The sequence below is a fragment of the Chelonoidis abingdonii genome, chromosome 24, assembly GCF_003597395.2.
Source record: "Chelonoidis abingdonii isolate Lonesome George chromosome 24, CheloAbing_2.0, whole genome shotgun sequence".
Classification (NCBI taxonomy): Eukaryota; Metazoa; Chordata; order Testudines; family Testudinidae; genus Chelonoidis; species Chelonoidis abingdonii.
In genome coordinates, this window is record NC_133792.1 from 1,616,153 (window position 1) to 1,686,988 (window position 70,836).

The 70,836-nt window shown below is 49.5% G+C and overlaps 2 protein-coding genes across 4 annotated transcripts in view; one reads left to right on the forward strand and one right to left on the reverse strand.

Moving 5' to 3' along the window:
* LOC116838107 (ectonucleoside triphosphate diphosphohydrolase 8-like) overlaps positions 1-15,283 on the forward strand; it is a 69,950-nt gene extending 54,667 nt beyond the window's left edge. Inside the window, exons 5-10 of the mRNA XM_075060678.1 lie at positions 1,890-2,049; positions 2,769-3,002; positions 4,005-4,277; positions 11,536-11,646; positions 12,691-12,828; positions 13,605-15,283. Coding sequence (XP_074916779.1) covers positions 1,890-2,049; positions 2,769-3,002; positions 4,005-4,277; positions 11,536-11,646; positions 12,691-12,828; positions 13,605-13,787 — 1,099 coding nt within the window. The 3' untranslated portion in view covers positions 13,788-15,283. The remainder of the gene's footprint in view (positions 1-1,889; positions 2,050-2,768; positions 3,003-4,004; positions 4,278-11,535; positions 11,647-12,690; positions 12,829-13,604) is intronic.
* Positions 15,284-20,742: 5,459 nt separating this feature from the next.
* Positions 20,743-43,115, reverse strand: LOC116838103 (ectonucleoside triphosphate diphosphohydrolase 8-like). 3 transcript variants are annotated; one of them, XM_032803102.2, is made up of 10 exons: positions 43,015-43,115; positions 35,014-35,139; positions 34,265-34,382; positions 33,237-33,387; positions 32,351-32,510; positions 31,504-31,734; positions 29,284-29,550; positions 26,917-27,027; positions 25,095-25,232; positions 20,743-23,028 (listed from the first exon to the last, which is right to left on the reverse strand). In XM_032803102.2, the coding sequence occupies exons 2-10, from the start codon at positions 35,125-35,127 to the stop codon at positions 22,816-22,818; spliced, it is 1,503 nt and encodes a 500-aa protein (XP_032658993.1). In that variant the 5' UTR covers positions 35,128-35,139; positions 43,015-43,115; the 3' UTR covers positions 20,743-22,815. The 3 variants fall into 3 exon arrangements, with proteins under 3 accessions (XP_032658993.1, XP_032658992.1, XP_074916632.1); XM_032803101.2 differs by lacking the exon at positions 43,015-43,115 and adding an exon at positions 42,628-42,991; XM_075060531.1 differs by lacking the exon at positions 43,015-43,115 and adding an exon at positions 42,194-42,214.
* Between the last annotated feature and the right edge of the window lie 27,721 nt (positions 43,116-70,836).

Here is a 70,836-nt window from a genome sequence, read left to right on the forward strand (position 1 = left end):
GGTCTCTGGGGTAAACAAAAGGCTGTCTGTGCTGACACAACCCCCCCAGCCCAGTATGGCTACAGCTAGCTCAGCACTCACAGGCACCCTTACCTCCCATTCTAGCACCAAAGAAAGAGACCAGATCCTCAGTAGAGCTCAGCACACTGGGTGCATGCTGGGTGCTGAACTCTCCTGAAAACATGGCCCTGACTGGGGATGCTGAGCCCTTGGGACTCTGGCCCTGGACGTGGCAGGGGGAGGGAAAGTTCACTGTTAATGACACCACCCAGCCACATAGAGTCTCTCTCGCTGAACAGACCCCAGGTAGTCAGGGACAGCTCCAGCTTTTTTGCTGCCCCAAGCAGCAAAGCGGGGAAAAAAAGAGATAAAGCCGATTGGCGACACTTCAGCGGCAACTCAATCATGCCGCTTCATTCTTCGGTGGCACTTCGGCTGCAGCTCTAAGAGGAAGAAAGGGACTGAGGAACTCACCACTGACAACCAAGAAATGCTGCCCCTTTCCATTGGCTGCCTCAAGCACCTGCTTCCTTCGCTGGTGCCTGGAGCCAGCCCTGCAGGTAGTGGTGGTTGTGGGAGGTGAGAGGCCGGGATAGAGGATTTTGTGGAACCTTAACTTTGAATTGTTACTTTCAAAGCATCATCCTTAATTTGGAATTATATACATGGCCCCTGGTACTGTACTGTGTGAGCACTGCACAATCTTTAATGTATTTTTCCTCACGAGGCAGGACCATGCTATTACCCCCACCGTACAGATGGGAGCTGAGCCCAGAGCAACTAAGTGACGTGCCCAAAGTCACACAGGACTGGTGCTGTGGTGAAGCAGGAAAATGAACAGAGGTCTCCTAAGTCAAAGGCTAGCACTCTAACCATGGGAACATCCGTTCTCCCACAGTCTTTTATAACCATAAAATTACAAAGAGTTTGCTGTCTTTAAAGATTTCGTCTGGGAATAGACAGTGTAATTACAGCCTTTAATGAGTTCCCCCTCAGATGGACAGCACCCTAGTAACAGTCCTGTGGTTGTCCTTTGCTTCATTACTTTGCCACAAAATCTAGGTTCAAAATGGGGAACAAGTGTCTGCTGCTGTGAGGCATCTTGGTTTGGCTCTGACACTTCATGGAGAATTCAGCAAAGCTGATAAGTTACACGTTTTTAAATCAAGACAGATGTGTCTCTAAAAGATATGACCTAGGAAGCTTTTCAGGAAAATTCTATGTCCTGTGTTATAGCAGGTTAGACTATAACTATAGGTTGAAGTTTTAAATCATGATTTAATTATGTCTGTAACTCAGCCAGGGGTTAGGAGTCTATCACAGGAGTGGGTGGGTGAGGTTCTGTGGCCTGCGATGTGTGGGAGGTCCAACTAGATGAGCACAATGATCCTTTCTGGCCTTGGCAGCTATGAATTTCCCATCACTTGGAGTCTTCAAACCAAGGTGTATGTCTTCCAAACGAGACACTTTAGTTCAGCTGCAGTTCCTGGGCTTGATGCAGGAATTATATGAGCTGTGCCGTGCAGGAGGTCACACTAGAGCATGATGATTCCTTCTGGTCTTAAAATCTACAAATCTATGAAATACTTAAAGCAAATAAAGACAGATGGTATGAAACAAATATAGAGATCCTGAGATGATGTTCCATGAAAGAAGGAAAGCAGTGTTATTTTTACCTTGCTTTTATCTACGTGATTCCAAATCAAGACAAAAATGCAATTTGCGTTCAGTTAGCAGAAAGAAACGAGTAAACTACCAAACTACCAATCTCCTGCAGTGTGGAATGTTTGCTGCAAAAATCCAAAATCTATGAATAGAATGTCCTTGCATTTTCTCTGTGCTGTTGATTCCATTGTTTTGGTGATTCTTTTCCTTTGCATTCCCTTTAGCATGGAAAACAAGTCAGCTGCAGACCAAGTCCTGAATGAAGTCACTAAGACCCTACAACAGTATCCAGTGAATTTCCATGGGGCTCGGATCATTACAGGGGAAGAGGAAGGAGCCTATGGCTGGATCACCATCAACTATCTGCTGGATTCCTTCACCAAGGTGTGGCTAGTGGGAGATGGAAACACCCATCTCTGCTATTGTTGTTATTTTAGATTCTTAAATGCTTAAGTTAATTCAGGCTGATGAAAGGTACTTGACAGCAGCCCACAATGATAATGCCCAGGAAGGACTAGATAGAAACTATCTAGCTTTGTATGGAAGCTACCACACTAAGCAGCCGTCAGATGGTAAAACTTTCAGACAGGTTACTGCTAGGAACATAGGGGTGAAAGGTTCCTTATCCTATTAGAGTATCAACCTCCAAGCTAGCCAGCTCCCAATAGTCCAGTATGATGTAATATCATTCTCAGATGATGTTATAGTTAAAAACCCCATGACCAATAAGCTATTGACACCTCAGTACAACAATTATCCCAGAGACTGCATCAGATGACACAGACACAAACAAACCTGCTATTATTAAGCCTACAGATGAAAGAGAAGGAAAAATTATTAATAAGTTTCCCTGTTAAACACTAAACGGAAATCAAGGGTCATTCCTGGGTGAAACCAGATCAAATTTCAGTTCAAAGAGTTTTCAGAGACTATATTTTCAAATTCTGTAGGCAGGTGACTTCTGCAGTGCAGTTAACCCCTTCTGTTTTATTCTATTTGATTCAATTCAGTTTGATTTTATACCGGTTCTTATAGCCCGCATCCCATAGAAATAACTCAAGACTGGACTGTATCTCCATGTGATCCCTGTTTTGTCTTGGCAGTACTCCCCCAAACAACGTGACTGGATCCATCCTCAGTCAGCCAAGATCCTGGGTGCACTGGACCTCGGAGGAGCATCAACCCAAATCAGCTTTATCCCCATTGGTCCAATTACTGACCAGACAAAAGCCTCTACGTTTAGGCTCTATGGGTTTACCTACACTATCTACACACACAGCTATCTCTGCTATGGACAGAATCAGGCGCTGAAGCAGCTAATCCTGAAAATAACAGAAGTGAGAGAACGTTTGGTAGCAGTTTGACTTTACCCCATTCTATCAATAAGATTTTATTTCTATTAAATGCAAATAGGAGCACAGGGAGTAGCATCAGAGGGGGCTTAGCATCTGCAGCAGGCTCCACAGGGCCTAGTGGGAGGGGTCATGAGGATCAGCATCTGGTATAAAGCAGGCTTTGGGAGGAGCATGGGAGAGAGGAGGGGAGCAGAGGCTTGACGCTGGGAAAGTTTTCAAGGTATCCCTGGGGGACGAGGAGAGAAGTAAGGGCTTGGCTGATGGAGGCCTTGTAAGGCAGGAACAGTGGGGAGAATGGGAGGGGTTTGATCAATGCTGCCCTTCTGAGATGTACAAGGGAGGAGAAGGAGATTCCATTTCCAGTTGTGGCTACAGAGGTACCTATGCGTTGTGGGGACCCTGAGTTAGGGCCAGGGCAGGGGGCTTGTCAAGGCTGCAGACACTTCCCAGGTTCAGAGACTCTAGCATTGTCTACCATTCAGCCTCCTGATTTATAGGGATTCAGTGGGGATCACGTTACGCTCATCTTAGAGGCCACATGGTCATGAGGGTTTGTGCGCAATGCCGAAGGACCTGAATTGCACTTTGCCAGATGAGTTGGGGAGGCTGCTGGGTCCCTGAGGCTTGGCAACACCTGTAGCCTATAGGAGCCCCTGCACTCTTCTCCCATGCAGCTCAGCATGCATCCAGAGCCCCAAGAGGCTTGCATGAGAGGGAGAGCAGGGGGCTGCAGACACACAGATAGGTCTGGGGCTGACAAAGCCAACAATAAATCTGGTGATAATACAACTTCATAGAAAGAAGCCCCAGCAGCTGGGCCAGTGGTCTTTAAAGGAAAACCTCTCACCGAGCTGCCTGCCAACCCTGTCTGACTCCCAGTACATTACTACCCTTAGGCTGGAATGCCCCATCATATTTAATGAGGGCAGGGGATAGGAATGAGTCTTCATTCTACGAATGACCATGTGATTTCACTGTTCCCAGAACATGAGGGTCCAGGGCTCAGTTAACCACCCCTGCTACCCTGAAGGATACCAGGAAACTACTACAGCAGCTTCCATTCACAGCATGCCCTGCACGGCCTCTCAGGCATGGACTCCGTCCCAAGCCTCCTGGAATGCCACGCTGGTGGGCACAGGGAATGCCACCGAGTGCCGTATGGCCATCAAACAGATCTTCAACTTCACGGCATGTGGCCAGAGTCAATCCTGCACATTCGATGGGATCTACCAGCCCCTGGTCAACGGGGAGTTCTTTGTAAGGCAAATCCTCTCTGACCCCTCTTCTGAACAATCTCTAAACCCTTGTTCTCTTTGGGTGACCCTTTGTGCCCCTTCAGAGAGGCTGAGCATGCCTCCCTCACAGCTCCTAATTGCCCAGGACTGAGCTAGAACCCCAAACTCAGATGCAGCAAGCCCATATCAGCCCTTTCAGACAACTGTGCACAGCTGACACCAGGGTGAGAGGTGCATCCCCCCAGACCCGGGGACATTTCAGGCTGGCTGCTGCCCTGAGCAAAGGGAATGCAGCTTCCTATGTGCCAGCACAGAGAGGGAATGTGTATTGCAAAACAAAAATCATAGTGCTTTTCAGAATGGACTGGTGACCTGGCCCAGGGTGACCCTTCACTAGCAGTGGTAGGAAAATGGAAGGGAGAGGAGCTTTCTAGGGAAAATTTCAACTTTGTGTTAAAAACTCTCAGGGTTTGTTGGGTTTTTCTGGAGGTGTTTGTTTGTTTGTTTGTTTGGAGACTTGTTTCAGTTTGTGGAAGCAAATTTAAATATTTCATTTGGCTTGCAAATTATAGTTCGGGTGCCTCATGCCCCATTCTTCTGTCAAGGCTGTCTGGACTAACATTTCCCATCCCATCATCTCCCCATCTTGCTGGTGCATCATGGGAGTCCCATGGAGGTGTAGACTGGCTGGGTTGCATAGCCCATGGAGGAGAAAGGGGATGAGGTACCTGAACTACAATTCCCATGAGGCACTGCAAATTTCTGAATCAAAATTGACAGTTTGTGGGTGTTTGTGTAACCTTTGGGTGGGCTAGAGTTCACTTCATTGCCTTCCTCCAGTGCCTAAAAAAAACAACTTCAATTCATGAAGAAAAGCAGCTGGAGACCCAGAATTCAGCCTCTAAGGATTTTCAGCCAGGAGATCGCACAGGGTCAATCTCCCCACATTCAAGTCCCAAAATGAATAAAAGGAATTAACTTAACTAAGTACCTACTTTATAAAATCTTGTAAAGAAACATAATAAATAATAACTTAGATTTTAAAACATAACATAGCTATTTTATAATCCACATACATTATCTTCACAGTTATGCATAAATAAAGAAAACAAATCTAAACAGATCAGTCCCCACAGAAACACACTGAGAAGAAACTCAGGGCTGATTTCCACTACTGGGGACACTGTCGATTTAGCGGGTCCAGTTTAGACTCACTAAATCGACAGCAGAGCACTCTCTGGTCGACCCTGGTACTCCAGCTCTCTGAGAAGAGTAAGGGAAGTCGACCAGAGAGTGTTCCCCCTTGACACAGCACAGTGAAGACACCAGATAAGTCGACCTAAGCTACATCCACTCCAGCTACATTATTCAGAGAATATCAGGGTTGGAAGAGTCCTCAGGGGGTCATCTAGTCCAACCCCCTGCTCAAAGCAGGACCAATACCAACTAAATCATCCCAGCCACGTCTTTGTCAAGGCTGACCTTAAAAACCTCTAAGGATGAAGATTCCACCACCTCCCTAGGTATTCACATAGGTGGAGTAGCATAACTTAGGTCAACTTACCCTGTAGTGAAGACAAGCCCTCAGAGTTCTCAAAAGTTCAGGTTGAGTTCACTTGAGTTTCTGATCACCAAAGTTAAACAGTCTGCTGAGTCAAAAGCAACTTCTTCCCTCCACTTGCTTGCAGGAATCTTTAGCTGGAATCCATGGAGACTCTTCCTCCTCCTCTGCTGACATCACTGTTAGCCAGTCAACTAACTGATTAACTCAGTAAAGTATATTGATTTTGAAAAAACCCTGTTACAAGAACATACAAAACTGAGACTAGAAAAACAGAAATAATTCCGTCCCCATTATCACATTTACACAAAAGTTGCCCCTTTGCCCTCATGGAGTCTGACCCCAGCAACAGGGAATAATTAGAACAATTGGAGCAGACCCAAAACTACCACACCCAATTCCGGAGGCTTCTGGGTGGGGAGTGCTAAATCCACCTAGCAACAATGACCCAGACACTACTCACTGCTACCCGACCCCCCCAACAGGTCTCTTACAGAGATATCTCCCTATTAGCCACATGGGTTACATTGTTTTTTCAACAGAAAGTCAAAATTTTCCCTGAAAACCAGAGACTCTTCATGAAAAACTGTGTTTAGTCTAAAACCCAATTTTGTGTCACAAAACACTGTTGACAGAAGAGTTTCAACCAGGCCTTCCCCTTCATCCCTTTAAATCTGGAAAGCATCTCCCTCTCCCTATGGCAACAATAATGCTTAGCACTTACAGCTCAGTAATGCGAAAGCACATTACATAAGAACATGTGCTCAAATAGGCCCATATTACCCCTTGGGACACCGAGAGGATGGAATTAGGGTTGCTACCTGTTCAGTTTCATCCAGACAGTCTGGGAATAATAATAGATGTCTCAAGACATCTAGATAGATTTATATGCAGTGCTGGGAAGGAGCTGTTGGTCATGGTACATGTAGGTACCAGTGACATGGGGAAGGATAGGAGAGAGGTTCTGGAGGCCAAATTTAGGCTGCTAGGTAAGAGATTGAAGTCCAGGATCTCCATGGTAGCATTCTCTGAGATGCTCCCAGTTCCATGTGCAGGGCCAGTTAGACAGGCAGAGCTGCAGGGTCTCAATGCATGGATGAGATGATTGTGTAAGGAGGAGGGGTTTAGATTTATTAGGAACTGGGGAAACTTTTGGGAAAGGAGGAGCCTATACAGGAAGGATGGGCTCCACCTAAACCAAAATGGAACCAGATTGCTGGCACTTAATAGTAAAAAGGTTGTAGAGCAGTTTTTAAACTTAGGGCTGGGGGAAAGCCGACAGGTGCGGAGGAGCACATGGTTCAGATATCCCTTAGGGGAGGATCTATTAATAGAGAATCTCTATGTCCTAGTGAGGATGAGAGGATGTAAAATGATAAAATACAGGCCGGGTCTGATCAGAAACAATAATCAAATAAAAGAGAGTCCCATTCAATTACATTGTATAATGGCAGACAGCTAAAAGGAGACTTGTGGAACTCCTTACCTGAGGAGGTTCTGAAGGCTAGGGCTATAACAATGTTTAAAAGGGAACTGGATAAATTCATGGTGGCTAAGTCCATAAATGGCTATTAGCCAGGAAGGGTAAAGAATGGTGTCCCTAGCCTCTGTTCATCAGAGGATGGAGATGGATGGCAGGAGAGAGATCACTTGATCATTGTCTGTTAGCTTCACTCCCTCTGGGGCACCTGGCATTGTCCACTGTCAGTAACAGATACTGGGCTAGATGGACCTTTGGTCTGACCCGGTACGGCCGTTCTTATGTTCTTATGAGACAAGTTTTAAAGTGCTTATATACCAATGATGAAGACTAAATAATAAAATGGGTGAACCTCCATTTAAATGAGGATATTGATATAACAGGCATCACAGAAACTGTGGAATGAGGATAATTAATGGGACACAGTAATACCAGGGTACAAAATATATCGGAAGGACAGAACAGGTTGTGCTGGTGGGGAAGTGGAACTCTATGTGAAAGAAAGCATAGAATCGAATGAAGTAAAAATCTTAAATCATCAAACTACCATAGAATCTCTACTGGATTAAAAATTCCATGCTCTACATAATTAAGAATATAGCAGTAGGACATCTTTACCGACCTCCTGACCAGATGTGATAGTGACTGGGAAATACTCCAGGAGATTAGAGAGCGTTATATAAAAAACTCATAATAATATGGGGATTTCAATCATTCCCATATTGACTGGGTACATGTCACCTCAGGACGGGAATGCAGAGATAAAGTTCTTGACACTTTAAATGATGCTTCTTGAGCAGCTGGTACAGGAACCACCAGAGAGAAGGCATCTTGATTAGGTCCAAGAGGTGAATATAGCTGAATCGCTTGGTAATAGTACCATAATATAATTAAATTTAATATCCTGGGCAGGCAAAAACCACAGCAGCCCCAGCACTGTAGCATTAATTTCAGAAAGGGAACTACACAAAAACAGGAAGTTAGTTAAACAGAAATTAAAGGTACAGCGCAAATGTGAAATCTCTGCAAGCTGCTGCATCGGAAACTTTTTAAGACACCATAATAGAGGCTAACTTAAATGTAACCCCAAATTAAAAACATAGTAAGAGAACCAAAAAAGAGCACTGTGGCTAACAACAAAGTAAAAGAAGCAGTGAGAAGCTAAAAAGGCATCCTTAAAAGTGGAAGTTAAATCCTGAGTGAGGGAAGGAAAGAGAAAAGTGCATAAACACTGGCAAATGAAATGTAAAAATACAATTAGGAGGCCAAAAAGAATTAAGGAACAGTTAGCCAAGACTCAAAAAGTAATAGCAAAAAAATTTTATAGTACATCAGAAGCAGGAAGCCTGCAAACAACCATGGGCACTGACGATCAAGGTGCTAAGGAGCACTCAAGGACGATAAGGCCATGCAGAGAACTAAATGACTTCTTTGCACGGTTCTTCATGGTGAGGATGTGAAGGAGAATTCCAGACCTGAGCCATTCTTTTTAGGTGACAGATCTGAGGAACTTAACATCCAACAATCTGAGGAACTGTCCAAACTAGGTATCATTAGAGGAGGTTTGGAACAAATGTTCATAATACAGCAATAAGTCTCCAACCAGATGGTTTCATGCAAGAGTTCGAAAAGAACTCAAATGTGAAATTGCAGAACTACTAATGTAGTCTGTAACTATCGTTTAAATCAGCTTCTGTACCAGACGACTGGAGGATGCTAATGTGATGCCAATTTTAAAAAGGGCTCCAGAGATGATCCTGGCAATCACAGGCCTGTAAGCCTGACTTCAGTACCTGGCTAACTGGTTGAAACTATAATAAAGAACAATCTATGTCAGACATATAGATTGAACATAATTGTTGAGGAAGAGTCAACATGGTTTTAATAAAGGGAACTCATGTCTCATCATCTACAGAATTCTTTGAGGGGCCAACAAGCATGTGGACAAAGGAAGATCCACTGGATATAATGATACTTAGATTTTCAGAAAAGCCTTTGACAAGGTCCTCAGCAAAGGCTCTTACACAAAGTAAGTGCCACGGGATAAGAGGGAAGGTGCTTTCATGGATTGAAACTGGTAAAAGATAGGAAACAGGATAAGTATAAATGGTCAGTTTTCAAAATGGAGAGAGTAAAAAGTGGTGTCCCCAGGGGTCTGTTCTGGACCAGTCCTATTCAACATATTCATAAATGATCTGGAAAAGGGGTAAACCAGTGAGGTGGCAAAATTGCAGATGATACAAATTACTAAAGATAGTTAAGACCCAGGCAGACTGCGAAGAGCTACAAAAGGATCTCTTAAAACTGGGTGAGTGTGTGCAACAAATGGCAGATAAATTTAATGTTAATAAATGCAAAAGTAATGCACATTTGAAGCATAGCTCAACTACACATATAAAATGATGGGTGTCTAAATTAGCTGTTACCACTCAGAAAGAGATCTTGGAGTCATTGTGGATAGTTCTCTTGAAAACGTCCTCAGTGTGCATGGCAGTCAAAAAAATGAACAAAAATGCTGGGAATAATTAGAAGGGGACAGAAAATATCATGTTGCTTCTATATAATCCATGGTACACCAACAACTTGGGATGCTGCATGCAGTGTGGTCACCCATCTCAAAAGAGATATATGGAATGAAAAAAGGTCAGAAAAGGGCAACAAAAATGATTAGGGGTATGGAACGGCTTCCATATGAGGAGAGATTAATAAGACTTGGACTTTTCAGTTTGGAAAAGAGATGGCTAAGGGCAGATATAATTGAGGTCTATAAAATCATGACCGGTGTAGAGAAAGTAGATAAGGAAGTGTTATTTACTACTACTCATAACACAAGAACTAGGGGTCACCAAATGAAATTAATAGGCAGCAGGTTTAAAACAAATAAAAAGCAGCATTTCTTCATACAACGCACAGTCAGCCTGTGGAACTCCTTGCCAGAGGAAGTGGTGAAAGTCAAGACCATAACAAGGTTCAAAAGAAGAACTAGGTAAATTAATGGAGGATAGGTCCATCAATGGCTATTAGCCAGGATGGGCAGGAATGATGTCCCTTGCCTCTGTTTGCCAGAAGCTGGGAATGGATCACTTGATGATTCCTTGTTCTGTTCATTCCCTCTACTGGTCACTGAGCTAGATGGACCTTTGCACTGATGCAGTAGGGCCATTTTTATGTTCTTGTGTTGTGTGTCAGGTGCCATTTCACAAGCCCCAAGGTCCTTTTTTTTTTAAATCTGTTTTCCACAGTGGCAGCCCTAGGCATTCACTGCCAATTTGAATTTAACTCACTACAGATCCTTACGCAGTGAATGCTTACCACCCTCAGGAGGAGGGGGACATTGCCAAGCCAATCACAGTCTACAGCTCCTCCCTGTCTCACCCACTCCTGGCTGCCCAACCGGGGAAAGTTTCTCAGTCTGGAATTTGACAGGGTGCAGGAAGTGGGCAAGTAATGTTCTCCTCTTAGGCAGGTGTGCAGCAAATGGAGGAGCACCTGTTTCATAGACTATCAGGGTTGGAAGGGACCTCAGGAGGTCGTCTAGTCTAACCCCCTGTTCAAAGCGGGACCAATCCCCAGACAGATTTTTGCCCCAGACCCCTAAATGGCCCCCTCAAGGATTGAACTCACAACTCTGAGCTATGCCTCCCTCCTTCTGTTCCTCTTCCTTTCACATTCCCACTGTGTGTGCACGGGATGGGACCATCTTGTCTCTTAGGTACCAGTGCAAACAAGGGGACTCTGTCCCCCAATCGGAACATCCGTGTAAATAGAGCCAGGAGTCCTCCCTTTCACCTCAGCTGTATGTGCAAAAGGAGGAGCTCCCTTCCTATGCTCCCCAGAACAGGTTTGCTAATGAATCAAATGCGTGCATGTGTGTGTGTGTGTAAAAATGAAGATGTTCAAATGAGCGTTTGTAAACGAAAATCCCCTCATGGGTGTGCACATTGCACTGATGTACCTCAGACATGGCACCTCTGGGGCTGGGAGGGACAGGAGCCTGTGATGGGGGCGGGGTCTCAGGAGAAGGGACAGAGAGGGGGGCGGGGCCTCAGGGGTCCGGTTACCAGCCATGAGAAAGGTGGCAATCCTAGACTGGTTTGCCCGGAGCTGGTAAAAGGGAGAAGTGATAGAGCACAGCTTGCAGGCTAGTGTTAATGCACAGGATCATATTCCTCAAAGTCAAACCAACAACAGAGCCCATGCTCAGGCCTGCTATTGACCTGTTGGTCTCTTGCTTTTCAGGCCTTCTCTGCCTTTTACTACACCTTCAGCTTCCTCAACCTGACCCGTGGGCAGCCCCTGGATGTTGTCGAGGACACTGTCCAGAAGTTCTGTGCGAGAAACTGGACAGACGTACGTACTGTGAGGGGGGATGAAGGCTACAGTGGAATAGGCAGGGGCCATCTGTGGGGATTGCAAAGCAAAGGTCCTAAGAGGGCAGGGGGAAGGGAACTTTCCCAGGGGAGGCCCCACAGCAAAAGGCAGGCCAGGATTATTGAAGGCGGAGGTGATATCACAAAGCTCAATGCCCTGGCAATAGTCAGAGGGCCAGTGATCTCTGCTCTGCGCTGCCCACAGGGGTGCAGGCTCAGTTCCTAGGCCCAGCCACTCTCTCCAGGCTGGCAGGAGCCTGAAGCTCTGTGGATGCAGCACACTCCCACTCTGGTGGGAGGCAGCGCATCCTGTTACTCCGGGGTACTCTTCGTGGCAGCCAGAAGCCATGCTGATGGGCTCCCAGCTGGCCACCATCAGGAGTGAAATGGTCCCAAGCGATTAACTTAAATCAAGAGGAGGGGACAGAACTACCCAAAGCACCATCACCGTCCTGCAGAAAACATCCTGCAGCTTCCCGAGGATGACCAATGTCACCCCCACGCAGGGCCGAGGAGTGGGAACAGCCAGTCAGCACCAGAGGAGTTTTCACTGCTGAGGTTGCATGTACCCAGCTGCTGTGCTGTACAGCCCCCCATGTGGCCTGGCGCACAGGGACACTCTCAGCGCAGATCCAGCCTACAGAAGGGAGGTGTTGTTGGGGTGGGCACACAGCTCCCTGGCCGGGGAGAGCAGGGCAGTGCAGAGACAGAAAGGACATGGGTCCCGCTGGGAACAGAGAATGAGGTCATGGGCATGTTGTACATGGGTAACATTGGGGTGGGGAAGCCAGACCAGTTGCTCAATCACAGCTCATTTGATGGGCTAGGAAATACCTGCCTGGTCCATGAGCAAGCACCTGTCTCTGTACCCCAGAGAGATGTGGGCCATCAATCCCTCCCTCCACACCTCAGACTGTCAGGGAGCTGCCAGGACATAGTCTGCCCCTGCTGTAGGCTCAGAGCTCCTGTCACGCTGCTGGTGTTAATGTCCCTTCTCTCCCCTGTGCTGACTGTTTACCCCCAGTTGAAATCCAGCTACCCCAAAGAGAAAGATCAGTGGCTGCGAGAGTACTGTGCCAACGCCAACTACATCCTGGTGCTCCTGCTTGATGCCTACAAATTCAACCAAACCAGCTGGAGCAGCATCAAGTTCCAGATGAAGGTAAGCGAGAGTCCAAGTGCAGAGGCTAGGAGGAAGAATCGCACGTCAATCTGCTTGGAGTCAGCAAGGTTCAAGTGGTGGCACAGGTGCCCTCACCTCTGGGGATGAAGGGCATGGCTGCCACCCTGCTAGCTTCTCTCCAGCCTTAATGAGGCACTGCAGTGACTATGCTCCTGCTCTTCCAGTGCACCTCAGTCCTGACCTGCCTCCACTCCTTCTCTTGCCATCCTTGGCTTCCCACCCTGAGAACTCCACCAGTACTCCTCAGTCCTGTGATTCTGGGTCCCTGCTGCATTTCTGCGCGTGCTGATGGACTGTGCATAGTTGTGGCAGAAATCATGACATGGTTTTCTGACGAGGACCCACAATGATGAGAAAGAGGGGCCAGACTCCCCTGTGCCCCATGGGAGGGTTTGGAAGCCAAGGGCTGGGAAGGTGTTTTGCTGCCACAGCGTCTGTTCCTTATGCCCATGTCAGTGATTCTCAGGCAGCAGACTATGCACACTGCAGGTCAGGAATCTGGGCATCCCTGTCAGAGTTGAATAATAGAATATGAGGGTGGGAAGGGACCTCAGGATGTCATCTATCCATCCAACCCCCTGCTGGGAGCAGGACTAGTCCCCAGACACCTGGATGGCCCCCTCAAGGATTGAACTCATAATTCTCTGTTTAGGAGACTAATGCTCAAACCCCTGAGCCATCCCTCCCTATTAGCAGAGCACAGCTCTTGGGGACTGGACATCCCCTTAATACCAGGGTGCTCTTTCCTTGAGCAGGCAGCAAACACGGACATTGGCTGGACCCTGGGCTACATGCTGAACCTCACCAACAAGATCCCGGCGGAGGCTCCAGAGCAAGTGAAAGGGCAGCAGCATGGGCTCTGGGCCGCTGCCATCTTCTTCATTGTCCTGACTCTGGCTGTCTGCCTCATTGGCTTGCTCATATACATCCTGTGGTAGGAGCCATTCAGCAGGAGCAGATGGCCAGGGCTCCAACACCTTGTACTCTCCACTAATGAGAGGCCTTAGACACCCTGTTAAATGGAGACTTGAGGGGTGGGTACCCACAGAATATAACTGACCCCACAGCAAGATTTAAACTATGCCCAATATTGCATGGAGAGTGGGAGACACTAACTCCTGAGGCTGGAGTTTTCAAGGTATTTAGCCACCTAAAGATGTTGATACGCACCTAGTGGAATTTTTTTCAAAGTATTTAACTGCCTAACTTAAATTTTTTCACACAATTCACAGTCAACCTGTGGAACTCCTCGCCAGAGGATATTGTGACTGCCAAGACTATAACAGGATTTAAAAAAGAACTAGATAAATTCATGGAGTATAGGTCCATCAATGGCTATTAGCCAGGATGGGCAGGGATGGTGTCCCTAGCATCTGTCTGCCAGAAGCTGGGAATGGGTGACAGGGGATGGATCACTTGATGATTCCCTGTTCTGTTCATTCCATCTGGGGCACCTGGCACTGGCCACTATCAGAAGACAGGATACTGGGCTAGATAGACCTTTGGTCTGACCCAGTATGGCCGTTCTTGTGTTCTTATGAACTCCCCTTGTTTCAATAGGAGTTAGGGGCTTAGGAACTTTTGAAAATCCCATTAGGTGACTAACTGCATCTTCGGGTGCCTAAATACCTGTAAAAATTTCGCCTTAGTGCCCCTGGCTGCAACCAGTAGCAGGCTCACAAGCCTCTCGCATGAACCAATCAGTGGAGGGAGCAAGAGTAGAGCGAAGCACTATTTTTCAGAAAAATATGGTTTATTAGCTGAAAAATCAACCCAAAACTATTTGTGAATTTGACACAAATTTGCTGCATAATTTGGGCCCAAAACAAAAATAAAATCAGGCTGGAGTCACAAGGGGTTTAAGCAGCATCCACCAGTCAGCTGGAAGAGGATCTGATTTCCTACCACCTTTACACTGAGTGGTCAGCCCACTCAGCTGCAATGTAGGAAATGCAAGTTCAATTTCCCCTGCTGTAAAGTGGGAAATACACTTGGGTCTCCTGCTCACAGAGGAGTGTGCTTACTACCAGGCTACAGGATATCTTGGTGTGGGATTTTCTCAGTCTCTCCTGTTGAAACTATTCATTCCCCCGAAGCACCTGGCCACTGGCAGCAGACAGGCCACAGGGCTAGATGGACCCTTTGTCTGACCCTGTGTGGCCGTTCTTATGAAACACTGTCACTTTGCACAACATACTTGAATAACATGGGCAGTGGGTGTCGTAGGCATGGGGAGGCTGTGCCTCCCCAAACAGCCTTACATTGCTCCGCCCACGCTCCACTCCCAAGCCAGGCCCCCTCCTGTGGTTCCCAGTGCTTTGCCCGGCTGGAGCTGGCTGGCCTGCCTCCTGCAGGAACTCAAGGCAGCTGGTGCTAGAGCCATGCTGCCCGGCATGCTGGGGCTGGCAGGGGTGCTCTGGGATCCTGCGGGGGGGGAGGGGGGCAGAACAGGACATGTGGGGCCTTGGGCACAAGGGGTGGGGTCGGGGGCTAGCCTCCCCCACCTACCGGGTCACCGGCCACCTATGCTTGAATAGTCAATGGGTGAGACCAGCACAGACTGACTCCATAGCCCAGGGTTAGGGCACTCACCTAGCAATAGATGAGACTCAAGTCCCTGCTCCAATAAATATTTATACACAGTGGGAAAGATTCAGTAGCCACTATCTAGAAAGTCCTGCATCGGTGGCTAGGGCCCTTTCCTGTAAAGGGGGGAGCCCTGAGTTCAAATCTCTAGCCTACCTCAAGTGGAGTGGGGGCATCAGACCCATTCTTCTAACTCCTGGGCTAAGAGTTGTAAGAAGGAGTTCTTCTCCAATGGCCATTGTGTGACGCTAGCCCTTTAACAACGCCTGAAAACAAAGCATTTGGGGGTCAATCCAAACAATGGAAATTTTTGATCCATTGGAATTTTTGGATTCAGCTCAAGCAGAATGGTATTTTTGAGGAACTTGCAGAGATCTGAAAAAAGTCAGTTATTCACTGAGCTCTAACATGAGTTCCATGCTTTCCCACCACAGGTTACATACACACATTGTCTTGAATGGCTCTAGCTACTGGTTTTTAACAAACATTCTTGGGAGGGGCAGGCCTGCAAAACCATCACTCGCTCTCTGATCCCATATGTAGGGACTCTGGGCTGCTGAGGGACTCAGGCTGCTAGCCCTCCCTTGCACTGTGGGTGCACTCGTACATGGTCCAGTAATTCATGCTAAGGGCTATACATTGCCATGCCAGACTTTGCCAGGACTGACAGGTAGTGCAGACCCACCCTAGCAGTTAGGAAGGCATCACGTGAGTCTGCAGTGGTTAAATGAGATCCAAGCCCTAGCTCTGGTCTCTGGTAAATTTATTGCTGACAGCTGCCCAATCCTGCATTTGATATAATTTTAATGAAACTTTTCCATTGCAATTTACCTTATGGATTTAATCAATTGGCACGTTAATTAAAAGGCGAACTGAGTGTTAAAGTGTTAGTGAGGATTAGCAGCTATATCAGAATAACAGAGTCTTCCCAAAGGGAGTCTGTTCCCATCTCAGTCCCCAGGGGGATTTCCCAGGAGCCCCTTTGAGGGTGAGGATATGAGAATTCCTCAGGATGTGAGGGATAATTGGGGTCTTCAGTGGTTCCACCTTTAGTGGTTCTCTGGCCTGGTTCCACCCTTGTATACCAACGCAATCCAGTTCATCCCCAGTAGCTTCCCTCCCTCTGCTTGCTCCCCCAGGGGGGTAGGAGGACTGTCCCCCACAAATCTTTAAATGCATCAGTAATGAAAGCCATGGGAATTTTGCTCTTGAGTGGATGTTTGAAGGTTAGCCTCTTCGATAGTTCCAATGGAAACAAGGTCTCTGCACCAAAGAAATCCAGCCAGGGCTCAAATGGGATACAAGTCTTTCCTTGACCCATGCACTGGAGTATATTTCATCCTATTTCTTCTCTGCTTGCAACATCGTCTCCATCACTGTTTTCCATCTTCTACCTTATTTTTTGTCAAGTTCTGTGATTTGTTTCCTAATCAATATTTCTGTTGCTAATGCTAGCCTTTGGGTTTTACTTTCTTTGGAGAAAGCGCAGAGACTTTGCATTTATTCCTACTTTATTTCATTAGCAAACTAATTTTTACAAGGAGCAGAGAAGAGAAACTGTGATGTGGTCTGTGAAAGTAAATGCCTGTCATTCCGAGGCATAAAAACATGAACCAATAAATGTATCTAAAAGCTCCGACATGGCACCTCCTGGCTTCGGCTCAGTCTGAAGGCTGGACTGCAGGCAAATAGCTAGGTGTCATGAAGTGCTGCTTTCACAGAGATGAGAAAGACTACAAACCTTTGGAGGGTAATCAGCAGTGGAAGCTCGTCCTGCCAAGGTGCATCTGCTGCTTGGCTCCGGAGCACCCTGCATGTCTGCAATGTGTCATCATTGTTCAATGGATCAAACGGAAGCCGTCAATGGAATCACCATCCCATCCCAGGCTGGCTGACAGGGTCATGGGTGTGTCCGTGTCTGCATGGCTCTTGGACCAACAGCCTAGCTAAGAACAAGGATGAGCTGAATAAATGTAATTGCTGTGCACAAATCTCAAAACAAGGATCCCCACAGGGTGGGCTCACTGTGCTGTCATGTGCTGAAGGGCCACCTGGGAACAGGGGCGGCTCCAGGCCCCAGCACGCCAAGCACATGCTTGGGTGGCAAGCCGCGGGGGGTGCTCTGCCGGCGCCATGAGGGTGGCAGGCAGGCTGCCTTCGGCAGCTTGCCTGCAGAGGGTCCGCTGGTCCCGCAGCTTCGGAGGACCTCCCGCAGGCACGCCGAAGCCGCGGGACCAGCAGACCCTCCGCAGGCAAGCCGCCAAAGGCAGCCTGCCTGCTGTGCTTGGGGCGGCAAAATGCCTAGAGCTGCCCCTGCCTGGGAAGGCTTCTTACTGCTGCTCAGAGAGTAGTGGCCTCCAAACTGTGGCCGTCTCAGAGCTACGTCTAGCAAAATCCCCTGCAGCTCTCCAAAGCCAGGAGTCCACAGCAGGGGGATCCAGCCTGCCCCATCCTCTCTGGCCCTCCTTGGGCCTGCCAGGGTGAAGATGCTGAGGCAGCCGTGGAATCATCTGCAGCACTGTTGGTGACTCCGATGAGAACTCAGGAGTGGCGTTGGCTTTGCTGACTCACTCTTTTAAATGGCATTGCAGGCACCTCCACTTAGCCCCTTCGGCAGTCCAGGGCTGCCAGTTACATGTCATGGCTCTGTCTGAACTTCAGGGAATTCTGTCACCTATGGCAGGTGTTGATCCTAAGGATGGTCAAGTGTGAAGAATATGTCTGTGAAGTTGGTTTGGATGGGTGGGTGGCTGGAGGTTAAATGATGTTCTGTGTTACATGGGCCAAGAGATTGATTCTGAAATAATTTCAATGCCCAGGAAAGCTGCCCTGCCGTTGATACATTGAGGAGGTCAGGGCCAGCTCCTTCTGGTTTGACTACACTCCACATACAACATGCAAGCTGCTGTTACCATTGTATATTGTTGGTTGTGTGGACAATTGTTTGCTTGCAAGATTGCTTTGAAATCGCTGCACTCCCGTGAATCACTACACTCTGTGTGCCCTCCACGTAGCATAGCACAGCAAATTCAGTCTTTGTTCGATTTCTGGGAGCCAAACATGAGGAGCTACTAAGACCCAGTGCACTCAGTACTAGCCCTTGAGAAAAGCCAGCTATACCAAGCCACCACATTCAAAGGAAGAGGGGGTGTGTGGCCCCGGACAAAGAACACTGAAGTCCTGATAGCTGTCACCCAGCAGCCCGTTGGTGGTTCACTTCTCTGTGTCAGCTACTCAACAGGCCTGACATACACACTGCACCTAACACGCTGGTGTCATATTTACCCAAAAGGTGGCATGAAATATGCCCTAGGACAACTACTCATCATAACCTTATCAGTAATATACTGATGGCTGTACGATCAACCTGCAAAAACTTATACTGCAGTGCTGGACTCATGACTCAAATGTATTTAAACCAGGCATGTCAAGGAGCTAATAAACTGGTTTCTCCCTCCTCCCTCAAAAAAGGAATGTGGTTCCACCAGCTTGACTGGGTGTCCATGTAGCTGGAGCAAGGTGTGACCAAAGACAAAGAAAAGCACATCTGCTTGGCAGGCAAACAAAGCCATCGGGAGAGCAACAAGCTCAGCAGGAGATGGAACCCGCACCCACAGGGAGCCTTCCTGCCTCTGGCAGCAGGGTCAGTGACCTGTGAGAAACACTTTTCAAAGGTTTACTGCCCTGTAAGAGAGGAGCAGAGAACCTTCCGTTATCCTTCACCTGAGGCAAGAAGGCAAACCAGCACCTGGGACTCTGGGGGATCTTGGCTCAGAGCCAGCCAGCCATCCCTGGAAAAGGAAGCTTGGTGAGCAAATTACCTTGAACAAAGACTGTGGCTTGTTAAGCCAAATGTTAGCTTCTTGTAGCCCTTTTATCTTTGTCCTTTGTAGTTGAACTCACTTCAAACCTGGCTTTGTAACTGAATAAACTGTTTTACTTTTTATCTAAACCAGTCCTGTGCTTTCATTGAACTGCAGGGACTGTAACACCAGGCACGAGACCAAGCTGCAGTTCCTCCCTTTACAGGAGCAGCAAGTGTAATCATTTCTGTGAGTGACCCAGGAGAGGGCTGGGTGCATCAGGGAAACAGTTCTGGGAAATTTAGGACTGGGAGTGTTGGGGTCGTTTTGAAACACTAACAGGGGTAGAAACCAGGCTGTGCCCTGCACGCTTGTCTGCTGGCTCTTGGTGTCCAGGCAGTGAGCTGCATAAACAGAGCATTTAAGGCACCCAAAGTTATGCCAGGCAGGCAGTGACACAAACCATCACTGGTCTGGATGGAACCCCAACACGTCACAGTGGCGGTGTTGGGAAAGACCCTGCAACGTCTACAGAATGTTGCTACAGGAAGCAGAAAACCCAGCCGTGGGTCTTAATATTATTGCAGAGCTCTCAGGGGCTTTAAGACAACTTGGGAGCTCAGTGAGAACCTGATCACCAGGTACAGTAGGGTGTCAGCATGGGTGATGGGTTGGATGTGAGCTGAACTATGCCCCCAGCTTTGGCCATCCTAGTGGGTTCTTGTGACCTCTCTATGGGACTTTCAAGGGGGAGGGGGCTCTTCCTACCATCACTCTAAAAACTGGGGTGCAAGGGAGAGCAGACAGGCTGGGGAACAATCCCAGCATCAGCCCCCCACCCCCACAAGAGCTGATGCAGATTGTATGAAAGGAGATCCAGGCCCTATTTGTGAGTCTGATTTTATCCTCAGAGTGGAATAAAACTTCCTCTCCAAGGTGAAGTCCAGCATGACATGAGCATGTGCCACTGCCTCTTTAATAGCCCCTAAGCAGCAGCAGAAGAGATGCTGCTGCAGAAATAAGCAGTCTCACGTTCCTGCAGCCTATAGCCCATAGGGTTTAAGGGCTGTATAGGGGGGAGGGATAGCTTACTGGCTTGAGCATTGGCCTGCTAAACCCAGGGTTATGAGCTCAAACCTTGAGGGGGCCACTTAGGGATCTAGAGCAAAATCAGTACTTGGTCCTGCTAGTGAGGCAGGGGGCTGGAGTCAATGCTCCAGCTCCCTCAAATAATCATCTAATTGGGCTGTTACATTTAACTACAAGGCAGTCACTGACACAGATCTACTTAGTCCAGTTGGCACAGATGTTTACAAGCTACCTCCACTGCATTGTTCAGAGGTTCAACTCCACATGCAAATGCCTGGAATTGCCAGGGCTTTAGAACACTGCATCTCTGGCTGCCTCAGTCCTCAGTGGGGCTGCAGCCCCTGTGCTGGAATGTCCATCCCCTCAGAGTTTGTTCTTGTGAATGTGTTGGGGGGACCCAGAAAGAACTGGCAAGTGCAGGATTTTCATTTTATTTACAAGCATGTTTAGGGAGTTATTTGGAAGTATGTACTGGAGGCCCTCAAACTTGTGCAGAACCATAATTACATCTCTACCTCAGTTTCCCCAATGTACTTTCAATAAGTCTAAAGAGATAGATGTATAGTGAGCAGTGTCTCTTCAGGGGTCTAGTTTATCTAACCCAAAGGCAAACCATTACCCAAATAGGCCTCCATCCAGTATCCTAAGGAGCAGGAAGAGGCTGCGTTAACTTTACTCCAACACTTCCACTTATGTCCAGGTCCCTGACTAGTGAGCCCCTCATGATTCAGAGCCCTTCTCTGGAGTCAGGGCCACTTGTCATCAGCCCAGGAAGGGCCTCGGTCCTTGGGTCAAGGGCCACACAGAGGTTAAACCACAATGCCCCTGGTTTCCTCAGAGCAGCATATAATTCCTCTCAGTTGGGGAGCCTACCGCTACCTGGTGAAGTCCTTCCATGAAGACAAGGCATTCATACCCCTTCAGTTTTGTAGCCTTTCACACCAGGAACACTCTTGCTTGGTTCAGGCTGTCAACCCTCCAGGATTGTTGTGTCCAGGAATTCACAATTCAATGGTAATTAAAGATTATGACATGTGATGAAACCTCCAAGAACATGTCCATCCAAACTGGAAACCCTATTCTTGGCTTCCTTTCCTGCTGGCCTTCCTCACCAGTCCCCACTCCTCCCCAGAAGCCCTCTCCTTCTCTCTCTCTGCATTCTGGGGACAGTTCCTCTCCCCAGCACCTCTGTTCCCTAGGACAGGCCACCAGGGGTAGATTCCTAGCCTGCTGCCCTGAGGAATTCTCTCTCACCTGCCTGAGCCCCCATAACCCTTTATAAGGTCCAGGTAATTAACTAGTGTCATGCTGCTTGGGCACTCACTTATCCCGAGAGGGAGCTGGGCTGGGCACTCACTTTAACAGGGCCTGTCACATGTAGGCTGGGAGCAGTGACAAGGTGGCACAATTATCAGCTTGGGAAGAGCCACCCAGTCTGACTGGGTTTGATGGGAAATTGAGTTCTTTGTACAGCAGTCCACAACTTGCAGCCTCACATGCCAGGGTGGCTTTCCCATGTGGCACCTGTGCCTGCCTCTCCTCTCTCTCCCTTACACATGTATAAGCCAGGGTAAAAAGAATCTGACCCCTGCGATATTAACCTTTTGTAACCCTGAGCCAGGGCAGTGTCTGGAGCCTGGCCCGAACACCCAGTCTGTAACCGACACTCCTGTGTGCCACAACCAGCCCCTCATTGGTGACAGCCAAAGGGCAAGTCCCTGCCTCTGCAGAGCTGCTGCAGCTCCCCTGCATCCAGGCACTTCCAAATACGTTGGCTGGTGCTCACTGGACCAGGAGGAGACTCCGCTTTGCTCCAGCTGGCCCTGGAGTCTCCTGGCACTCTAGCCAATACTTCCTGCCTCACCAGTCCCAACCCCAGCACCCTTCCAGCTTCCCCCTGCACCCCAAATCCAGTAAGCCATGGCCCCTGCCCACACCACTCCCCCTCTCTGCCGTATTCCCAAGCCACCCTGTAACCTCCAGCTCAGACAGGACACTCAAAACCACCCTTCCCTAAACCCTGTAAACCAGCCTCTCCACCCCTTCCATTGCCACCACCCACTGCCTGGACACTCACTACAGACTAAGCTCCTCTCCCACAAACCATTTGGGCCACACACACATGCCCCAAACTGGGCTCTGCAGGACGCAACAGCATCTCCTTAGGACTGCCTTTGTTTGCACAACAGGCCTTGCTGACTGGAAAGCGAGGTTGGGGGGAGAGCAGGAAGCCACCACAGCTCACAGGGCTGAGATTTGACTGACAAGTGTCACCAATTTGCCAACAGGTGGCATTTGTCCCTCGAACCCAACATTCCCACCCTCCCTGAGGAGGGGTTTCTCTCCCAGACCCTGCCTCCAACAGCAAGTAGGGGCACTGGGTTGCAAGGCCACGAACGTCTCTAAATACAGGACTGCGTGATGTCCTGGGAAAGCCATGTGTGGCTCCTGATGGCAGCAGTGCCCCAGCCCGAGGAGCACTGGCCAGCTACAGCATAGTCTCATAGGTGGCAAAGGACCACTGATAGCACAGAGCCAGGCCTGTCCAGAGGATCATGGCCAGCGTGAGGCAGGTGGTGACCACAGCCGCTGCCCACAGGTCAGGCCGCTGCCCCTTCACTCGGTTGGGAGCCTCCAAGGGGATCGTGTTGGTGAGGTTCAGCATGTAGCCCAGGCTCCAGCCCACATCCACAGCAGCCACCTGAGAGGAGAGAGCAGAGAAGTTTTATGGACTCACAAGGGGTGGGCACTCAGTGCTGGGCAGGGAAGGAGCTGAATCAGAGCCTTCTTCAGTGATTTACAGCAACACCGAATGCACTTGTTCTTACGTAGTCATTCTGCTGTTCAACAGCCACAGAACCCACCCCGGAGCCCTCGCTTGGCCCCAGAACCCACACCCAGCCCTGGAATCCTCGCACAGCCCTGGAGCCCGCCCTGGAGTCCTCGCCTGGCCCCAGAACCCACTCCAGAGCCCACACCCAGCCCTAGAACCCTCACCCAGCCCTGGAGCCCTCGCCCTGCCCCAGAACCCGCTCCAGAGCCCACACTCGGCCCCGGAGCTCTCATCCAGCCCCAGAACCTGCCCCAGAGTCTACACCTGGGCCTGGAGCTCTCGCCTGGTCCCTGAGCTCTGGCTTGGAGTCTTCTCCTGGCACCAGAACCCACCCCAGAGCCCTCCCACAGCCACAGAACCTGCCCCCATCCTCCATTGCTGTGAAATTGTGCTCTAGAATTTAAATTTGCAACTTTAACAACTAAAGGGCATTGTAGCCCCCACAGTTGGGAAGAAAATGAGAAGCGTGTAAGTGGTGCTGGCTGTGAGCCTGCAGACAGCTCAAGATGAAAGCAGAGAGCCATGACCTGCCTCATTCATCTCAAGGAACTGTTAATTCTGAAACTTAAAGGTGGCAAGTTAAACATCACCAGTTTCATCAGGGAGCATTTCAAGAAGCAGACAGCTAATGTGTTTCTCCCACAACACCAAACCCTGCCATGCCTTTCCAGGTACCAAAACCCTCAGCTGCCCCCTGGCCATGTGCCAAAACCTCCCACCCAGCCTGACAGCTTCAAATGCAGTGCTGCCATGTGAGTGCAAAATCAGGGGGCTGGAGACAGCATCAGGAAAATTGAATGGAATCTCAGCAAACCCAGAGTGACGGGAATGGTTTATTGATTTTCAGATTTCATTCATACAGTCTCCACTGAGCTGCCTCAGAACAGAACATAGGAGTTGCCAAACTGGCTCAGAGCCAACATCCATATGGTCCAGTACCCTGTCTGTGGCAGTGGCCAGCATCAGATGTATCAAGGGAAGGAACAAGAACCTGGCAGTCAGCAGTGAGGGGATAATCTGTCCCGTCCTCCAGCACACACAAATCACATCCTAGTCGATGATCTGCATAGAATGCAGTGATGCTGCTGCAGCAATGCTTAGGCCCACAGAACTACAGAGGATACAGGGGCCTGGGTTAGACTGAGCGTGTCCAGCTGCATGGGAACCAGCTACTCCAACCCTTATTAGGACCCATCTCACAGTGACTCCATTTACCATGACAGCCGTTGCTGTCCTGAAGGAGGACATATTTAAGGCCCTTTTTCTGCACTCTCTCAGGGCTGGGTTACTGACATGCAGAGCACGTACCATCTGCAGGGTTTACAATCCAGACTGGGGGGCTTGGATTCCTGCGATCTGACTGCCTCTCATACCTCATGTGTCAGGCTCACCTGCCACATGGCTGGATTTATGTGAGAGCCAGTGTAATGGAGGGACAAGCCTTGTGGGCTACTGCACCACACTGCACAAATAAGACTCCCAGGTAAGGGAACAGACCTGCAGTGGCTGCAGGAGAATAGGGGCAGGCAGAGCAACTTAAATGCCTTTTCAGTTCCTAATTCTTTGGCTATGGGGAGAGAGAGAAAGACATAAAATGCAACTTTTTTCCAGACTGGCACAATTGTATAATTTGGATTGTGCAATGTAGCTGGGCAGCCACTGGATGGCACCAGTGATTCCAATGCCAAGAACCCCAGCAGGTTGCATTACCCCAGTGAGAGGGAAGAAGTGGAGAGCTATTCCAGTGCCCATGCTGGGCTAGGGGGAGCAGGGTAAAGACTGCACAGGCCCTTTATCTCCATTTCCCCTCAGCTGGGCACTGATAGACCAGATTTCCCTCAGGAGCCCACAGTGGTAAGGCAGGCTGGGGACAGACCTGCTCCAGGGGGCATGACCCAGGCTGCGCAACAGACCTTGCCAGGGAGATGTCCTACCTGCCGGTGGAAATGGATGTTGCTCCATGTCTGGTTGTCAAACTTGTAGCCTTGCAGCAGGAGGGTGAGAATGTAGGTGCTGGCAGCGCAGTAATCCTGCAGGCGGGTCTTGTTCATGCCAGGATCCACCATTTGCACCTAGGGACACGGGGGGCCAGGGTCAGTGCAAACCTGCTGTTCCCATGTAGTGATGCCCAGTTAGCCCATTGGTAACTTTACTTTGGGAAAGAATCATAGACTTTAAGGTCAGAAGGGACCATTATGATCATCTAGTCTGACCTGCACAACGCGGGCCACAGAATCTCACCCACCCACTCCTGTATCAAACCTTTGTCTGAGACACTGAAGTCCTCAAATCATGGTTTAAAGACTTCAAGATGCAGAGAATCTTTCAGCAAATGACCTGTGCCCCATGCTGCAGAGGAAGGCAAAAAAAAAAAAAAAAAACCCAGGACTTCTGCCAATCTGCCCTGGAGGAAAATTCTTTCCTGACCCCAAATATGGCAATCAGCTAAACCCTGAGCACGTGGGCAAGACTCACCAGCCAGACACTCAGGAAAGAATTCTCTGTAGTAACTCAGATCCCATCCCATCTAACATCCCATCACAAGCCATTGGGCATATTTACCGCAGTAGTCAAAGACAAATTAGCGAGCCACAGGTCAGAGAGGCTCTCTTACCCCACTGGCCCCACTCACAGACCTGATATTTCAGCTCCAAGCCAGGCACGTGGCAGAGGCACCCACTGTGCTTTAGATTCCAGTTACCACCAACCTGGGCCAGACCCAAGCTGGGGACGTCAAGAGGGCAGCGAAGTCTCTACACCCTGTCACTGAACCCTAGGCATGCAGCCCCACTCCCCTCACTGCTCTATCCTGCACTCACTCACTGGAATGACCCTCTGCTCTGCCACTGGGATAACTGGGACCCTCAGGACGTTGGGCCCAGCCAAGTCTCTATCCTGAGAGGGCAGGGGGAAGAATCTGTCACCCAGGTTTTGCGTGAGAAGGAGCAGCAGGCCACAGGGTTTCTCCAGGGGAGGTCTCTCCTACAGCATGTTTATCCTCGCTGCTTCCAGTCACCAAGAGACATGGCTCTGGTGCAGGAGCTCTGATCCCTTCAGAACACAGAGCCGCACAGAGGGGCCTCCCCTCCCAGTCCTGCTGCCACAGCTTCCCTATGGCATGGCCCTGGGTCCCTCACACAAGTAACTAGGCTACAGGACACAGCCAAGATGGAAAGTGACTCCTTTTACTAGGCCAGCACAGCCACTGCTGGCTCCGGCTCTGTTGTCTTGGGCTGTTTTGTCTCCCTGCTATAGATAGGGCTTTGCAATTCCCTCTTTCCTGGCTCTCTGCTGCTCCCACTGCTCCATCTTTCCTCTCAGTTTGCTGCCCACACATCAGCAGATCTGATCATGGCGGAATTTACCCCTCAGCCAGATAGTGCACAAGGCAGTGACAGGAACTGGGGTTGGGAACCTAGCAAGATGCATCACCGCTTGGAGATGGAGAAATAATTCAGCACTGCAGCAGGGGCAGTTACACACCCCATGGGGAAATCCTTTGCAGACCACTGACACACAACGAGCCAGGTGAACTCCAGAAAACCCAGGGGGGAGAAGTCTCAGAAGAATTTAGATCCCAAAAGCTAATGATTTGTCCCCCATCTTTCTGCCCAAGCCAAGGCTCCCCCACAAGAAGATCCCAAGAGAAGGAGAATCCCAGCCTGCTAATGATACCCTTGTGTTCTCCAGTTTCCCCCGGCTTCCAGATTCAGGCATTACATGACAGCACCGGCGGCTGCTAACCAGGGGTCTCACCTCCTTCCAGTCCTTAGCACAGAAGTGCTCGATGGTGGCACTGACGTCACTCAAGGGATGCCCACTGGTCAGGTTCAGAAAGTGGAAGACAGAATAAAATCCGGAAAAGGCCTTACAACAAAAAAGCAGGTTAGCCAAGCAGCCAGCCCTCCTCAGTGACACGCTCTCTGCAGGCCAATGGCCTCAGCCACCCCAACTCCTCACTGCAGGCTCCATAAATCAGCTTCCATCTCCCCTAACCGAAAGACTGCAGCCACAGAAAGGAAGCAGGGTGTGGGGCGGATTCTCCCACACTCCTCTGGACATGAAATTAGTGCCAGTGAACAGTGCCTGAAGCAGAGCAATGGGCGTGAGGGCTCTCCATTCACAGCAGGGACCGAACTAGCTAGGGATCTGAACACACTCACTGAGCCACTGCCCATGGCTGGACGCATGACTTCCCAGGGCACATGCTCACAGGGCAGTATTACCACCAAGGCCTATGGGGCAGAGAGGACAGCCCAAGCTTCCTAGTGTCTCGTGAGTTCAACGAACTGAGCCCAGGGAACCCCACTAGTTTTCCCAGCACAGAGAGCTGTAGATAAGAAGGGTTACATTCATGAGATGCAGCTTGCACCAGACAGAGATAGCACTGGAATATAGTCTGATGGGTGCATAGATGGGCAAGAGAAGACATGGGCATATGTCAGTCCAACACCTCCAAAGTCTCTGCACTGGCCTGGGAGCGGGGAAATAACAGGAACTGGGGGAAAGGGGAGTTCAGGAAAGCATGACTGTCCCTGAGAGACAGCATGGACTGAGGCACCAAGCCGCCCAGATCCTGGGCACAGACATTCAGGAACTTCTCCCTAGGTATGAAATGCAGGTTGGGGAGGTTTGGGATTGGCGTGGTATGGGATAGTGGAGCCCATCTTTCCAGGGCCGGCTCCAGGCACCAGCATTCCAAGCAGGTCCTTAGGGCGGCAATCTGCAAGGGGTGGCAGTCTGTGTTTTTTTGTCCCAAAGCAGCGTGCCGAATTGCCATCGCGGATGGTGGGAGCAGTTCGTGTGCCCTTAGGGCGGCACGCGCGTTTCTGCCGCGGCGGCAATTCGGCGGCAGCTTCTATGTTTAGCTGTCCGCAGCAGCGCAGCTTCTGTCTTGCTGCCGCCAAATTGCTGCCGCTGCGGAAACACGCGTGCCGCCCTAATGACACACAGACTGCCCCCGCCATCCACGGCGGCAATTCGGCGCGCTGCTTGGGGCAGCAAAAACAGTAGAGCCGGCTCTGCATTTTCCAACATTCATGCTATGGGGACAGAGGGATATTGTCCCACATCCCTTTGGTGGAAGCCACACGAGCACCACCAGCATCTGGAAGTCTGTCTCCAGGCAAGAGGGACACTGGATTAGAAGCCGGGTGCTGTAGCTCAGAACTGAGGTGTGAGGACAGGAAGGTCCATGTGACCTGCCTATTCACATACCCACAGCATGGCTGGGTGATGCCGGTGCTGCAGAGCTGGGAGCCGCCTCCTTTCTTAAGGCCTCGTCTGGATGGGGACATTGTGTGAATTTAATGTACAGTGAGAATTTAAACAGAATTAGGTCAGTGGATGCTCAGATTGCAGTTCGAGAGACATTTATTTTGGTTTCGCTTTCACCAATTCCTAATCAACGTAGGTGAAACCGAAAAGTAGCCTGGTTTGAACTGAGGGATGTCTACCCTGCAAGCTGAGGAGTGTGATCTCAGGCAGATTTACCTGCATTAGCTTCACCCACACTAGCATGGCTAAAACAAGCAGGGTAGACACAGCAGCGGGGGTCCAGCGCAGGCTAGCAGGACAAACCCCGAGTCCCTGGTGCGCTTGTGAAGCCTGTGTGGCCTCATTACACTGCTATTTGTAGTCGCTCTAACGCTGATAAAACTAGCACAGCTATGGCCACCTGTGCTGCAGTCACCCCTGGTATTGCCATGTAGACGTGCTCTAAGAACCCACACAGGTTTGGGCACTGCTTTACCCACGTTGATTTAGAGTTGAATGTTTGCAACTTGCCCATGTAGACAACACATCCACTTCACTTTCCCATGTTTACAGACAGTTACAAATTGTAACTCGTCCCATGCCCTGCCCCATGTATCCCAGCCCGAGATCACCAAGATGCCATATGCTGGAAGGAAATGTCACAAGAGACATAGCAGCCGCTGGTTCTGTGCACTGGGCTGGTCCTGGCTTTCAGACCTTCACTCGCATTAGTGCCAATGGGAATTTCCCCCCACAGCACCCCCCCGCTGCCTGAGGCACAGGGACCCTCAGCCAGCATGAGATCCCTCAGAACCCAGATCCCACCAGTGTGGTAGCCCGCTAGAAGAGAAGGGAAGGCTTCCTTACAAAGAACTGCCCATGCCCCGGGGGCTGGTAGACCCCGTTGAACCCGCACGTCCTGTTGGCCCCACAGGCTGTGAAGTTGAAGAGTTTCTGGATGGCACTCCTGCACTCCGCGGGGGCTCCTGTCCCCCGCACCGTGAGGATCTGGCTGGGGTCATGTGCAGCTGGTGCCGGGACGCAGGGACTGTCATACAGGGCAGCGGCAGTGACGTTCTCCTCGTATCCCTTGGGGTAGCACGGGTGGGAGATCTGCTGAGAGGTGAGGTTCTCCTAGAGAGAGGGGAACCCGTTAGCAGCTCTCAGGCTAGGGATAGCAGCCAAACCCCCATCCTCACCACTTCACACACACACACAAGCCAGCCGAGTAGTCTGGAACATCCCACAGCGGAGAAAGCAGAGGGCAGCCCAAAGATGCTGCCCATCCCTATGCACACTGGATATTCTTCAGAATCCTGCTGAGGAACCTGCTAATCTCTCAGAGGGAAACATTCCCTTCCCACTCTGGCCCATTCCAAGCAGTGATATCCTTTCCCTCCTTACCCGGCTGCAGGAATCAAACTGTAGGATGGGGAAGGGAAAAAAAATCAGGAAGGGTCTGACCAGCCCCAGCTGCTCTGCTCCTGCAGGCTGATAGCGCTTGTGTACAATCAGCAGAACGGGGGCTGGACTAGGACCAACCCCTCAGCGGCAGTGCTCTGCATTCCTCCCCTTGCGCCCCCACTGGCTCACGGTCCTCCACCCCACTGGCTTCGCTCCTTTGGGAGACATTCACTCCCATGTAACGAAAGATCAAGACAAGATTCACATTATACTCTACGGACGACCACAGAGATTCAGGACCATCCAGGGCTTCCTCAATGGAGATCCTAAGGCAGGAAGGGCGCTAGTTTTGCCATGGATCCTCCTGTGGTTTGCACGTGTACAGCTGAATGGACAATCTCACGCTGGGTTTATCTTTCCTGTCAGGTCACCGTGTGCTAGATCAGCTTGTTTTAAAGGGGAGAGCACACGTAGGGAAGAGCCAAAAGCCAAGGGCAGGCACTGATTCATCTTTACAAAAGCACTCTGCACACTCAGACATTTTGCCCAGCACTTCTCATTCTTTCACTCAACCTGTAACAGGAACTGGAGCCAGCAAACCAAGGGACAGCTTATGGGCTAGGTCCCTCACCAGCAGCAGAATTTCAGCGTCACCTCAGCGAGCCGTGTCTCTCACAAACTCTGCCGCACCTTCCATCGGCCGCCTCTCCCTGTTTAGGCTGCTAACCCTGTGCTTCCAGGAATCTTCTGCCAAACCTTTTGCCTGCTTATTGCCAAGAGCTCCTGCTCCGTCCCTCCTTGACACTGCTGTCTGTCCCAACTGAGCAGGCTCCCTCTTCTAGGAAACACTGCCTCCAAGCTATCATGTGAGCTGTGGTCAGCTGTCTCAGGTGCAGAGCCAAAGCCCCGACAGAGGGCCTTGGGTCACATGCACGTGCCCCAGCACCAGTGCCCTGCTACCAGAAACCCACTGATAGACTGAAAGGGCATCTAGTCTCCCTGCAACTCGCCTCTGCGCAGTCAGATCACAGCTCCCTGCACAAGGAGGCCCATAGATCTGCCGTGGAAGTTAAATGGCACAGGGCCATGCAGAGCCTGCTATGCTACTGGTATTCACGGAGCTGGGTAAAGCTCTGTGCTGCACACACATCCCTGCCTACAGCCAGGGGAGTTAAGCACCACAAGAACTCAAGCTCTGATGCCACCTGGGCCACAGACTCCTCCTGGAGCGTAGGATGAGCCTCTTACAGCAGCTACTGGCACACAGCCACTATCTTTGTTGCCCAACCTGAGATACCTCAGGCCAGCTTTTCAGAGGTGCTTGGCATCCCCAGTTCTAGTCAGTGGGAGCTGCAGGTGCCAGTTGGCTCTGAAAACCAGGTCAGAGACACCTCCAGCGGGTACCCAACATCAGAGGTAATATTTTAAGGTGTTGCCCTCTCTCTTTCTCTTGTGCAGCACAGGGTTAACACTTCCCCCACGGGGAGCAATAGGGGTAAGTAGTTGACAGGTACAAATCTCATTATATGAAGTGCCAAGTTATTACTAGCTTTGCCTTTTGCAGCCAATGGTGCAATCGCTCCATAGGGCCATGTGCACATCCCACTACACTTGTGCTTGTGCTACCAGACTCAGTGAGTCCCTGGCCTGGTGAAGAGGGAATGGGCAGAGTCAGGAGACTACCTCTCTGAGGGATGCAATTAACTTCTTCAAGGCTTGGTTTTCTCCGTAGCAGAGGTAGCTGTGGGTATAAACGGAGTAGTTGGTCCCATACAGCCGGAAGAGGACTTCGGTGCTGTTGTCCTCAATGGCACAACCAGGGTGAAAGGTTATCTGGGTCGAGGCTCCTCCAAGATCCAGCGCTCCCACAACTGCAGCTGTCTCAGGGTGTATCCACATCCCTGTGAAAGAGAACTGCCCCCACCACATGGAATCTGTTCACTGCTGGTGCCTAGAGTTAAGAACCGTGTCACTGGAGGGTCAGGGGATGGAGTGCCCATCTCCACAGGAAAGCAGCATCACAAGCTGAGCAAGGAAGCATGTCTGTTAATCAGTGTCCACAACACTTGCACAGGGATGTGGGGCCTAGGAGACAAGCTGCCACTCAGGGGGTGTCTTTTCCACCACTTAACTAGACATCTGTCTCATCCAAAAGCTGAGGCCTGGCATGGGCCACGGTCTCCCCAAATCCCTCCCGCCATGGAAGTGCTGCTGCCTGCAGCTGACAGGGAGACACCAGCACCCTACTAAGTAAAGAAACACCAGCTCCTCTTGTGAGGGGTTTGGTCCTATGTCAGGGGTGTCAGGGACTCAAAATCCAGCTTCCAGAGCCCTGGATTTTCATGTGGTGTGGGAATTCCCAGATGAAGCCAAGACGGAAAAAGCCAGAGAAGGGAGCATGTCTGGGAAATGAGCTGGGCTGAGACAACCTGCCATGTTGGCTCCTAGTCTGATCCATTTTCCATAGAAAAGGAGCAGCCCGGCCAGCCAAGGTCACTCCCTTCCCTTCCCCCTCTGCCCATGCACTGACCCTGATGAGCGTCTCCAGCAGGTAGTTGATTGTGATCCAGCCAAAGGATCCTTCCTCATTCCCAGAGAGGATCCGAGCACCACGGAAATCTACAGGGTACTGCTTGATGGTCTTGGAGACCTCTGCAAAGACCAGGTCGGCTTTTGTGCTGTTCCGCTCCCTGCACATGAGGAGAGGAGAGGTTCCACTGGGTCCCTGACAGATATGGTGCAGCATGCACAGTGACTGCCTAATCTAATCCCTTCCAGAGTGGTATTAAACCTGAAAACGAGCATCTTCCCTGGAGGTGCCGAAGTGGGTGAGAAAAGGGCCCCCTGCTCCTGACACTCCATCAAGTCAGCCAGTAACAGAAGAGGAATGTAGTTAATGCTTAATTACAAGTTTCTGGCACTTGCAGTTGACATTTTCAATGTATCTCCTCACATTGCCATGGTGCCCCGATGGTAAGAGCCTTACCTAGACCGACTGGTCCTGCAACACCCCCCACACCCCCCGGGAGTTTAGCAGTGCACACATGCACCATTGATATGCAGCCCACTCTGGAGTGGAGGGAAAGCAGTAGGTGCACAAGCTGCATGAGTGTGACAGAGGCACATGGAAAATGTTACTACCTGTGCAGAGCATGGATTTGAGGTCTGTCCCCAAAGACTCCTCCAGCGAATGGCAGGTGACTGAAATGGTTAACCTGGGAGGGAGGAAGGGCCAAGTCAGCCCTGCAGGATTTGTGCCTATGATGAACCGGAGGCTTCACCACCAAGCTATCACTGCCTCATCATTTCAGCCCCACCAGAGGCCAGTGCTGCGGTCACTAGAGAACAGGCCTGTGTGTGGTGGGAACCGGCTTTTCCCTGTGTGGAGCTGCCCTCCTCGCAGTCACTCCCAGTACCTCAGCAGCCGCATGCCTGCAGTAGCGCCCAGGTAGGTGGGCGTTTCTCTCTGTTGCTCTGCAGGGATGATCGTCATGGCCTTGTCCAGACAGGCCCTCAGGCTGGCTCCAGCATTAGCAGGGTTGTCAGCGTAACTGGAGATCCCAGGTCCTGGAATAAAGCATCCCAGTGATAGCCTGAGCTCACCTGAGACACGGACTGGCAATGCTGCTGGCACCTGGGGCTGGAGAGCCCAGAGTGAGGGTCAGTTGTTTGCTGGCATCAGCATGCAGGGAAGAGGAGCATATAGATGTAGGAAAAGTCTGCAGAGGGCCAACCAAGGTCTAGGGGGATCTGCCCTCCTTGCCCCACAGCAAATGACACTCCTGCAGCAGAGCACTGTGGGAGAGGCTGCTCCTGCCTGGTGGCTGGGCCATAGGACACCCATGCATCCTGGGTCTGCCCGTTACCACAACACAGAGCTTGAATGCAGACAAAGGTCGTGGTGTCCAGGCCTGGGGCTGCGTTGGGGACCTCTCATTCCCCAGGCTCACTGCATTTTACAGTACAGCTGGGTGTCACCCCTGCTTTCCAGATAGCAGTCTAGGGATGGGGGACGGTCACACTCACTTCTCCCATTTTGGATTTGTAGGTCTTTGCATGGCACAGAGATGTGGTGGACAGTTCAGTTTCCACCTTTGCTCCCTGGGGTCCACTGCACTATATTGCAGGTAGCTAAAGGACCAAACTCCACCTGTAATATATTCGCTTCTGCTGCACCTTTAATGGCTAAGGCCAAACTCATGCCTGGTGCAACTCCACTGATTTCTGTGGAGTCCCACCAGAGATGAATGAGGCCTAGCTGCTATCCCTGGAACAGAGATCCAGGCAGAAGGAGGTGGTGTTAGGCCTGAGGGGTAATGCAAGTGCAGGGCAGTAAATAGCACAGCAACCTTTGCCCCTGACAGAAGCATTTCACACACATTTGTTGGCACATGGACACAACCAAGTGGAGGGCATAAGGGTGAGAGAGAAACATCTGACTGACCTTGCACGGTGCAGGCCTCAGCCTGGCTGACGATGCCGGTGCCATTCTCTTTATCTGCTGGCCACTGGTAGATGTAGAGAGCCGTGTGCGAGGAGCCGGCGTCAAACACCATCCCATACTGAAGGGGGAGCCAGGAGGGAAGATGGCATCACAGAGCGCTCACTGCTGCACAAGGGCTGCTGTATGTGTTCTCAACTCTTGCATACAAAGAATTGCACTTTCAGGCTTGACCTTCCAGCCTGGCTTTAACCAGGCCTTTGTTTCTATCCCTTGGGTTTTGCAGCTAGATAAAGTTCCAAGGTGGAAAGGAAAGTGAGGTGCGAAACAGCAAGTCTCACACCCCTGCAGTGACATTCACAGAGCTCTCAGGAGTTGGAGACACACGTGGAATGGCTCAAATCTGTGGGCCTGTTCACGGCTATCGGGGGCTGGGATATCAGGAAGTGGTAGTTTTGCAACAGTCTTAGAAAAGCAAGAATGAAAGAGACAACAGGGAAGGAACATGAAACCCTGGAAAGGAGGACAGAGGAGAGGAAACATACAAGATACTCATGAGATCGGAAAAGAGAAAGTAGAAATAAAAGTTAAGAGAAACTAGTTTAGTTACACAGCAGAACCATTAACAGACAGGAAGACACACAGCAGGTCTGGGGACATGGAAAAGGATGTGACACTATTTCTAACAGGCTATCAAAGCCACACAGCTTGTGGAGGTTTCTGTATCAGTCATTGCAGGCAATGTACTCTACCTTGGTTCTTGCAGGCAGATAAACGTCCTTCACTTGAACAAGGATGAGGATGAGGGTAGCTATTCCTGAAGCTGCAGCCACTACAAGAAGGCACCTGACATCCTGCCCTAACATTTCTGCGCCAATCTGTGAGCAAAGCAGAAGCTGTGTCAAGACAAACACATCCCATCTTCCTGCTTTCCAGCCAGTTCCTGGGTTTACTCTTAAAGATAGTTCAGGACAAGGGCGGTGGGTGACTAACACGTCCCATTGAGCCTGTCACCGCTGCAGTGAGTCTGTTCCCAGCTCCACAAGCATACATTATTTGAGCAATTGTACATCCTGATGGTACAGCAAACAAGATGACCCTGGTGGTGGGTTTGGTGCAGGGAGGAGCAGAGGAGGCTCAGAGAGGAAAGAGCTCCCATAAGACCAAATAACAATATGCAGGCCTGGCCCAGCCCAGAGAGGCTGAACTGCTGGTGACTGCTACTTCTGCTCTATGCCACACCATGCAGAGCACAGCTCAAGTTGCGGTAGGCCCTTGGCATAACGACTTGAGGAGAACAGCCAATCAAAATGCCACCCCCATTGTCCAACTCCATCACCTCTGACCCCATGGCAGGTTCTGCTCTCCTAGTTAGCAGACAGTCATCCAGACTGTAACCCAAAGCTGAAGTGCAAGATCCTGCACCATTTCTAGATTCACTTTCCATTCCTTGCCCCTCCCCACATTCGCCTCCCCTTTCTAGACTAGTAGAGCTGTTTGGGTCTGGTGGGAGACAGGGCACATACATTGGATCTAGGGCTATGGGATGGGGACAGGTTTGATTTTTGTTTAAAATATATTTAATACAGAAAAATAAAGAGGCTTGGGAGTGTAATGACATGCATGCAAAGATAGCACTTTACATCTTTCATAACTTAAGACACACACACATGCAGTACGGAGAGAAGAACCCTCATTTTACAAATGGATTCAGAGGTTAAACATTCCAGGCCTCAGAGGGAAAAGGTGAACCTGGAGCTTAGTTCTGTGCTCTCGCATTAAGGGGTGCCAGGTGTTGTCTGGGTGCGTGAGACCAGAAAGCTCAGCTATGCCGTATGGCACTGTTTCAAGCCAATTATTTCTTGTGAATAGTCTTTGGACAGGTTACTCCTAGGGAAATTCTGTGCTACCCCCCTCCCCCCGCTTTGCTTCCTTGCAGAAAATGGTTTCTGTGGGGAAGGAGAAGCTGCACCAGTGTTCACTCACCCCTCCAGGCATCTCCACAGCTCATATGCAAATATTCAGGCAGCCAGGGGGAGAAGTAAATCACTGGCTGGAGGAGGGTCTGGGGATGCCCCGGCAACTCACGGACCTTAGTCACAGGTGGGGAGGCAGGGGAAGAGGACGGAGACAGAGTCCCCCCTCCCACTTCCTTGCCCTGAGCAGACAGGGCTGGGTCAGATCAAGCCCCAGAAACTTCCCCTGGCTGCAGGAAGCTCTGCACCTGGGGTGGGGGTGGGGGTTCTGGGATTGGGTAGAGTCTCAGCGGAAGGGTTTGGTGCAGCGGGGTCCAGATGCATGGGGGCTGAGTGGAGAAGGGAAGCAGCTCCTTGTACAGTGACCCCTCCATCCACTCGGAACCAACCCCCACCGAGCTCCCCAAACCCCCACCACGCCGAGCCGAGCCTCCTGCATGAGGAGCCCCTCCATACCCAGACCCCCACCTCACCAAGCCCCAACCAGCTACACCTTGACTCCCACCCAGCCCCACTCCGTCCCCACACTGAGCCCTAACCACCTTCACCTTGCCCCTCGTTGCAGAGTCCCATTCACCCCGCACCCAGAATCCTGCACCAAGCCCCTGTGCCCCAGATTCCCCCCTGCACCCAGACCCCCCACTCAGCTGTCCACAATCAGACTGCGCCACACAGAACCCTGGTACGCTTGAGGGAATTCTGCACCGAAAAATTTTAAAATGTAAAATTCTAAAAAGTTCTGCATATTTTAATTGTCAAAATAACATGGAAACACAATAACAATATAATCACATCATTTTCAATTATTTTGGTAATTTATTTCAAATTACTTGTCAACAAATAACTGAAAATGGTATGATTATAAAGTTCTTTTGACAAATAGGCAGAATTTTGCAAAATTTTAAAATATTGTGCACAGCATATTGAATTTTTTTGACACAGAATATTGAATTTTTTGGCACAGAATTCCCTAAGGAGTAGACAGGTGGTGGGATTTTCTTTTGAGATCTTGTGTTCCAGTAATTTCATCACTGGTCAACCCACTCTGGTCTTTCTGTTCTCTCTGCCAGACTGGTCACACAGCCCCGTGCCAACAAGGTAAAGAGCAGGGAAGGGTTAAGCAGGGAGAGGAATGTGATTGAGAAGGAAAAAGAGGGAAACAAGCAATTCCTGATGCATGAAGGGAATATTCATTATCTGAATCCAAAAGAAAATGAAAACATTTCAGAAGAGATTGGCCGTGTTCTTGCCATTTGTTTTCTAATGCCCCTGTCTTCTCGCTGCTGCACATCAGCTGAGAGGTCTGTTCTTTTCAGTGGTGTAGCATGGGAAGAGCAGTCCATCAAGACAGGTCAGCAAGCAACACACATGCACACAGGATTTCCAAAATGCTTCCAATTCCCCCCATTTCAATTCAATCCAACAAACAACAACGTCATCTCCCTGAGCTATAACTGCCCGGGGGTAGGTACAGCTTCATGAGAACTGGATAACCCATCCTGGACAATGATCCCTCACTTTCACAGGCTTTGGGTGGCAGGCCAGCCCTCGCCCACAGACAACTCGCCAACCTGAAGCATATTCTCACCGGTAACTACACACCACATCATAGTAACTCTAACTCGGGAACCAATCCATGCAACAAACTTCGATGCCAGCTCTGCCCACATATCTACACCAGCGACACCGATCACAGGACCTAACCAGATCAGCCCACCATCACCGGTTCATTCACTTGCACGTTCCACCAAATGTAATATACACCATCATATGCCAGCAATGCCCCTCTGCTATGTACATCGGCCAAACTGGACAGTCTCCCGTAAAAGGATAAATGGACACAAATCAGATATTAGGAATGGCCAATATATAAAAACCTGATAGGAGACACTTCAATCCCCCGGACACACAATAGCAGATTTAAAAGGTAGCCATCCTGCAGGAAAAAAACTTCAGGACCAGACTTCAAAGAGAAACTGCTGAGCTTCAGTTCATCTGCAAATTTGACACCATCCGCTCAGGATTAAACAAAGCTGTCTGAATGCTCTAGCAACTACAAAAGCAGTTTTTCCTCCTTGGTGTTCACATCTCAATTGCTAGAAGAGGACCCGTCCTCCCTGATTGAACTAACCTCATTATTTCTAGCCTGATTCTTGTCTGCATATTTATTCTTGCCCTGAAATTTCCACTACATGCATCCGAAGAAGTGGGTATTCACCCACGAAAGCTCATCTTCCAATACATCTGTTAGTCTATAAGGTGCCACAGGACTCATTGCTGCTTTTACAGATCCAGACTAACACGGCTACCCATCTAATACTGGATAGGGAATGGTTCTCCTGTCCTGCAAAAATGTTCAGGAGTAAGAAATATTTTTGCATTCTGAATCAGGATGAAAAATCAAAACCTTGAATGTTTGTGTGACCTGAAAATCTGAAAACAATTTCAGTTCAGGCCAATAAAACCATTTTGTTTCAACAATGTAAAAAATTTCATTTTGGTTTGACCCTTTTTTAGCGTAAACTACAAAGCCAAAAGGCATCTTGAATAGGAAAACCGGAATTCTTCATTTTGACAAATCTCAAAATGAAACATCTACAGTTTCAAAACTTTTTGCTGAAAAACTTTTGAGTTGAGAATTTTATCACAACCCGCCCTTCCCCATGAAAACGGTGGGTTTTGATGACTCGCCCATTCTTCAACACAGAACTATATTGTCAAAAAGCTTCTGCTAATCACTAGTATTGTAGCTGTGGTGGCATGGGCAGCAGTGAGCAGGAGCACAGGCTAGCCGACCCGAGGACATTCCCACCGGGGCTGAGTGAGTGCTACTGTGGCTATTTTTAGGGCATCAGCTCAATGGGAGCTAGCACAAGCATGTCTGTTCGAGCTGGGAATCACACTCCAGCTCCAAGCAGAGCCACAGCCTAAGGGTACGTCTACACTTATGGCAGCATGTAGAGGACAGCTGTGTGCCAAGCTAGCACAGGTATAAATATGAGTGTAGACAGTGAGGTACAGCTTAGGTGAGAAGAGTAGAGCTCCCTAATGCCTGATCCCCCATGGCAGGTACCCTACCCGGTTATACATGCCCAAGCTGTGCCTCCCATGTCTATGCAGCTACTTTTAGCAGCTTTTTCTTACTGCCGCCCCCTGCTCTTCATGTGGCTACACACTGCAGTGACAAGTGTGGATGCACCCTGCTGGAGGGAGGGGGGTAATAGTTCAGCAGTTTGAGCATTGGCCTGCTAAACCCAGGGTTGTGAGCTCAATCCTTGAGGGGGCCATTTAGGGATCTGGGACAAAAATCTGTCTGGGGAATATGTCCTGCTTTGAGCAGGGGGCTGGACTAGATGACCTCCTGAGGTCCCTTCCAATCCTGATATTCAATGATTCATGGCAGCATACAGCTATGCATGTAGTGCCTGTACCCTACATGCCACTGTAAGTGCAGACAAGGCACAAAAGTGGCATGTGTTTTGGGGTTCCTGGTTCTGCTTGCAGGTAGGGGGCTCTGTGGGGAAGCATGCGATCAGAATCAGTCTGAAAAGAGCAAGCTGGAACAAGATGGGGTGAGTTGTGCCTCTCTGCCTTAGGGAGCAGCCTGCTTCATCTCTCTCTGGTTTTGGTTTCTATAAGTTATCGCTTTGGATTCTAAGAATAAAAGTAGTGCTATGCTACAACCCTCAAGCAAGAGTATTTGATGTTCTTATTTAACTTCTCTGTGTGTTTGCCTTGAACATAATACCGTCTGAGGCCAATTTCTCTTGTGCTTGGAAAGAGCAATCATATAAGATCCCTTCTTCAAAGGCCTCACAAACGAGATAGTAAATGGATTTCAAAAATGGACCTTGGCCAAAATCTTGGGTCCACAATCTGACTGAATCCCTCTCTCCCACGTCTGTGTGTTGATTGCCTTTGTAGGGTGTAAGAATTACAGGTCTTACATCTAAGTCTTCCTCTGTGTTTGTATAGTGCCTGATACAACACAGCCCTGATCTGGACTGGGCCCTCCTAGCACTAGCACAATCCAAATAAATAGCCAGACAGCCCCCAGACTTTGGGGGAATGTTGATCGCACTCAGGCAGACACCAAACCCAGTTCACCAGTAGCTGTCAGCATTAGAAAGCCCTACAGCAGGCTCTAAAACACTGTAATGCTCTCCCCTCTGGCCAGACCCCTGGGCTCCCGCAGTTAAAACTGAGCAGGAAATATCGGGAGAAGTCTCTTTTTCACTAGCCCGCACAAAGTGTGGAGCCTGGCAGAGGGATTGTATCAAGGGCAGCAGAGGAAAGCACATACCAACCACAAGCCAGCAGTTTCTGTTAGCCTGACCCAAAGCCCAGGGGAGCACCCTGGTGGCATTGCACAGGGTACTGAAGAGGAGTTCCCAGCCACGGTCAGGAGAGTTAAGTGGAGGCTGAAGTCAATGGGAATGGTGCCCACTGACACGTGGGCTAAGCTTGGCCCATGCTCTGCTGAGGTGCTGGGCAGCTGACGAACGTGGGAACAGGACCAGCCCTAGACCTTTTACCACCCAAGGAGGGAAAAAACAAAAAACAACCTGGCCAAATGTTGCTCCAGCTGTTGGCACCCTAGGGCAACCTCCCTGGTCCCCCACCCCAAGGCCAGGCCTTACTGGGAATGGCAGCTCTCCGTGATGTGTCTGAGCATGGTCCGGGTGCGAAGCTTGTTCGGCATGTCCAAATTCACTTCCCAAAACTGACTCCCCACAGCTGGCAGACAGAGGCAGCGTAGGCACAGGGCAGAGAGTCTCCACGTGCTCCTCCCCCTCCTCCCATCCTGCTCACCTCCCCAGCAGGAAATGAGATGCTGTGCAGAGAAACTAACTGGGCCATTGAGAATATAGCCATAAGGGAGCCAGTCCAGAGGAGGGAAAGGGCAGGTTATTCTAGGGATCTCTAGAGCTGGCTAACCCTTGCGTGAGCTGGGCATTGATGGGCCTTGGGGTGCCCAATGGGCTGTACTGCCTGTGCCACAACCAAAGTGCAACAACAGCATCCTCTGCCATGTGCTCTGGACTCTCGCTGGCACTAGAGGCTATAGAGGCTGGACGTTAGATGGGAGGTAGGATGTGGTGAGAATGTGGCACAGTAAGGTTACGCTGTAGGAAACATGCAGTGATGCAGCTTCTCTTTCACTTCACCCAGTTCACATTACATGGTTTTTCTTCTCTTCACACCCTGAGTAAAGCCCAGGAAAGGTAATGCCTGAGAGGTTCCTTCAGCGCTAATGATGCCCCCTGTGACAGTGCAGGGAGTTCAGAGGTTAGCCTGCTCTCTGGTCACTGAGAGGGGAACTAGTGCAGGAGGAGAAACTGACTGGGGTATTGATCCAGTCAGGCTGCTGGGCTGGGAGGGTAAGAACTCAACTGGCTCCATGAGCCCTGGGCTCATAAAAAAGGCACAGGAAGGAAGGTCGTGCAGGGAAGAGAAGGAGGAACAGGGCTAGCGAAGTCTAGCCATGCAGAGGCCTCAGTAGGGAGATCTCTGTTCCTGTCACATCCTGCTGAGAGGTCCTAAAGCTCTGCAGAGTGTAAACACGCAGGAGCCCGGAGGACTGTGGTGATATTGGTGAAGGGGAATCGAAATAAAGTTTCACTGAGCGCACACCCGGTGGAGTCCATGTGGTTTCTGCAGGGAAGAGGATGAGGCAGAGACAGGCCCTCGTCAGACTCCCAAACCCCCTAAATGGTGAATTATAGGAACAGCCCTGAACTGGCCCCAGGGAGAGAGATGAGATGATCTAACAGAGATCAAGTCTTGAATTTTACATGTAATATAGGCTAGGTTAAAAGGTGGCAAATTCAAAACAAATAGAAGTAAATACTATTTCACACAGTGCACAGCTAGACTGTGGAACTCCCTGCCACAGAAAATCAACAAGGCCAATTTACTTAGATTGTAGGGCAGAGGCTGCCTCCTTGTAGAGTACCTGGCAAACTGGAGGTCCTGGTCCATGACTGGGGCTCCTAGGTGCTACCACAATACAGACCAGGACAATGCAAGATTGGGCATTTACAGGGATAACAAGAGGGATGGCTGACAACACTCCCGCGGGGATATTACAGTGTCTGCCTCCAGGGCTGAGCCAGGCCCCCGCAGAGCTGCCTACTGCAGGGTGCTCGCCCCTGCTCGGGAGCCGCTGCTGCCTGTGCAGCCAGGACACAGGGCGAGGGGCCCTTGGGACGGATCCAGGCCGGCAGGAGCCGCAGGGAGCCACGTGCCCAACTCCCCCGGGCTCCTCCCGCCACTCCGCTGGGGAGCGCGGGGAACGGGCAGGACTCGCGCCCCCCGGCACCGACCGTGACAGCAAAGGGGACTCGGAGCAGCCCGCGAGCCAGGGCAGCGGCCGGGCTCTCTCGTTACCTGCCGCGCGGGAGTCCAGGGCAGCTGCCTCCTGCTGCGGAGCCCGCAGCCCCTGCAGCCCGCAGGAGCCCCACGCTGTCAGGCGGCCCTGCCCCAAGGCAGCGGCTGCGGCTTTGCAGATGTAGCCGAGGAGCGAGCGCTGGCGCCTCGCTGACCCCGCTCTGCTCGGCTGCTGCTTCCTGCTCCGCAGAAGCAAAGCGAAAGCAAAGCCGCTGCCAAGACCCTCCCCGCCCGGGTTTCCAGCCTCCCGGCCCAGCCCAAACGTCTCTGGTAAGGGCCACTCAGGTGGCTCGGGCTCTGAGATTCAGCGCCAGGGGTTTTTCTTTACGCTGCCAAGTTCTCTGCTGCTTTCCTCCTTCCCATCCCCTCTCTCGCTCTTTGCCTTACCACTGTCCAACTGTAAATGGACCCTTCTTAGTGCCAAAGAGAGAAGCGCAGTCTGGGTTAAATGGGGACAAGTTGTTCGCCCCCCCAGGACAGAGTCAGAGAAATTCTCCTGCAGACACACAGGTCTCGTCCACACTGGGAAGCTGGGCCAGGCTCCTAGCTACAGCAGCATAGCTCTCAAACTCTGCTAGTGCAGATGCAGCTGGAGCTGGCAGCCTATAGCACTAACCTGCTTGCTTCTGTCTTTCTTATAGTTTAAGTATTTGATGTATTGTAATAGATTTATATTACAAATAAGTTTGGCTGTAATGCAAGAGACCTACAGGCCAAAAAAAAAAAAATCCAAAAAAAAAACAAAAAACCCACCTGTATGTTAAGCTAAGGTAAAGTTAGCTTCTCTACATTAAAAGCAGCAAAGAGTCCTGTGGCACCTTATAGACTAACAGACATTTTGGAGCATGAGCTTTCGTGAGTGAATACCCACTTCGTCAGATGCATGTAGCGGAAATTTCACCCACGAAAGCTCATGCTCCAAAACGTCTGTTAGGCCTTGGCTACACTTGCAAGTTGCAGCGCTGGTGAGGGGGTTACAGCGCCGCAACTTACTCGGTGTCCACACTTACAAAGCTCAGCCAGCGCTGCAACTCCCTGTCTGCAGCACTGGCTGTACTCCTGGTCTGCTACGGTGGTGTAGCGAATCCACGCTGGTGATGCAGCACTGGTCATCAGGTGTGGACACTCACCAGCACTGTAATTGGCCTCCAGGGTATTAGGAGGTATCCCAGCATACCTTTTCAGCCTCTCTGGTCATCATTTCACACTCCACTGCCCTGGGCTCAGGTGACCCACCCTTTAAATGCCCCGGGAATTTTAAAAAGATCCGCCTTCCTGTTTGCTCAGCGACGGCGTGGAGTCAATCAATCAATCAATCAATCAGTCAGTGACCATGCCTCCACGCCCCAAACGAGCCCATCATGGAGCACTGCCGAGCTGCAGGATCTCATCAGTGTTTGGGGTGAGGAAGCTGTGCAGGCACAGCTGCGCTCCAGCCGTAGAAATTATGATACCTACGGCCAGATATCAAAGTCAGTGCAATACCAGGGGCTTGACCGGGACACGGTGCAGTGCCAGCAGGGTTAAGGTAAAGGAGCTGCAGAGTGCCTACTGCAAAGCACGTCAGGGAAACCACCGCTCAGGTGCTGCCCCACGACCTGCTGCTTTTTACAAGGAGCTGGATGCGCATACTTGGATGTAACCCCACTGCCAATCCGAGGATCACGATGGACAGTTCAGAGCCTGGAGAGGAGGGGGAGGGTGTAGAGGAACACCGAGAGGGAGGCTACTGAGGTATTTGGAGACTCCCAGGAGTCATGCAGCCAGGAGCTATTTTCCAGCCAGGAAGAAGCTAGCCAGTCACAGCCGCTGGGACTTGGTAGTGGAGGAACCAGCAGAGGAGCCTGTTCCCGGTAAGAAGCTTTTATTATAAGGATGGAAATGTTTTGGGAGGAGGGGGGCTATGGCTGCCTGCAAGCATGCCTAGATGTGGAATAGCCATTGAATTTGGTCTATCACGTCGCGGTATCTGCCTCTGTAATCTCTTCAAAAGTTTCAGCCAGAGCGCTTGTGTGCAATGCGCTTCCACAAGTTTATTAGGGAAGCCACCATGGTCCTTGTCCCAGTCAGGCTAACACGTCCGCGCCATTGTGCCGTGAGGGGTGGGGGGACCATTGCTGCACACAGGCAGGGCTGCGTAGGGACCAGGGTGGAATCCACATAGCTGTAGAAAGACCCTCTCCCTCTTCCCAGGTGACCCGGCGGCAGCGAGATATCGGGAGGTTAATAACAATTCTGTGGAAAATGCAGGGATACTGTTAAGTGCCTATTTCCCTGTGCTGCTCTTTGCTTTCCCCAAGTCACAGAAAGCCCATGGATTCCAGAGTCAAGCAGCCCCCCCTTCCCAGGTGAGCCGCGTGTGCAAGATGGCTCTGAGGAGTACCTGCTGTGGCAGATGTGGGTGTAGGGTTCAGTGCTATTTCCCTGTAGCTGCTCTTTGCTTTCCCCAAGTCACAGAACCCCCATTGATCCCAGAGTCAAGCAGCCCCCCTTCCCAGGTGAGACACGTGTGGGGAAACTCACCATTTCTCTCTGCAGCTGCGGCCTCTCTGTGCTATGCTCGCACTGTGTAAATGATGCTAGAAATAGTCTTAAAAAACAATACAGGCTCTGTAGTAAAGTTTATCTCTGTGTTTTTTTTTAAAGTGACCTTGGATACTGCTCCATTTTTCATCACGCAGACTTCTGAAAAACTACAGAACTTAAGAAAAAAACCAAGAAGAATAAGGAGAGCTGGTGAAAGCAGTTATGAATCTGTATTCCACAGATAATAAAAAGTTGCAAGACTGGAGGGAAAAAAAGCAGGAAACAAGAACAGGCTGCCAAGAGAAACGGAAAAAGAGAAGCATCAAGAGAAGCACAGATCGCTGCTAAGCATCCTGGAACGCCACACAGACTCATGCAGTCAATGCTAGCCATGCAGGCAGAGCACTACCTGCCTTCCTCCCCCCCCATCCCAAAGCTCAACCCATTGTGCCCCACTGTTCCTCACAAACACCCTTCTCAGCATCCTGGTTCTTACCACCACCAGCTGCCCCCAACACCCATACATCATTCACCTAACAGGGCCCTGGAGAACTATACCTAACATGACCCTTACCCTATGCAATCAACCCCCATCACCAATGCAGCATATTAATCCTGAAGTGCAGCTGGCATTGCACAGCACTCAAGGAAGGAAATATTCAAACCTCTGACTTTACTGCTCATCATCACCCTACCCCCTGCCCGTTTTATGTACTGTATTTTTAATAAAGGATTTTACTTCTCTTTAAACACAGTTTTTATTATTACAGAAAGTGTAACATACTGTACCACAAGTGAAAAATAGGCACTGCAAATCATTGCAACCACTGCACTTCACTCCTGTGGAAGGCACCCAACATTTACTGTTGCTTTCAGCCTCAAATTGCTTTCTTTAAGAGACGCATCCCTAATCCTTGAAAGCACTGTGGAGGCGTGCGCATGTCATGCACCCCCCTGAGCGTTTCACCCAGTTCGCCTTGCACACCCCCCCCAACTACCGCTCATGCCGAGGATACGAGGCACCGGTGTGATAATCACTGGGATGCTGCTTTCCCCCACATTGCTTCCCGTTAGAGACTGTGGTCCATGCGTCCGCCTGGTTGAAGGACGCGGCAGAGAAGGCAGGCAGCTCGCAGCGAGTGCAGTTCTGCCACGCGGCAGGCTGGTCACCCCCTTGTTTATGTTTGAATCTTGCGTTTTGTCTCTCTGCAGTTTCTTTTCCTCCTTGTTTTACTATTCGGTTTCTTAGAGCTCAAGGCTTAGATGGTAAGCGGGTCTTCCAGGATCACAATGGACATTCGAGCGTCCCCCACTGTGATCCTTCCTGTCTTGGGAAAAAGTCCCTGCCTGCAGCTTCCTGAACATGCAGAGCTGTCATGAAGATAGCGTGCATCAGTGCACCTTTCCAGGCCATCCTGTTGTAAATGTCAGTGAAATGCCCACGGTGTATCCACAAGCCCTGGAGAACAATAAGAAATTTACCCTTGCCGATTAAGTACTCGGATGCCAGGTGGGGTTGTGCCAGAATAGGAAGTATGCGTCCATCTATGCCCCTCCACAGTTAGGGAAACGACATTGGTGCAAAAGCCAATCCCATGTCTCACACATATCCCCAGAGTCAACATTCTTCTTAACAGGATGCGAGTAATGCACTGCATAACTTGTCATCACCACTATAATCCAGACGGTGTCGACTTTCCCACTCAAACTGGTTTGCGATTTTTCCGTTACGTTAGCTTGTGTCTGGAGTGTCCACTGTTCCAAGGACTGCAATAGTTCCACCCGCTTCTCACTGACAGGGCAGCTCTCTAGTCTCTGTCCTTCGCGCTGCAGAGTTGGCGGCACGACCGCTCAGCACACCCAGCTCCCCAATGGAAAGCTGGCTTTCTCTTCATCCAAAGTCTCTGCCCAGCCACTGGAACGTATCCGCAGACTTGCATGACTGAATGAGATCCACCACTCAGTGCTTGATTTACCCGAGCCCAAAAAGGCGCGTTCCAGCGTGCCTGAACAATCGTTACATCGGGCACAAACAGAACAATTTAAGTGATCAGGATGGCGTCAGCAAACCGAATCTATATCATCATCGAACTCTCTCACTGTCACTATTGGAGCATAAGGAAATAGCCAACTGCCCGAAAGCATGCATGCTGGCAACATTCAGTCTCCACAAAGTTCCTCAGCAGCCTCCGTGCTCCATTTCCCTTACTGAAAATCACAACGGCAGACTCACAAGGCCACCAAATGGCTGAAAAGGGAAGTCGAATTGCACACATGGGTTGTATGAAAGAAGCAGGAATGACCCGCACCCTTCCGTCCCTTCCCACAACCACACAGCGCACAAATGGGACGAAGGTATCTGTGGAATAGGCCCACGTGCACCCTCCACAACAGCGCTGCAAAATGCTGGCCAAGTGTGGACACACTGCAGCGCTGGTCGCTGTCAGTGTGGACACACTGCAGCGCTGGCCCTACACAGCTGTACGACCACAGCTGTAACTCCCAGCGCTGCAAAAATGTAAGTGTAGCCATACCCTTAGTCTATAAGGTGCCACAGGACTCTTTGCTGCTTTTAATATAGAGATGCTAACTTTGCCTTAGCTTAACATACTTTGCTGCTTCTACAGATCCAGACTAACACAGCTACCTCTCTGATACTCTCTATATTAAGACGTTTTACCCAGAAAGCAAAGTTGACCTATATATTAAGACTTGTTACTTAAATAGATAAGCACCCATGCATATGTCTAAGACCTTTTATCTAAACCAATAGCCAGTGAAGAATGGCATAGGGAGTTTTTCAATTTTGTACCCACAGACTTAACAAGTACACCACAAGGAAACTTATATGTGTATATAGATGTCATCAACATGCACAAACATACTAGCCTATGGACTAACGCGTACCCTGACATTTTGTGGGTGAGGAATGAAATTTGGGCATAGGAGGAAGGATTTCCAGCACTCGTGCCCTATAAAAGAGGTGACCCACCTCGCTAGAGTATTCTCACTTACTCTCTATCTTACTTTCACTCACTCTTTTTATTTTATTTTATCTATCTACTACTACTATCCATCTACTATTAGTAGGCTATGCTTGTTTTTCTTTAAACTTAAAAGTTTCAAGGGAACTAGGCTGAGATTGGTCTCCCTAAGTTTTATTCTTAGTTTATTTTATTAGACTGATTTTAAGTTTAAGTTAGTCAAGTAAACCCTGAGTGTATGTCTTTGAAGTGCCAGCGTGGTCGCGGCACCAGCGCTGGGAGAGCTCTCTCCCAGCACTGCAGTTACTCCAACTCCCTGTGGGGATTAGCTTACAGCGCTGGGAGCCACGCTCCCAGCGCTGGAGCACTGTTTACACTGGCGCTATACAGCGCTGTAACTTGCTGCACTCAGGGGGGTGTTTTTTCACTCCCCTGAGCGAGAAACTTGCAGCACTGTAAAGCGCCAGTGTAACCAAGGCCTGAGAAAGACTCAGGGCTTGGCTACACTGGAGAGTTGCAGTACTGGTGGTGGCTTTACAGCGCTGCAACTCACTCACCGTCCACACTTGCAAGGCACATACAGCGCTGTATCTCCCTGGCTACAGCGCTGGCTACACTCTACCTCGGCCTGGGGAATAATGACTGCAGCCCTGGTGATGCAGCGCTGCTCCGCCAGTGTGGCCACCAAAAGCGCTGTTATTGGCCTCCAAGAGATAGTTGGAAGGTATGGGCAGAAGTGGCGTGTTCAGCGCATTTGCTTCATGTCAGGTTTGAACGTGCTACTGCCCTAGGCCTCAGGTGACCCGCCCTTAAAGTGCCCGGGAATTTTAAAAATCCCTTCCTGTGTTGCTCAGCAGGGTGTGGGAGTGCAGGAGAGTCAGTGATCCTTCCAGGTGACAGCCTCACGTGCAACGAGCCCCAGCATGAGGCAATGGTGAGATTGCTGACCTCATTCAGTGTTTGGGGGAGGAAGCTGTGCAGTCCCAGCTGCACTCCAGCCATAGGAATTACGATACCTTTGGGCAGGTATTCAAGGCCATGCTGGAAAGGGCTTCTGACCGCGGACGCGCTGCCAGTTGCAGGGTTAAAGAGGAGCTGTGGATTGGCCTATTGCAAAAGCCTGCGAGTGGAAACCGCCACTCCGGCGCTGTTCCCACGACCTGCTGTTTTTACAAAGAACTGACGTGATTACTGGGGTGACCAACCACCAAATCCGAGGGACCACAATGCGACCATTCAGAGTTGCCTTTCCGCCCCGCCGGGGCGGAGGAGGAAACCGGAGCTCGCAGTCTGGTTTACGGGACGGCGGGAACTCGACAATCTGGGTGTGGGGATGACACCCCGGATCTCCCTGATGCATGCGCCAGGAGCTTCTTCTCAGCCATTGAGAAGGTAGCCTCTCAGTCTCGCGTCATGTTCCGGTACTTGTGGAGGACAAACTGGGGTGGAGGAGCGGGGTTGCCCAGTGAGGAGAGCGGCTTGGTTGTATTTCAGGGATTGCGGAGAGATGTTGTTCGTGGGGGACAGGAGGAGGGTGTCGTGCGATGGCAGTGCATGCAGTGGGATGCCCTTAGCTGGTGGCAATAGCGTATGAGGTTGGGGGACCATTGCCTGCTATCACAGGCAAAGAAAAAAAAAAAAAAAAAAAGTGGCATAGGGGCCAGTGTTGAATCCGCATTGCATGTAAGGAAGACCCTCCTGCTCTTCCCAGGTGACCTCAGCAGCAGATATTCTTCCAGGATCAACTCCTGGGAAAATGTTGGGAGAGTGTTCAGTGTAGGTGCCCCTGCAGCTGTTTTGCTTTCCCCAATGTGCAGAACCCCTGAGGACAAGTACAAAGCCCTGAAAGCATCAGCCCCCTTACTCACCATAATCTATCTATCGGAGGCCCTGTGGGTTATGTTGCGGTCTCTTTTGTGTATGGAAAATTATGCTATTGTGAAGAATGTTAACTCCTTCACTGGTGGGAAGGATAAAACTGCCTTGATATAAACATAGCTTGCTCGCTGTTATAGTGTGGACTCTTGCCTCCACAAAGCAACCTGAGTCTCTCCGGCCCCCCCTGACCCGGTTAATCAACAGCTCAAAATACTCCAAATAACCTCCGGAAAGAAGCACGAAAAAAGCAAAGCGACTTGCTGTTCAAGTCTCAGTTATGGATCTACTCTGCCACAGAGTAGTCAAAAAGTTTGCATGGACTGGAGGGGAAAGGGAACAGCCCGCCAATCCGCCCAGACCACTAAACAACTCAGCGTCGTCCTAGACGAAGAAAGCACAAAGCACCTGATAAGCATCCTGGACGCACCAAGCGGACTCTATCCAGGCCGCTCGTAGCATGCAGCAGGAGCACTACCGCGCCGGCCCTGCCACCCAAAGCTTTCCGTTGGTCCCCAATTGTCAGCTCCAACCCACTTTCCCAGCATCCAGGTTTTTCCGCCACGCTGCCTCCACACCTGTACGTCACCAACCAGCCCGAACTATGACCCTTACCCTCGCACTCAACCCATCACCATGCAGTTAAAGGCATCCTGAAGTGCAGCAGTCAATTGCCAACAGCGCTCCAGACGGACATTTTCAAACCTGTGACTGTATTACAGCTCCCCACCACACCCCCCTCCCTTTTAGGTTCCCAAATGTTCTGTGTCTATCAGGAAATAAGTTATTTTCTTTTCAATAAATGATTCTTGGCTTGGAACAACAGTCTATCATTATATGCCAGAAAAAAGTCAAAGATACCTTTAGCCCAGGAAAAGAAACAGGACACTGTATATAATCAGTTTAGTTGAATAAACCATGAATTTCCTACTAATATTGTATTAACCACTGTCATCTTCACTTCCCGTGCAAGGCCACCAAACACATTACTGTTGGGTTTTCAACCTCAAACTCCCCCCTCAAGGCATCCCTAATCCTTTAGAAGACCCAGTGCTGGCCTATTAAGTAGCCCTGCTCTCTGGCTGTACAACCAACTCCTCCCACTGCAGGCCGTGGACCTCAGGAGCGTCCATACCTGACTTGATCTTCACCCTCCCTTCACAAATCATTTTGGAGAGGTACGCACTGTGGATATAATAACCACGGGATGCGCTTTCTCCCGAGTCTAGCTTCCCATAACAAGAGATCGCAGCGCCCCTTTTAAACGGCCAAAAGCACCACTCCACCAGTCATCTGCACCAGCTCAGCCTGTAGTTGAATGGTCCTTGTCCCTGTCAAGCTTCCCTGTACATGGATTTTCATGAGCCAAGCATTAACGGGTAGCGGGGTCTTCCAAGGATCCACAATGGCATTCACGCCCCTATCTGCGATCTTCCAGTTCTGGGAAAAAAAATCCCTGACCTGCAGGCTATCACTGAAAAGGCCAGATGTATCCAACTAAGCATAGCGTGCATCATAGCACACTTTCCAGAGCCAGCCTGGTTAATGTACATGAAACAGCCACGGTGAATCCACAAGCGACCTGAGAAGAACAAGAGAAAATAAAACCCCTTCCGCTTAACGTACTCGGATCTAGGTGAGAAGTTGGGATGCCAGCAATAGCGGAATATGTGTCCCATCCTACGCCCATCCACAGTTAGGGCAAACCACTCTTCGTGCACACAGCCATTCCACAATGTCATGCAAACGTTTCTCCAGGTCACGGTTTCTTTAGCAGGATGCAGGAGATAAATAGGCCCTGCAAACATTGCATCACACACAAAAATATATCCGAAACGGATCGAACATTTTACCCACTCCAAACTGAAAGTGCGAACTGATGCGGTAGCTGTCGGAGATGCCACCATACCCAGATTTGCAAATAGCCACCCGACTTCATCCCCATCAGGGCAGCTCTCAAAATCTCGTGTCCTATGCGCCGCAGGGTGGAGGAACGAGCCTCCTCACCGTCCCATGAAAGCTGGCCTCTTCTATCCTAACAATCTCCTGCAGACCACTGCTCATCATCCAGACTTCCCATGCACGACTGTGCAATCCCACCACTCAGTGCTTGTTTCCCGAGCCCAAAAGGGGCGTTCCATGGTGCTGAGCATTTCCGTGAATGCCAGAATCAATTTAGTGTCATACGCGTCAGGCGACTCGCTATCATCGTCAGACTCCTCATCACTTTGTATCTTAAGGAATAGCTCAACTGCCAAATGTGATGTGCTGGCGAGACTCGTCAGCATACTCCTCAGCAGTTCGGGCTCCATTTCCCACAGAAATCGCGCTGCACGGAAACCGTTGAGAGAGTCAAGATGGCATCAAACATGGACGGAAAAACAGGGATTGCTGGGATGTGAAGTGATGCATCACGGAGCGTTGGGACAGGAAGCAGAATGACCCGCCCCCTCTACACCCTCCGCCCCCTTCCCACAACCCACGGCACCAAAATGGTGCCAAAATGGCATGAGGTGCTCTGTGGGATAGCTGCCCATAATGCACCACGCCCAACACCGCTCCAAATGCTGCAAATGTGGCCACACTGCAGCGCTTTCCCTACACAGCTGTACGAAGACAGCTTTAACTCCCAGCGCTGCACACCTGCAAGTATAGCCAAACCCTCACTCTGTCCCTCTCCTCCCTGTTGCTGCATCCCTGGCTTGGAGGCGTAGGGCAGTGTGAAGCAGGCTCTGTCCCTGAGGCAGAGCAGAAATGTAACAACTAAACAGGAAGACTGCTGATGTTCCCATTGTTAGTGAATTGTTGCCATTCTTGGTCAATTAAGGCTCCTTTACCTTGCCAGAGTGGTGTAAAGAAGTCTTCTTGTAAATGACAGGAGCGGATTCCTCAGCTAAGGAAGTCTGTGGCCCTGTCTACATTGGCAAGTTTCTGTGCAGTAAAGCAGCTTCTCTTTCTGCAGACTAAATAACCCCAGTTCCCTCACCCTCTTCTCATAAGTCATGTGCTCCAACCCCCAATCATTTCTGTTGCCCTCCACTGGACTCTCTCCAATTTGTCCACATCCTTTGTGTAGTCGGGGGCCCAAAACTGGACACAGTACTCCAGATGTGGCCTCACCAGTGCCGAATAGAGGGGAACAATCACTTCCCTCGATCTGCTGGCAATGCTCCTACTAATACAGCCCAATAGGCCGTTAGCCTTCTTGGCAACAAGGGCACACTGCTGACTCATATCCAGCTTCTTGTCCACTGTAATTCCCAGGTCTTTTTCTGCAGAACTGCTGCTTAGCCAGTCAGTCCCCAGCCGGCAGCAGTGCATGGGATTCTTCTGTCCTAAGTGCAGGACTCCTTGCACTTGTCTTGTGGAACCTCATCAGATTTCTTTTGGCCCAATTCCCAATTTGTCTAGGTCATTCTGGGACCCTATCCCTACCTCCCAGATCGACTTCTCCCCCACTCACCGTGTCATCCCAAACTTGCTGAGGTGTGCAATTCATTCCATCATCCAGATCACTAATGAGATATTGGACAGACACCAGCCCCAGGGACCAATCTCTGGGGCACTCTGCTTGATAGGCAGCTAACAACTGTTGAGCCCAGAATCTTGCCCTCTTTCTATTTACCTTCTATTCCATTCATTCCAATTCCATTACTTTTTTAACTTGCTGGCAAGAATACTGTGGGGAGACCATATCAAGCTTTGCTAGTCAAGATGTATTCATGTCCACCACTTTCCCATATCCACGAGCCCGTTTTCTCATCATAGAAATCAATCAGGTTGGTCAGGCATCTCTTGTCCTTTATGAATCCATGTTGACTGTTCCTAATCACTTCCTCTTCTCCAAGTTCTTCCAAATGGGTCTTTGAGGACCTGCTTCATGATTTTCCAGGTGCTGAGGGAGGCTGACTGGCCTGTAGTTCCCAGATTGTCCTTCTTCTCCTTTTTAAAGATGGGCACTACATTAGCTTTTCGTCCAGGTCCGGGACCTTCCCAATCTCCACGATTTTTCAAATAGATGCTAATGGCTCTGAAATCACATTAGCAACTCCCTCAGCATCCTTAGATGCATTTAGATCTGGCCGCATGATCTCAGCATGTCCCAGCCTTTCTAAGTGTTCCTTAACCTGTTCTTTCACCACAGAGCGCTTGCTCACCTCCTTCTCCCTAACTGTGCTACCGCATTGCAGCAAGGCGGGAGCTGACCTTGTCAGTGAGAGGTGAGGCAAAAAAAGCATTGAGTACTTCAGCTTTTTTCTACATCCTCTGCCGACTAGGCTGCCTCCCCATTCAGTAAGTGTCCCGAAACTTTCCTGACCTCTTGTTGCTAACATACTGTAGAAACCCTTCTTGTTACCCTTCCATCCCTTGCCAGCTGCAACTCCGTATTATGCTTTGGCCTTCCTGATTACACCCCTGCAGGCCCGCATATTCTTTATACTCCTTCCTGATCATCTCTCCAGTTTCCACTTATTGTGAGCTCTATTGTGTTTAAGCTCACTGAAGATTTCTCTGTTAAGCCAAGCTGGTCACCTGCCATATTTGCTATTCTTTCTGCACATTGGGATGGTTTGTTCCTGCGCCCTCAACAAGGCTTCTTTAAAATACTGCCAGCTCTCCTGGACTTCTTTCCCCCTCATATTAGCCTCGCAGGGGATCCTGCCCATCAGTTCCCTAAGGGAGTCAAAGTCTGCTTTTCTGAAATTGAGGGTCCATATTCTGCTGCTCTTCTTTCTTCCTTTTGTCAGGATCCTGAACTCGACCATCTCATGGTCACTGCTGCCCAGGTTGCCACCCACTTCTACTTCCCCTACCAATTTTTCCCTGTTTATGAGCTGCAGGTCAAGAGAAGCATGGCCCCTGGTTGGTTCCTCCAGCACTTGCACCAGGAAGTTGTCCCCAACACATTCCAAAAACTTCCTGGATTGTCTGTGCATTGTTATATTGCTCTCCCAGCAGATGCCAGGATGATTGAAGTCCCCCATGAGAACCAGGGCCTCTGATCTGGAAAATTCTGTTAGTTGTCCGAAGAAAGCCTTGTACACCTCATCCTCCTGGTCTGGTGGTCTGTAGCAGATGCCCACCATGACATCATCCTGTTTTTCTCACCTCTAAACTTAACACAAAGACTCTCAATAGGCTTGTCTCCAGATTCATACTGGAGCTCTGAGCAATCACACTGCTCTCTTACATACACTGCAACTCCTCCACCTTTTGTCCCCCACCGGTCCTTCCTGAACAGTTTATACCCATCCATGACAGTGCTCCAGTCATGTGAGTCAGGCGATGCTCTGGAACTGCTCCCCACAAAGCCAGTCAGGACTTTGGGGAGCCTCCTCTCCCTTCGAGCAGACTGTCTGCAGGGCAAGAAGCTCACACGCTTCACCTCCTGGGTCTCTCCTTGGAACATTCAGCATATACCCCTCCGTTCGCTTCCCTCAGAGAGTCCGCCCAGGCGGGGTCCTGGGGAAGCCAGAGCATCCTGTACCCCCACTTCGCAGTCAGACGTGACTGTCAGCCAGCCAGTAAAACAGAGGTTTATTCGATGACAGGAACACAATCTAAAACAGAGCTTGTAGATACAGCGAACGGGATCCCTTAACTGGGTCCATTTTGGGGGGCAGTGAGCCAGACACCCACATCTGCACTTCAGTCCTTGTCCCCAGCCAGCCCCAAACTGAAACCCCCTCCAACCCCTCCTTTCTGGCCTTTGTCTCTTTCCTGGGCCAGGAGGTCACCCGGTCTCTTTGTTCACTTTTAGCCATCCCCTTGCAAGAGTGGGGGGAAGGGCACCAGCCATTTGTTGCTAGGATACAAAGTGTCGGCAATTTATGCACACTGGAGACTTAAGAAATGCATAGGGGAAACTGAAGCACCCACACAGTATTCAGAGGGAACATTAAGAACAGTCCCACTTCGTCACAGTCTCTGTTATTCCAATCACATCATAGTTCCTTGACTGTGCCAGGACTTCCAAATTCTTATTGCTTGTTTCCCAGGCTCCTTGCTTTCATGTACAGGCACCTAAGATAACTAGCCAATTGCCCTACTTTCTGAGTAAGAATCAGGAGGCCTTCCCTGTTGCACCCTCCTCCTTATGTTTCCTCCTGATATCCCACTTCCCCACTTACCACAGGACTTAGGTCTCCATCCCTCGGTGAACCTAGTTTAAAGCCCTTCTCACTAGGTTAGCCAGCCTGCCTGCGAAGATGCCCTTCCCTCTCTTTGTTAGGTGGATCCCATCTCCTCCTAGCACTCCTTCCTGGAACAACATCCCATGGTCGAAGAATCCAAAGCCTTCTCTCTGACACCACTTGTGTAACCACGCATTTACCTCCACAATTCGATGGTCCCTACCTGGGCCTTTTCCTTCAACAAGGAGGATGGATGAGAACACGACTTGCACCTCAAACTCCTTTATCCTTCTTCCCAGAGCCATGTAGTCTGCAGTGACTCACTCAAGGTCATTCTTGGCAGCATCATTGGTGCCCACATGGAAAAGTAGGAAGGGGTAGCAGTCTGAGGGCTTGATCAGTCTTGGCAGACACTCCATCACATCCTGAATTCTAGCGCCAGGCAAGCAGCACACTTCTTGAGTTTCCCAGTCTGGATGGCAGATGGATGACTCAATCCGCCTTAGGAGAGAGTCCCTGACCACCATCACCCATCTCCTCCTCTTGGGAGTGGGGATCGTGGAACCCCCATCCCTACGACAATGCATCCCGTGCATTCCTGTTGATGGGGTCTCCTTCTGATCCCTTCCCTCAGATAACTCTTCCAAACCATTCTCTGCCATAATTCTTGCCTCTATCTGCATTGGGGGTGCATGGGTTCTCCTCTTTCTTCTTCTGGAGGTCACATGCTACCAATTTTCTTCCCCGTTCTGCACTGCCCTCTCTGATTCTTCAGCATGCTGTGCCTGCAGTACCAAATGCTGACTTCTATCCAGAAAATCTTCATTTTCTCTGATGCAATGCAGGGTTGATACTTGGGTCTCTAGTCCTTTAACCTTCTCTTCCAATATGGAGACCAGCTTGCACTTTGTACGGATGAAGTTAATAATAATAGGAGATATACCTATCTCCTAGAACTGGAAGGGATGTTGAAAGGTCATTGAGTCCAGCCCCCTGCCTTCACTAGCAGGACCAAGTACCGATTTTTGCCCCAGATCTCTAAGTGGCCTCAAGGATTAAGCTCACAACCCTGGGCTTAGCAGGCCAGTGCTCAAACCTCTGAGCTATCCCTTCTCCCTTGCTTCTGTCCTCTGGGAGAAAGACAAACATGGCACATCCTGTGCAGCTCACAAAAGCTGATTGCTCACTAACCATATTGTCTTCCTTCTAAGAGCCTCTTCTGATGTTGTATTTACTGTTCAAAGAAGCCTGAAAGGCAAGAAACTCTGTGGGCACACCCCTCAGGTGAACTTCCTCTGTTTGCCTCTTCTCTGTTCACAGTCACCCCTCCCTCTGTTCCCAAAAGGTCAGCTGTATGACTGCCCCCCTTTGAGAGGACAGTTACACAATTTCCTCGTAAAACTTGAGTCACAGGTTGGGTGCCTGGGAGCACAAATGTTATTCCAGCAAATTCCTCCTGGGCAAACCCTTCCCTGTAATTAGTGAGGAGACATTCCTGTAGTCGCCACATTCCTTCTTAACTTCCTTCTCTGGGCTCCCCTCTAAGCCACACACCTCTGTGCTCCGCAGAGAGGACTCTGCCCCCTGTTCAGCTGTAGGCTTACAGCTAACAGCCAGAACAGATCCTTCACTCGTAAGCATTGCACTCTCCTCCCTCTTTGAATTGGGTTTGTCTCCAGTTACAGAGCCCATGGAATCTGCACCCACTGCAGTGACTTCTAGCATTCCATCACCCTTCTCTAGGGATTCCCTCCAGGACACATTTCCCTTCTGTCTTGGAGCAAGACCTGTCTTAAGCCACCGGGCAAGAGCTGGTTTCAACCACACCCACCCCTGTCAGCAGATGGTGTTTCACTGCTGCAGAGGAATTAAAGAGACACTTTCCCATTTCCCCAGCAGTTTCTGTGACTTTACTTTTTCCCGCTGGGGCTTCACCACAAGATTCCTCCTTGTTGTTGACAGACTCCTGGACAGCCTGAGCCACATTACAAAATCCGTTTCCCAAAAGAATTTCCGTTGGGTTATGAGGAACTGCAGAAACTGTTAATTCAGCTTGTAAATCCTCAGTTTCCATGTGCACTTTCGCCAAAGGCACAAGGATTTTGTGACCTCCTACTAACAAAAGCTCTGCCATTTGTCGTAGCAGTATGTCTTTCTCCTGAACCAGGTCTCTCCTGACCACAGAAATTTCTGCACCGGTATCTCTCCATGCAGGGAGCTCTTTGCCATTTAGTCTGAGTGCCTTTGTGTGCTTCTTGATAGGCTGTGCAGTGCAGCATTTACAAACCCCGTCTGACAAGTGGCAAGTGCCTCTGTACTCTGGGTAGCAGCATTTCAATTAATTGCTTGCTGCCTGTTCCCACTCAACATTTGGCATTTAATTCTCAGGAGAACAGTAGAATTACAATGATAGCACCTTCTGGGCTCTTCTCCTTTTACAGGAGATCTGGGATGAGAACTGGAGGAATGAATTTGGGGAGGTGAGCATCCAGCCTCCCATCCACCCTCCTTCTTCCCAGGGGTAAATAGGGTGACCAGATCACAACACTAAAATATCGGGACACACTGGGGTGCTGTCAGCTCCGCCCACAGTCCACCCCTGCTCCTCCCAGGCTCCTCCCCCACTCTGCCCCAGGTCCCGCCTCGGCCCCCCTTACCGCACCTTCTTTATCCTCATCCCCCGGCCCGCCACTGGCTTGCTGCATCCCTCCTCAGTCCCCCACCCACCACTTGCCTCCTCACTCCCCCAGCCTGCCTGCCTGCTGCTCACTCGCTGCTCGCCTCTTCAGGCCCTCTCCCACCACTCACCCCTACGGTGCTGACTTCCGCTCTGCCGGGTGGGTGCTCGCCCACCCCCTGCCTCTTCCCGCCCCTGCACCACCTTTTTTCCTTCCCCATTCCAACCCCTTCCCCCAAGTCACCGCCCCCACCCAGCCTCTTCTCCACCTCCTCCGCTGAGTGTGCCGTGTCTCCGCTCCTCCCCCCTCCCTCCCAGAAATCACTAAGCGCCACCAAACAGCTGTTAGGCAGCAGGAAGCACTGGGAGCAGGGGAGGAGTGGGGACGTGGTGCGCTGGGGAGAGGAAGAAGGAGATGAGGAGGGGGGAGTTTGGCTGCAATTTCTCCCCGTGGGTGCTCCAGCCCTGGAGCACCGACGTAGTCAGCACCTCCCTCCCGCTCGCCTCCTTACCTGAATATCAGGACAAATGGCGTCTCGATCATACATTGATCGGGACATGGGACAAAGGCTTAAATATCAGGACAGTCCTAATTTTATCAGGACTGCTGGTCACCCTAGGGGTAAAATGGGAAGCTTGCTTCCCATCAAACTTAAACCCCTCTGTCTGTGACTTATTCCTACTAGGTGCTTGGGATTGTTCAAATTTATCTGCAAAAGTTGCAAGTTCCTCGACCATGTCTACCTTTGTATCCCATAAACACTGTTTTACATCATCATTAGACATATTCAGGATCTGTTCCTGAGCAACCAAATCACACATTGCTTCAAAGCTTGTAATACCTTTTCCTCTTATCCACTCATTTGGTTCACATAAGCCACATTACTTAATCCTGCCCCTCTCTTAAGGCTTCCAAATTTTACCCTATAAACTAATTGGCATCTTACTGAATATGTCCAGAACTTTCTCAGACAACTTTGCAACCAGCGTGGTCATCTGTTGATCCTCAGGAATTGCATGGAGCATACACAGTCTCTCAAAGGTGATGAAATATTCAGCAATGTCCCCAGAGTTATTGTATGGAGGACACAACCGCTCCCACTTGTGGATTTTTGGAGAAGTGGAGTCCCCTAATGTGGGGTTCTGTCTCTTCCACTCTATTATGGCCAGTTCATGCTTCATTTCTTTGTCTTTCAGTGCCAGGGCTAACTTCTGCGTGGCTGCTTCTGCTTCCATTTGTCAGCCTCCAGCTGTCTCAGTTCCATGACTCTCTGATGTGAAGCCTTTTGCCTGGCTTCTTGTGCTTTAATTTCCATCCATTTTAATTCCATCTGTCTCTTATCCATCCTTTCGTTTTCTTCTACTTGCAACCTGTGGAGTTCCAATTTTTTGGTAGCTTCACTTTCACTCATTTTCCTGCCTTTCCTGTCCCTACTTCCCTTACCCAACATAAGCAAACAGAAAATAACAAACCAGTAACCACTTTGCCTATTCCCCAGCCAACACCCTTAAAACTCACTTAAAATCACCCCCAGGTTCTGAGAGCAATAAGCTGTGCACATTAGCCTACCTGACTACGCTACTGTGACAGGTTGGACCCCCCATCTGGGATGCCTTCTGAAGTACTGTAGTTTTACTGAGCCTGCCTGCTGCACTAGCTGAGGTCCCTCTCCCTGTTTTGCTGCATCAGGCTTTCTGGCCTCTGCCAGCACACACATAGGTAGGAACCCACCAGCTGCAGAATCACAGAGTCTGTGAGCAGCTCTCTATGGGAAGATTCAGCTAGGAAATTGCCCACCACTCAAGAGTAGCTCCCCTCTGGAAAGTACCCAGAATAATATTGTCTTATACTGTAGAGAACTCTATACAATGTAAGCTCATAAATTTGATCCCTCCCTCAATGTAGAGGAAGATATGCACAACTTCTTGCCCCCACCCGTTATAAATTGCACAAACTGGGTTATGTTATAAACAAGAAATAAGTTTATTAACTATAAAAGGTAAATTTAAGTGATTATAAGGGATAGCAAACAGAACAAAGCAGATTACTTAGAAAATAAAACAAACCATGCAAACTAAGCTTGATTCATAAGAACATAAGAATGGCAGTACTGGGTCAGACCAAAGGTCCATCCAGCCCAGTACCCTGTCTACCGACAGTGGCCAATACTAGATGCCTCAGAGGGATTGAACCTAACAGGTAATGATCAAGTGATCTCTCTCCTGCTGTCCATCACCACCCTCTGACAAACAGAGGCTAGGGACACCATTCCTTACCCATCCTGGCTAATAGGCATTAACAGACTTAACCTCCATGAATTTATCCAGTTCTCTTTTAAACACTGTTATAGTCCTAGCCTTCACAATCTCCTCAGGCAAGGAGTTCCACAAGTTGACTGTGCGCTACGTGAAGAACAACTTCCTTTTATTTGTTTTAAACCTGCTGCCTATTAATTTCATTTGGTAGCCTCTAGTTCTTATATTATGGGAACAAGATAATAACTTTTTCCTTATCCTTTCTCCAAACACATTCATGATTTTATATACCTTATCCTATCCCTTCCTTAGTCTCCTTGTTCCTAAGCTAAAGTCCTAGCCTCTTTAATCTCTCCTCATATGGACCTGTTCCAAAACCCCCATCATTTTAGTTACCTTCTCTGCAACCTTTTCTAATGCAGTATGCTTTTTTGAGTATGAGGAGACCACATCTGTAAACAGTATTCAAGGTGGTGGGTGTACCATGCGATTATTAAGCGGTAAATTAAGATATTCCGCCTTATTCTCTGATCCCCTTTTTTAATGATCCTAACATCCTGTTTGCTTTTTTCGACTGCCAGCTGCATACTGCTAATGACATCTTTCAGAGAACTATCCATTGATGAACAGCAGACCTTTTTCCTGACTCGTTGTAGCTATTAGCTCCCATTCGTATGTATGTATAGTTGTATTTCCCAAGTTGTGTTACTTTACATTTATCCACATTAAATTTTCATTGCCATTTGTGCCCAATCACTTAGTTTTGTCGAGATCTTTTCTGAAGTTCTTCACAGTCTGCTTTGGTCTTAACTATCTTGAGCAGATTTTGCTATCCATCTGCAAACTTGCCACCTCACTGTTTTACTCCTTTCTCCAGATGCATTTATGGAATAAATTGAATAGATTGGTCCTAGGAGCTGACCCTATGGGGAACACCACTAGTTTACCCCTCTCTGATTGAAAAATGTTACCATTTATTCCTACCCTTTGTTCCTGTCTTTTTAACCAGTTCTCAATCCATGAAAGGACTTCCCTCTTATCCCATGACAACACTTAATTTACATTTAGAGCTTTTGGTGAGGCGACCTTGTCAAAGGCTGTTTCTGGAAATCTTAAGTATCCAACTATGTCCACTGGATCTCCCTTGTCCACACGGCCACCCAGAGGATTCAGGGGCCTGGGGCAAAGCAATTTTGGGGCCCCTTCCATACAAAAATTTGCATATATACATTACTATATTCTCGCGGGGCGGCCTATGGGCCAGGTGCAAATGTGCCTCCTTGCTCCCGCCCCACGGCGGCCTGGGAAAAATAAACCTTTCTGCATGCTTGGCACAAACCCAGTTCTGAGAAAAACTTCTTTACAAGGTATTCACTGTTTCTCAGCATCAGCTAGTGCTAAAAAGGCACTAAAAGCTCCATTTTAAATAGGTTGGACAAATATTTTCCGTCCAAACTTTTTCTGGATCGAAAAACTAGGGGTTTTTAAAAAGCAAGAAAAAAAATCACGGGACACTGGCTGATTTCCTTCAAAATTTGTTTGTGGTTTTTTTAATTGAAAAAGCTGAAATTAGTCTGCCAACAACCCTGAAACTGGTTTGAGTTTTCAGAAGTGTGTGGCCAATATTGCTGCTTGCTGTGTTTGATTGTTTAAAGAAACAATAAAAATTCTGCTTAAAAAAAATCGAAAACTTTTGCACCACCTCGCTTGTACCAAACGCCTGAGGCCCATTCAGTCAAATGAGATTCCCAGGTTTCTGATACTCTGCTACTACTTCCTTGACTCATATGTTCTTCATTAACTTTTGGGTTCATTTAGGTTAGACTAGAACAAGCCATACCTGGTCCAAACAAAAGGTCCATTCAGCCTCAGTATCCTGTTACCAACAATGGCCAATGCCAAAGTTGCGCCTCAGAGGGAGTAAAACCTAATAGGTACTGATCAATATCCTCTCCTTTGCCATCCATCTCCACCCTTCTGGACAAACAGGTCTAGGACACCATTCCTTACCCATCCTGGGCTAATACCATTAATGCACTTAACCTCCATGCACTTAATCTGTTTCCTAGAAGGAGACTGGCTCATGGGTTCCCTCACAACTGGGAGACAGTACTGGTGGGTTTGTCTTTAGTATAGCTTTATGACATACTCCACGTCTGAGATTTTGAGGCTTGTTCCAGAATTCTGATGGAGCCTATGGTTGTGAAAACTGAAATGTTTCAAAATACACATGCATGTGACTGGACTGGGTGCTAAATTAAATTAACCAGGGGTTCTTCAAACTGGGGGCAGGACCCTCAGGGGGTCACGAGGTTATTACTGGGGGTCGCAAGCTTTGTCAGCCTCCACCCCACCTTCGCTTTGCCTCCAGCATTTATAATATTGTGGATATATAAACAGCAGTGTTTTTAATTTATAAAAGGGGAGGGAGAGAAAGAGGGAGCACAAAAAGAAGAATACTTGCCTACGACAAGTCATGGGCAGAAACCAGAGAGGTAGAGAGTGCTCTTATATTGTTGAAGTTAAGGAGGTCATTAGCGCTGTAATAAAAGTGTTCTACGAGAGATCACAAAGAAACCATCCCTGGCATATGAATCTGCCCCTCTTTGGCGCGACCAATGTGCACTCGTCGCAAACACTGGGGGAATGCAGGTGGAGAGGGAAGGTTGGGTCTCCCTGGTATTTCACTAGGGTGAACTTAAAGGGCAAGTTCCGCAAGATTCCGCTGCATTAAATCCCTCGACTTCTGAAATCTTCATGTTGATCGGGCCTAATACCGCCGCCCCAAATGGCACTCGACTATGTTTATAAAATGTGTATGTCTAATTGTGGACTCAGGCTATGAGTACCAGATGAAGCTACCCTCCTCTCTACGTTGAATATCACCTATATAGGACAGACTGAAATCTTAGAATAAGGACTATAAGTGTTTTGGATTTGAGAGAATGCGTCCACAGCGGATAAGCGCAATAAGCAGTAACTTGGACTTTCATGTCGTAGACGAAGCCATCAAACTGTGCTGGGGGAAAACCTGTGGTTTGGGTGGAAAGTGTTTTCCTTGTAATTTCCTCTGCAGCATGTAGATAAGCTTACACGAGCCATTCTGTACGGTGAGCAAGAACTGTGCGGTCGTGCCAAACAGGCTTGGCCCGCCCCTTATCTGACCCCCACCCCACTTTCCTGGCCCCTCCCGACTGCTGGTTGCCGCCTCCTCCTGCACAGACCACTGTCCCCTGATGGCCCCGACCCCTATCCAACCCCCCGCTGAGTCCTGACAGACCCCCCCAGAACGCCCACGATACAAACCCCTGCTCCCTGTCCCCTAAACGCCACCCCCACCTCTGCCCCCTCCCTGTGCCCTGCCTGTCCCCAGGACTCCTTCCCCTTAGCCAACCTCCCCCGTCACCCGGAGCCTCAGCGCATCCAGGAGCTTCCCTCAACAGCTGCAGCGTGGCTCCGGAGCGAGCTGAGCTCAGCCTGGAGCTCGCAGCCCTGCCCCCTTACCATGTGGCTCTGAACGGGGCGGAGCTCAGGGGCCCTGTCGGAGCCACGCTGAAGCTGTCCAGGGACTGTCCTGGATGCGCTGAGGCTCCAGGAGAGGGGCGGAGATGGGGTCGAGTCGGGCTGGGGCTGGGGTGAGAGCCACAGCCATTCTCGTGGGGGCCCCAAAGGATCCCGGGGCCTGGGGCAAATTGCCCCACTTGCACCCCCCTCTGGGTGGCCCTGTGTCCATGTGATTGTTGGCTCCTTCAAGGAACTCTAATAGATTAGTAAGACATGATTTCCCTTTACAGAGACCGTGTTGACTTTTGCCCAACAATTTATGTTCTTCTATGTGTCTGACAATTTTATTCTTTACGATTGTTTCAACTAATTTGCCCGGTACTGATGTTAGACTTACCAGTCTGTAATTGCCGGGATCACCTCTAGAGCCCTTTTTAAATATTGGTGTTACATTAGCTAACTTCCAGTCATTGGCTACCAAAGCTGATTTAAAGAACAGGTTACAAACCATAGTTAGTATTTCCACAATTCACATTTGAGATCTTTCAGAACTCTTGGGTGAATGCCATCTGGTCCTCGTGACTTCTTACTGTTAAGTTTATCAATTAATTCCAAAACCTCCTCTAGTGACACCTCCATCTGTGACAATTCCTCATAGTTGTCATCTACAAAATCCGGCTCAGGTTGGGAATCTCCCTAACATCCTCAGCTGTGAAGACTGAAGCAAAGAATCCATTTAGTTTCTCTGTAATGACTTCATTGTCTTTAAGCGCTCCTTTTGTATCTCGATCGTCCAGGGGCCTCACTGGTTGCTTAGCAGGCTTCCTGCGTCTGATGTACTTAAAAAACATTTTGTTATTACCTTTGGAGTTTTTGGCTAGCCGTTCTTCCAACTCCTCTTTGGCTTTTCTTATTACATTTTTACACTTAATTTGGCAGTGTTTATGCTCCTTCCTATTTACCTCACTACGATTTGACTTCCACTTTTTAAAAGATGCCTTTTTATCTCTCACTGCTTCTTTTACATGGTTGTTAAGCAGCAGTGGCTCTTTTTTAGTTCTTTTACTGTGTTTTTTAATTTGAGGTATACATTTAAGTTGAGCCTTGAGCTTCTATTATGGTGTCTTTGAGAAGTGTCCATGTAGCTTGCAGGGATTTCACTCTAATCACTGTATCTTTTAATTTCTGTTTAACTAACCCCCTCGTTTTTGCATAGTTCCCCTTTCTGAAATTAAAGGGCGCACAGTTGTGGACAGTTGACGGTTTTCTTCCACCAGAGAATGTTAAAAGTTATTACAATTATGGTACACTATTTCGAGCAGTCTGTTAAGTTTGATCCTCTGGACCGGTCCACATCCAGAACAATCAAAAATGCACTCTCTCCTTGTGGTTCCTGTAACCAGCTCCCAAGAAACTAGTCTTTAGAGAACAGAACTTTGTGTCTGCATTCGTCTGTCCGACTGAATGTCCTCCTATCAATATGGGGAATAGATAGAATCCCACTATATATGAGTCTTTCTATTTCTGATAGCCTCTCTAAATCCTACTTAGCATTCATAGCACTATCAACTGTCCGTCAGTGGCGAGTTGTATTCCTACTTATTTTTTAGGTCATCGATTCTTCATAAATGTTAAGCAGGAATACATCCATGAAGATCACGCTGTGATAAGATGTACTTCATTATTCTACGTTTGTCTTCAACATATATTGCCACCCTCACCACCCCATATGACCTGTTTGTATTCCCATATATTTGTACCCGTGGAATATATTGGTGTCCATATGATTGTTCTCACTCCACCAGGTTCTGTGGACCTATTATTTTCAATATGCCTCCTTACACAAGGCACGCTAGTTACACCCAGCTATTATTTGGACTTCTAGCATTGTGTACAAGCACTTAAAAACTTGTCACTGTTTTTATTTGTCCTGCCCTTTTCGATGTGTTGGATTCTTTTATGTGAATATTCTTGGCTGATTCTGGCCCTCTTTCACTCGCTTCCTGTGACAGGTTGGATCACAGAAACCCCCTGGAGCTACCACCTGATGTGCCAAGACTACTTCTGCTCCTGCTTTCCCTGCCACTCAGGATCCAGCACCCTTCGTTGCTAGAGACTCCCCATCTGCTCTCAACACAGACCCCAGGGTCTGAATACTTTCCCCAAAGCTGCAGTTTAACCTGAAGTAGCTCACAGAAGTGTGCTTGTCTCTAACACTCAAATGCCCAACTCTGAATGGGTCTAAACCCCCAATAAATCCATTTTACCCGTATAAAGCTTATACAGGGTAAACTCATAATTGTTCACCCCTATAACCACTGATAGAGAGATATGCACAGTTGTTTGCTCCTCAGGTATTAACACAACTCTGGTAATTAATAAGTAAAAAGTGATTATTAAATACAGAAAGTAGGATTTATGTGGTTTCCAAGTAGTAACAGAAGAAACAAATAATTCAACCAAGCAATAAAATAAAATGCACAAATCTATGTCTAATCAAACTGAATACAGATAATCTCACCTCAGAGATGCTTCAGTAGTTTTTTCCTCAGCTGACACCTTCCAGCCTGGAACAATTCTTTCCCGGTACAGCTCTTGTTCAGCTCAGGTGGTAGCTAGGGGATTCTTTATGATGGCTCCTCCTCTTGTGTTCTGTTTTCACCCTTTGTATATCTTTGCATAAGGAATCCTTTTTCCCTCTCTCTTGTTCCACCCTCTCCTTCTCAATGGAAAGACACCAGGTTAGAGATGGATTCCAGTTCAGGTACATGATCACATGTCACTGCAAGAACTTCATTGCCCATTGCCAGCACACACATATAAGGAAGAATTACAGGTAAAACACACCGCATTCGCAGACAATTCTCCTGGTTAATGGAGTCATCAAGATCCAAAACCACATTAATGGCCCTCACTTTGCATAATTACAATAGGCCCTCAGAGTTAATTCATAATTTAGTTTCAGATACAGGAGTGGTACAGTTATAACAATAAGGAGATCACATCAGTAGATATAAGCTTTTAATGGATACCTTACAAGAGACCTTTTGCATAAGCAATTCCAGTACACTTATATTCACTCATTAGCATATTTTTATAAAACCATATAGACGGTAACATCACACTTCCATCCTCTCCTCCTGACTAAAACCTAGAGAATCTCAATCAATAGACTCTCCTCCAAGAGAAGTCTCTGTTTGATCCACGTGCTCCTCTGCAGCAGTTGGCTTCCCCCATGTCTTAGTTTAAAAACTGCTCTGCACCTTTTTAATGTTAAGTGCCAGCAGTCGAGATCCACTTTGCTTTAGGTGGAGCCCATCCCTCCTATATAGGCTCCCCCATCCCAAAAGTTTCCCCAGTTCCTAATAAATCTAAACTCCTCCTCTCTACACCATTGTCTCATCCACGCACTGAGACTCTGAAGCTCTGCCTGCCTACCTGGCCCTGTGCGTGGAACTGGGAGCATTTCTGAGAATGCCACCACAGAGGTCCTGGATTTCAGTCTCTTCTCTAGCAGCCTAAATTTGGCCTCCAGGACGTCTCTCCTACCCTTCCCTATGTCACTGGTACCTACGTGTACCATGACCACCATCTCCTCCCCAGCACTACACATAAGTCTGTCTAGATGCCTTGAGAGATCCGCAACCTTCACACCAGGCAGGCCAGTCACCATACGGTTCTCCCGGTCAGCTATCTGTGTTTCTAATGATCACTGATCTAATGATTCACTAAAGAAACATGTTACAAAACATAATTTCTCACCCTAAATGTTGACTTAGGCAGGATGCAGAGTTTCTGTAGCAGTTATTTCTCTTTTTAGACTAGACTTTCTCTGTCTCAGTCTGGACTCAGCCCTTGTCTTTCCCTCAACTTAGTTCCTTTGTCTCTTCAACCACTTTTAGCAGTCTTTCTTCTTGGGTGGGAAGGCAGTGAAGGGAGAGTGCTGATGGTCTTGCCTCCCAGCCTTAAATAGAATTTATAAAAGGTGAGAAGCCTTTGTTTCCAGTGGAAAAGTATCAGCAGTGTCCAAGCTGGTATTTTGCATCAGATGATATATTGCAGTGTTGAAGCAACCATGGAACCAGGTTTATTTGCAATGACCACAGGACGGAACTCCAGAAAGATAGGAGATCCACATCTGTTTCTAATAACCCATTGTTTTCTGCACCCTGGCTATTTTACAGCTGTTGGGGAATTCCATGCAGCCACCCAGAGAGGTACTTGTCTTCTGCACAACTGGCTAACTCCCAGAGCCTGTGTGCCAAGGCATGGTCTCCTCCACCATGATCTCCTAGACAGGCAGCCTCTGTGGCAGGGCTCCTGGAGCCCAAACCTGCTCTGGATGGATTGCTGCTTCCCGCCTGGTCATTTCTTCCAGATCCATGATGGCCTTTGCAGCTGCGTACTCAGCTTGTGCCCAGAACACTGTGAATCCAGCTCTGTGCTCACATGGCTTGCCTTGTGCCCCTGCTGTTCCAGCACCTGACTTTCCACATAGCCCAAAGCAATCGCGCAGGGGATATTGAGCCTGGAACTCATGGAATGACCCCACACACACACACACACGTGCACTTCGCCAGCCCCCCCTTTACCCTCCCACCCTGCAGTTCTGTGGTCTGAGGGTGCACATCTGCGAGAGAGACCACCTCCAAGCAACAATGTGAATGTAACAGGGCCCTGAGAAAGGGGAGGCCATGCGGGGAGGGGGGGGTCACATTACAGTTCTGGCACACCTGTGGGTGAGCAGCGACAGCACTGAGTACATCTCAGGCTGAGAGTCTCATGGTGAGTGGGGGAACTACTCCACCCTGCCAAGAGACAGGAGGGGCAACAGCTGAGTGGCAAGAGAAAGGTAGGAGGTGCCAGTTCCACCTCTCACCCAGCCCTGAAGTTTGCAGAAGTGCCCCATGGCAGTAACCCGATCTTTGCTGCACCATGGTCATACTCCCAGTCCCCAGACATGCTGGCTACATGTGACAGAACATCCCTGCGAATGCACCAGCATGGTCCATTGCTGGCAATGGGGCATGAAGGAGAATCCAGCAGTGGAGGAGTTAAATTGGCTGCTTTTTGGCAAAGTGTTGCTTGGCTATAGCGCACGCACGTGCACATGCACTCACACAAACACACACAGTATCTCAGAAGCATGTGCTGCTTGGATGAAGCTGCTTCCTCAATGGCTAGCAGCCAACCTTGGGGTTAGTGCCCTGGTGGAGGGGAAATGACTCTGTAGACTCGTGAGCACTTGGGGATTAGCAGTAATAGTGGCAGTGGCACCAAGAGGCCCCAAGGAAGATGAGGGCCCCATTGTGCAGGCTCTGCACAGACACAGACAGTCCCTGTCCTGAAGAACTTGGTGTCAATAGGCAGGAAATGGGAAGGAAGACAGAGAAAACGTGGTCACAGCAGATCCATACAGTGAAGCCAAGTCTCCTGAGTTTCAGTCAAGTGCTCTGCCCACTGGGCTGCACTGCCTCAATCCTCTAGCAAAGCCTGGGGGAGACCTGTGCAGGGTATGTCACAGAGTGTGACCCTGAACACAGCATGAGGAGCAATCTCTGGTCAAAAGGCTTAGCAGTGCAATAGCAGGGGGGCTGCAGGCTGGGGTTGAAGGGCATTGACAGAGTGTGGGGCAGGGGGAGAGGGAGTGTAGCAATGGTAGGAGGGCTGCAAGTCAGGACTGAGAGATATTGGCAGAGGTTGGGGGAGAAGACAGGACTTGAATAGCAGCTTGGGACTGAGGTCTCTGACTCTTTATCTCTCTATTTTCACTGTCCAGCAACAGCAGATCATCCTGCCCCACAGATTGAGGGCCTGAGGCAGGAGGCCTCTTTTAAAGCACAGGGCCTGCAACTTAATTTGGATTGAAGACACCCTGGAGTCCTGAGCAAACATTGTTTCCACAGGGGCTCCCTGCCCCTCAGGCCCTGGGATTCTTGTAAGTGGTGCAGGGTAACCTCCCGCTCTGGCTAGCACATTTACAGCTGATTCAGGGAATAGCCAGGTTAGCCCTTGCACTGCTGTCAGAAAGTGCAGGGACCCACGGAGCAGTTTCCACAAGAAGGTCCCCTCCTGCTGCAGGTGAGGCTCTGGATTGGATCAGGCCTGGCAGCATCCAAAGGACAAAGTGAGATTCCCCTAGCCCTGCTGCCTGGCCCCTTCTCCAGCAGTGAAGCAGTTAAAACCAAAGCCCTGTTTCTGTAGGTAAATAGTCCAGCCATTCCCTCACCTGCTGCGTCACCTTGGCCTGACA

Excerpts from the sequence above, each read along its gene's own strand:
- LOC116838103 (XM_032803102.2), bottom strand. The coding sequence starts at position 35,127 with ATGTTAGGGCAGGATGTCAGGTGCCTTCTTGTAGTGGCTGCAGCTTCA. Across the intron at positions 33,388-34,264 it reads TGAGGCCTGCACCGTGCAAG|GACCTGGGATCTCCAGTTAC; the intron begins GTCAGTCAGATG and ends GCTTTATTCCAG. Across the intron at positions 31,735-32,350 it reads TGCTGGAGACGCTCATCAGG|TTCTCTTTCACAGGGATGTG; the intron begins GTCAGTGCATGG and ends TGGTGGGGGCAG.